Source organism: Rhinoraja longicauda, chromosome 1 (assembly GCF_053455715.1).
Source record: "Rhinoraja longicauda isolate Sanriku21f chromosome 1, sRhiLon1.1, whole genome shotgun sequence".
Lineage (NCBI taxonomy): Eukaryota > Metazoa > Chordata > Chondrichthyes > Rajiformes > Arhynchobatidae > Rhinoraja > Rhinoraja longicauda.
The window spans coordinates 37,622,982-37,695,070 of NC_135953.1; the positions used below are offsets into that span (position 1 = coordinate 37,622,982).

At 40.9% G+C, this 72,089-nt stretch overlaps 1 protein-coding gene and 1 non-coding gene across 4 annotated transcripts; both read left to right on the plus strand.

The window, feature by feature from the left end:
- The first annotated feature begins 3,824 nt into the window (after positions 1–3,824).
- Positions 3,825–59,996, plus strand: zfr (zinc finger RNA binding protein). 3 transcript variants are annotated; one of them, XM_078394861.1, is made up of 21 exons: positions 3,825–4,236; positions 4,917–5,005; positions 5,230–5,311; positions 21,150–21,429; positions 24,270–24,393; positions 26,211–26,420; positions 30,293–30,519; positions 33,985–34,173; positions 39,275–39,539; positions 39,950–40,125; positions 41,777–41,896; positions 41,977–42,122; positions 42,678–42,816; positions 43,192–43,394; positions 44,301–44,466; positions 44,948–45,089; positions 47,864–47,961; positions 48,813–48,908; positions 51,529–51,640; positions 53,747–53,844; positions 58,964–59,996. In XM_078394861.1, the coding sequence occupies exons 2-21, from the start codon at positions 4,969–4,971 to the stop codon at positions 59,147–59,149; spliced, it is 3,096 nt and encodes a 1,031-aa protein (XP_078250987.1). In that variant the 5' UTR covers positions 3,825–4,236; positions 4,917–4,968; the 3' UTR covers positions 59,150–59,996. The 3 variants fall into 3 exon arrangements, with proteins under 3 accessions (XP_078250987.1, XP_078251005.1, XP_078250967.1); XM_078394841.1 differs by having other exon boundaries at positions 3,827–4,236; positions 44,298–44,466; XM_078394879.1 differs by lacking the exons at positions 47,864–47,961; positions 51,529–51,640; positions 53,747–53,844; positions 58,964–59,996 and having other exon boundaries at positions 44,298–44,466.
- On the plus strand, positions 12,181–12,319 carry LOC144601270 (small nucleolar RNA SNORA66). Its single transcript, XR_013548281.1, has one exon. It is a non-coding gene; the product is annotated as a small nucleolar RNA SNORA66 (small nucleolar RNA).
- Positions 59,997–72,089: the final 12,093 nt, after the last annotated feature.

Below are 72,089 nucleotides of genomic sequence, written 5' to 3' on the forward strand. Positions count from 1 at the left end.
ATAACCTGGACATCTGTGAGGTAACGAGCTTTGGGATTGAATTCTAATAGGATATATATAGTACATGGCAGGAGCATTATGTGTTTGATGCACAGAGGAACCGAGGGGTGCAGGTCCATAGCTTCTTGAAAGTGGTGGCATGAAAAGAGCATTTCATTTGCTTGCCGTCATCGGCCAAGGCACTACATAGAAACATAGAAAATAGGTGCATGAATATGCCATTCGGCCCTTTGAGCCAGCACCGCCATTCAATATGATCATGACTGATCATCCAAAATCAGTACCTCATTCCTGCTGTAACGGAGTACTAGAGTTAGGACATTATGTTATAATTGTTCCAAACATTGGTTAGATTGTGCTTAGAATGTTGCGTACAATCTGGTGATCACACCACAGGAAGGATGTGGTAGAATAGAGAGAGAGAAGAAGATATTCACCAGGATGCTGCCTGGAATGGAGGGTTGTAATTACATGGAAAGATTGGATAGGCTGTGTTTATACTCATGGGAATACGTATATGTGCCTGTTGTCCATGCTCCAGTGCAGAATGGAGAGCTAAAGCAATCGCATCCCCTGTCCATCTATTGTGGTGGCAGACAAACCAAAGTGGACCCAAACCCTTACTACAGCTGGAGTTGATTTGCGTCATAATCCCAATCTCTAAAATCACTTCATCACAATGGATGCTGTCATTGAGGCATCTGAACTTGCTCTTCTTGGGCACCTGTTTTATCAATTTCCTTTTCATGCAGGTGGAGAACTTGGGCCAAATTAGTGAGAGGTTGAAGGTAACTGCAAAAACTCCAGTCAGTTGGTCCACACAGGTTTGAGTGGAAAGCTTGCAGATGATTCTTCATCTGCATATGCATCAACACTGACCAGTTTAACATTAACTAATCCACACTTCCTTTTGAATTTTTCACACCAACCCTTGTTGGTTATTGTGAGATGCAAATGTGAGTGCTCACAATTACGATGCTCGAGACAATCTAGAGAAACAAGTATTTTATTTGCAAGTCTGCAGAGTTGGGTGCCTTCCCTCTCAAGACACACCGAGGTCGGGAAAATCCCTTCTTTTTATTCACTTCACTTTACAATTGTCACATCTTAAATTCCTCCCCTTCGGGCTCCTTCCAATCGGAGCACTGAGGTGCACAATCTACCGTCATCGCCCCTGTTGCCTCCCACATCATACATCGCATGTACATTTAAATGAGGCATCTTGTCATGCGGGGCGTTTTTGCAATATTCATTTATCTCATTAGGCATGCGCAGTACAGAGTAGTTCATGCCCTCTCCCCTAGTGCTCTGGTCATCTTGCCCTCTCTCCTAGTTCTTTGGATATCTTGCCCTTATCCTCGGAATGTCACTATTTACTCTTTGGATATCTTGCCCTTATCCTTGGAACGTCACTAGTTCCTTGGATATCTTGCCCTCTCCTTGGAACGTCACTAGTTCCTTGGATATCTTGCCCTTATCCTCGGAATGTCACTATTTACTCTTGCGGTTCTTAGTCAGGTCAGCTATTTCTCATGGTCCTTAGTTTAAATCAATTAACCCTTTTTACTTCTCTCTCACAGTTATAAAAGTAGTTAAAGTAGTTTCCTTGACAACACTGCTAGATAGAGCTAGGTAGAGCTCTTAAAGATAGCGGAGTCAGGGGGTATGGGGAGAAGGCAGGAACGGGGTACTAATTGTGAATGATCAGCCATGAATGGTGGTGCTGGCTCGAAGGGCCGAATGGCCTACTCCAGCACCTATTGTCTATTGCTGTCCCCTAGATTAATGCAGCTTCTTGCTTTTAGTGATCTTAGCACTTGCTTGAATCACTGGCCCTTCAATGGAATTCCTTTGCGTGTTTGGTCTTCAATTCACGTGTTCAGCATTTCTCCATTTTTTTAAAAGCAATCTCATGAGTATTTTTTAACATCTGAATCAAGATGATATGGGGTGAGGAGACACGAGAGATGGCAGATGCTGGAATCTTGAAGAAAATGCATTTTGTTGGAGGCATTCAGAGAGTCAGACAGCATCTATAGAAGGAAATGGATAGACGGCATTTCAGGTCAGGACTTTTCATCAGTCTGAAGGAGGGTCCCTAAATAAAACATTGTCTATCAAATTCCCTCCACAGTTATGAGCTTGGTGCAGGAAAGTGGATCTCATTGCTTTTGTGGTGAGAAAAACCAGAAAAAAACATCGTCCTGGTATCCCACATCAGGTTCAAGGACAGCTACTTTCCTACAACTCTCAGGTTCTTGAACCAACCTAAACAACCATAATTTTACCTCAACAACAGACACTACAGCCCAACTCTTGCGTACGGAGTTTTTTTTTCTAATTATGTTTTTGCACTAATGTCTTGCTTTTTGTTTGCAGTCTTCTATCTTTAAGAACTTGTGTGTTATTTGTTTTGCAAGTAAAAATGCCATTGTCCTATATGGGACATATGACAATAAAACACTCCTGACTCTCTTGACTTGACTCTTGAGTCTACATGCCAGTGATGCTGCTGCAAATAAGATTTTTTATTGTACCTGTACGTCATCACATTCATGCATATGGCAATAAACTTAAACTTGAACCTGAGGTAAAAGATCAGTCATGATCTTATTGAATAGTAGAGATCATACACAGCCCAGCATAGCTTACTTCTACTTCTAATTCTTCTGAATAGAATGATACTTTTGGTTTAATTTTGCCCCATTTCTCTTCACTGTAAAAGCAGTACCAGAAGATGAGAGACCTGAAGCACATCAGGAACAAAGGACCCATGAGAGTGAATGCAGTGATAGGCAGTGGTTTGAAAGTGTGTTATCTATGTTCAGAGTAACGTTTAGTTTTGTTTAGTTTATTATTATTTCACATGTACCGATGTACAGTGAAAAGCTTTTGTTTATGTGCTATCCAGTCAGAGCAGAGACTATATAAGAATATAATCAGGCCATCTATAGTGCACAGATAAAGGATAAAGGGCACAACATTCAGTGCAAGATATAACATTGAAATTCAATAAAGTCTGATTAAAGATAGCTCAAAGGGCTCCAATAAGGTTGAAGGGGGACTAAACTAAACTGAGGTAAACCTCTACAGCAATTGATAGAGCTCTCACCTCAATGTTCTCTATTTTCCACATGTTTGCATAATCCTCTCTCGCCTAGTACAGAATAATGGTATTTTCCCCGGTACTCACCTTTCACCAGTCTTCACATTGATTGTACTATTATTCACAATTTCCTCCTGATCCAATATGATCTTACAAGCAGTCAAATCTTCCCCTCTCCTCCTCATTTTGCACTTCCAAAGGACTGCTCACTCCATGACTCCTTGATCCTCTCTTCAGTCCCCACCCACCAGTACTGATGAAATGTCAGCAACCTGAAAGGTTTACTTTTTCTTTTCAACAGATGCCTACTCGTTCTGCTGATAATTTTCAGCACATTGCATTTTTATTTCAGCTTTCGGGCATCTGGGATTGTCTTTTTTGTTTATCCACTGTTTCAAGTTGGCCAGTGCAATAGTTACAGTAGACTAATATAATATGATATATTGGCTGTTCTTGAGCAGAGCACATATTAAGCAATGTTTAGAAACAAGGATCTGCAGATGCTCGTTTACAAAAAAGACATTAAGTGCTGGAATAACTTATTTGGTCAGGCAGTATCTCTGGAGAACGTGAACAGCTGATGGTTTGGGTCGGGACACTTCTTCAGACAGGTTGGGGAGGTGGGGGAGAAGAAAGCTGGTAGAGAGGAGGGGCAGGACAAAGCTTGGCAAGTAAGAGGTGGATGGGGGGTGAAAGGGAGATGGTTGGGCAAAGGCAAGAGATAAAAATACATAAGATGCGAGGCATTGGGTGAAAGCAGCATTTTCCCGTGCAAAACATAATTACTGGGATAGCTGTTGTGCATTTTAGAAACAAAAACGAATTGCATTGCCGCAATGTAATTTATTGGCGCACTGTAATACTGACAGCAAAAGTGGGACAGACCATACTGCCCGGTCTCCTGAATACGATTGCGTAAGAAGAACAGTAAATGTGCGAGCTTCATTTCCTGGAGCTGGATTAAGATTGCAGGCTGCGTATTTGCCAAGGTCAGACCCGATGGAAAAAAGACCGTGACGCTGACTAGGATTCCTTTGAGATGAAGAGACCAGCTGCAGCGTGTTTCTTTTCATATAATTCGTCACACAGAAACAAGCGGATCTTTATCTTTTTATAAATATCCATAATCGGTGAGTTGTTTTTTTTCTTCCAAATATCCGTTCTGGTGGGGGAAGGGATTCAGGGGCTTCAGAATATTGAAAGGTGATCTTGACTGCTGCACCGACCCTTGTCCCTGTGGGCTGGACAAAAGGTTTGGATTTCCGCTGCAATCTAGTTCACTGCGCTCTCACGGCTTGTTTGGGTGATAAACATAGGTGTAAATACTCCCTTTTCCTTCTTGTCTGCCTTCTCTTCGTGTTATGTTTTACAATGGGAATGCTGGCATTTTTAAGCAGTGCTTAGAAGCAAGGAACTGCAGACCACTGTTTACAAACAAAAGTGCAGGAGTAACCCAGTCGGCCATACAGCCTCTCTGGAACAGCCTCTCTGGAGAACATACAGAGCTGATGTTTTGGGTTGTGAGTGACAGTGACAGAGCTGGAAGAGAGGACAAAGCCTGGCAAGTGATAGCTGGAGGAAGGAACTGCAAGATGCTGGTTTAAATCGAAGATAGACACGAAGTGTTGGAGTAGCTCAGCGGGACAGGCAGCATCTCTGGAGGGAAGGGATGGGTGATGTTTCGGGTCGAGACCCTTCTTCGGTGGAGGGCGGGAGTGGGTGGGGTTCCCGGGTGAACTACAACTCCCAGCCTGCCTTGCCGCGGTCACGCATGCGCGGCTCCCCCTGACGGTGACGTCTCTCTCCACAGGGCACAGACTTGAAAGGTAAAAGGTCGTCGTTGGTCGTTCAAAGGAGCCCCCATGATTCCTATATGTCCAGTTGTTTCGTTCACCTATGGTAAGCGACAATTTGTATATTTCAAAATGAACCTTTTCATAGAGAGATAAAGGTGGTGGTTTTGGGGGCTTGTTGAAGCCGCGAGTAAAGAGCGGCTATTATTTTTGTCCTGTTCCTTCTCTTTGACTTTGCTGTGATGTGCGGGCACTGACGATGTCTCCCTTCTCTCCCCCACTCCTCCTCCTCCTGCGGCGGCTTGTTTGGGCGCTTCGCCTGGTGTTCAGTGCCTGGCCGGCTGGGCGAAGATGCCAAAATGGCTACCAGTAACTACTTTGGATTTGCCCATGGTGGTGCTGCGCAGTACAGGTACGTCCCCCCTCCCCGCCGTCTCCGCCTCACTCATTGCATGGTGGCCTTCCTCACTCCCATTTAATCCAGTGCCTTCCCTGCCCCTATTCCCCCTGCAATCCGCCGGTCTTCCCTCAATCTCCTTTCTTCAGCAGCACACAGACCCCACGAACTGCTATTTAATAAAATAATCTGCCCTACTGTCAAAAGACTTGTTTTTTCCTCCTTTGTTGTGCATAAATTAAAATTATCTTTTGCATAGTCACAAAATGGCGACATGGTGTGCGGTTTCGAATAATGCGGTTGCTTTCTTTTGAAATGCTTTATTTTGATTAGAATTAAACACAAACGCCCAAACTCTTGCGACTCGTCAATCTGTGTATTTCCATTTGATTTTTGTTTTAATAAAAAAATAAAAATCGCCTTGACTTTCTAACAGTAACAAGATGCCTGAGGATCTTGTATCATCAAACAGGTGCGACTTGGACAGTGCAATGTGGGATGCAGCGGCAGGAAATCGGAGTCATAGTTTTCACTGACATTGTACATTTGACTCGGGGGGAAAAATACAGCCTATGTTCAACATTCCCATTGTGCAATTAATTGTTTTGATTATATGTTTAACGGTCAAATTAATTTTTAACATATCATTTGGATCTACTCCGAATTCGAGTTTCACCGTAATTTTAACTCGAGGTGCCATTGGCAGGCTTTGAAGTATTAATGTAGCGTTGTGCAATCTGATACAGAGTCACGTACATTATTTATACCGTTTCAACTACTTTAAATACGCTGCAATTCGCACATCTTCCCATATAACGATGGGGAAAGGGATAAATATTATCTTGTTTGAAATCAAGCTTGGTGTCTCAGTACAGAACCATGTCATTCACAGTACCAAATTCAGTAAAGCTCCTGCTTGCCATCTCTAATCTACTGTACGATTTCTCAATGGATGTTGTACTACCTAGTGGAAGTATGTAATTTCTGTTTGTTATTTGAATTTAGGAGGAAATGACAGCTGAGAGTTTGGGCCTCTATAATGGAATATTATAATTGATCCTTATTCCCTTCTGTGGACACTGTTTTATTTCAATTCCTGTAGGTTTATAAAATGGTAGGTTTATAAAATGGTAAAATGAAGCAGCATGAAGGGATATAGGTGGAAGGGGGAGGGAAAAGTAGGGGTAACATTGGGTATGCATCCAGGTGCGGTACAGGGGTGTTTGTGAGTTCCCTAAAAAAAGTTCAATGTTAATAATTGAAGATAGCCAAAAAAAAGCTGGAGTAACTCAGTGGGTCAGGTGGCATCTCTGGAGAAAATGAATACGTGGTGTTTTGGGTCGAGATCCTGTTTCAGACTGTTCATAACTATTGGGTTGTAAACTACCCAAGCAGAATATGAGGTGCTCTCCCTCCAGTTTGTTTGTCTGGCAGTGGAGGTCGCAGAGGACAGAAAAGTCAGTATGGGAAAAGGAGTTAAAATGGTTATTAACTGGGAGATCCAGCAGGCCTTGCTGGACCGAGTGCAAGTGTTCAGTGAAACGGTCACCTGGTCTACTCTCTGCCTGACTGATATAAAGGAGGCCATGTCAGGAACATCGAATGCAGTAGATGAGGTTGGTAGGAAGTGCATGTGAAACTCTGTCCACCCGGAAAGACTGCTGTGGTCCACGGATGGATGTTTAATGGGAAGGTATAGGGACAGGTGTTGCATCTGCTGGTAATTTTTTTCACAACTAATATATTACTGATCACAAATACCTGTACTGCTTTTCTCACCCTGGGCATGGATCTCTAAATATGTGCAAAGTTAATAGTTCTGTGCAGTAGCTCGGGTGGTTTTTTTTGTGCATGGAAATTGGGGTAGAGCTTTTGTGTGGTGTCTTGTTATCAGATGGAAGGGGAAGAATACAGGTTAAAGCTTGGATCAAGAGAATGTGGGTGTGATCTGCCAATGATTACTATTTGTGTGAGAATAAAAATAACTTTGACAGGAACAGTATTGGAGATAATTGGGTTGTTACTAGGGGCTCATCAGTTCTAGTAATCTTCATTGATTACTATGATTTGATGAGAAATTCCCAGAAATCTTGAATGGGTGAATCTGCTCTTGGGTCAATTTGAATGGTTTTTCAGGACAACCTGATCACTAGGCAAAGTGAGCATGTAGGATGTTAAATCATTCTTTTTTGACAGATTGATATCTGGTTATGGTTTTCTACTTTTTATGACAGTTGATAAGGATGTATCATTAATACTAAGCTATTCTAGCTCATTTGTTGATTTAAGCTTGTTCAATACAGCCATGAGCATATGGAAGGGTTCATGATTTTCTATAACATGAAACCAGGCTATCTATATTATTTGCCTAGAAACAAGTTGAGAAATAAATTGGGGTTTGTTTATTTTCTTTCTTTACAGATTCTGAGAGAATTTTATTCCGTATCCCAAATTTTTTGGCAATGATTTGTGAATTCTGTTGGTGAATTTCTGTTACCCAAATGGCATACCATGTGAGGTCGCCTGTATATTCAAGAAAGAGCAATTACATTTTTTTTAAGATATAAAGGGAATCGTGGAGCATGGGGCCAGTGTGGAACAGTGTTGAAGTGAAAGGTCAACCACAATCTGACAGAATGGAGGAGCAGGCATAAGTGGTCGAATGAATATTTGTTTTGTACATGTATAGGTTGTGAAAATCAGTGAATTGCTGTTAGTATTTGTAAACTTTGTAAAATGTATACACGATCTTTTCACATTTCAAGAATGTTGTCACACTGCACCGTGAAGCCCAAAATAGATAACTGTTCCATTGCTCTTGTGATTGGCATCTCTCTTTACATTTTCTAAACTAGAGCTCATCCAAAATTGTGCTGCTTGCATTCTAACCTACATCAAATGCTGTAGATTGGTGACTTGGAAAAACACCTTCATTCTAATTATTTTAAATTGCTATAGCTCCTATCTACCCTCAAAATTTGTCTTCAGTTTCACATCCTCAACCTTCCTTATTTTTCATTACTTATTCAAATTGGTTTCACTTGTATATATTTTTTTACACAATGCTCTTGGTTTTCCATTTCCTTTGGCCAAATTTGTGTTTGGTAACCATGGAAGACAAGTTAAAATTTGCTACATTGGCTGTGTGTAAATTCACGTTAAGTCTTAAAATTGGTTGACTTTGTGTCCTTTGCAGAATTTAGAAGAAATTGAGATTTATCACAGGTGAACAGGAAAGGTTTAGAGGAATATGGGCCAAACAAGAGCAGGTAGTGTAGCTGGGGCATTTTGGTTGAGATGGGCATGTTTCTGTGCTCCATAATGCTGACTATGTAGATTCTAATTCTGAAAAATTGCTATTTAAATGTGTATTTTCCATTTTCACAATAGACAGTGAAATGAGGACAATGGTGTTGAAGCATAGCAAAAGAAAATAATTATGTAAAACTAGAGCAGAGCATGCTTGTAATTCTGCAAAACCTGTGACACAAAGGAAATTCTCAATGGTAATTTTCAGGTTCCAAAATATGGTAAATTCACTGGAAAGTAGCTGGTGGCTCAACCTTGCACAAACTGGAAGAGAAGGATAAACAGTTGAGCTTATAGGACTCGATGTAAACAATATAATATCAAGATAAGGAATTGATTAATTGGTACTGATTTGTGAAGACATGTCTTTTTGCACAAAACATAGTTCAAATATTAAAAATAATGTGGTTGTGAATACATTTTCAACTATTTGTTTTTTTTAAAAGTTTATATTTGGCACAGCATGGGGAAATCACACATATAAAGCAATTAACATATAGGTGATGTTGCTGAATTTGGATGACATTGGCAACTGATGTAATCTTTTCAACATATCCTTCCACTCCTTTCTTTGTGTCTATTGCATTATCCTCAAATGCATCTTTTGTTGTTTTGCATTTCAATTGTTATTTAGTGTTAAACCTTCCTTTCTAATTTTTAGCAAAGGAATTTCCTGTGGCATGTTCAATTTCTTTGTGTCATATCTTAAACCTAATTTTAGATTCTCCCATGAATGGGAGTGTCATTAAACAAAATTTAAGGCAAGAGTAAAATTAGAGTATTTGTATCCACCGGCCATGGAACAACAAATTTCTTGCTGCAGCTAACAGGCCCATTAGTTAGAGTTTAGTTTATTGTCACTTGTACAGTGAAATGCGCTTGTTACGTGCTAACCAGTGAGCGGAAAGGCAATACATGATTACAATCGAGCCAATATCGTTTAGTGCAAGATAAAGTTCAGTAAATTCTGATAAAAGATAGTCTGAGCTCCAGCAAGGTAGAGTAGCTCGGGACTGCTCTCTAGTTGTTGCAAGGATGGTTCAGTTGCCTGATAACAGCCAGGAAGAAACTGTCCTTGAATCTGGAGGTGTGCATTTTCGCACTTCTATACCTTTTCCCTGATGGGAGAGGGAGTGACTGTGGTGCGACTGGTCCTAGATTATACTGGTGGCCTTGCCAAGACGGTGTGAAGTGTAAATAGAATCAATGGCCAGGATGTTGGTTTGTGTGATGATCTGGGCCGTGTGCACAATTAATGCTATAATTCAAATATAATAAATAAGTATAACAAATAACCGATAATACAATACTTAAATAATCAGTGGAGTAATATTGAGGCACAATTAGAGATTGGTGTAAAAGCTTAGAACTAAGTTCTAAAACATGTGAAGGAAGCTAAAGGTAAAGTTCAGGGAGAGAATTCCAGAGCTAAAAACCTATTGGTGAGCCCATCAATGGTTGTTTTTATTATGATTACTTTTATTTTCACTTTTTTTGCTTGCTTGAATCATTACATAGGCAAACATTGTGTATCACTCACAATATTACCTTCAGGTACTACTCTTTAAAATTGTGCTATTGCATTAGAACACAATTCTCCTTGTATATAATTTCTCACAGTTATTTCTTGGATTATTTTCAGATTGGTGTGATGTAGGCTGAGAAGCATTGGACCAAGTGAAATAGGTATTAGGTATGTTTTGGGTATCCATTATAGAAATACAACCTTTAAAGTTGTCTCCTTGAGAATTTTCTTCACTGGTCCAGCCCCAAACTCTGCTTTTCAAAAAAAAAAAGCCTATTTGAATATTATTCAAAATGTTTACATTAGGAAGTTTTGCTGGGAATTGACCAAATTGGTGCTTCAAAAATACACCGCAGTTTTCAGTGCAAATTAGTTTATAATTGAATATATTGCTGGGTGTATTTTGTATACTTTTATGTAAGATTTTACAGATTTTTTAAAATGTTGATTTAACGGTTTGAAAGACTGCTATTGATCAGTTCCTCATCAAATCGGGTGAAAAGCATGGGTAATCACCAATATAGATGAGAGATTCCAGATGACACAATAGCTCCAGATTTCTACAAACAAACAAAGGTCTAGATAAACGGACCATTTTTGAATTGGTGAACTATAATGTGTAGGCTGTTTCTCTAATTGGCATTTGTAGATTAACAATAATACTAATTTGCTACTATTGCGACATATTCAACGCTATGCAGATTTACTGGACAGTTACAGCAAGTGAAAAGCTTCCGTATTTTGGAAATTGCTGACACAAATACATTTGGGGATTCCTATTAATGTTGCCAGCACAGATATCTACAGATCACATGAGATCCAGAGTGAGCTAAATAATTGGGTATACATTGCTTGCTTCGAGCTATAAGTCAGGGTGGTAATGGAGGGTTATTATTCAGGTCAGATGTCAGTAACTTGTGATGTGCTGAGTTCATTGTTGTTTGTCATCTACAGTCATGATTTGGATGAGCATGTAAATGACACAGTTAGCAAGTCTACAGATTAGACCAGATTAAAGGTTAGTTTATTAGAAACATAGAAAATAGGTGCAGGAATAGGTCATTTGGCCCTTCGAGCCAGCACCGCCATTCAATATGATCACGGCTGTTCCTCCAAAATCAGTACCCCGTTCCTGCTTTCTCTCCATATCCCTTGATTCTGTTAGCCCTAAGAGCTATATCTAACTCTCGGTGTGTATTGTCCTATACACTGGGAATGAAATTCCTTCCTCGCAGAATGAACAGTATACATGAAAAATATATGCAAGATTGAGTACAGAATAGCAGAATGATGGAACATCATAGCGCCCGCAAAAACAAGTAGTGCAAAGGAATATAAAAATATATTATAGAGTAACATTTGAGGTTGAGGTAAGAGTACACCGCAACGTTTATGGGGTGGGGCGTGAAAGAGATGATTCAAGAGTTGGGTCGCAACACAGAAGCAGCTTTTCTTAAGTTAGGATGTTCATTGTCCTGTATCTTCTCCCAGGAGGTGAACGGGGGAGGGAATGGATATGGTGGCAGGCAGCTTTGATTCCATACATTTGCAATGCACCATGAAGATCAAATGTAGAGAAGGCATTGAGGAGCCTGTGATGGACGAGGCTATGGTCACCCTTGCAGATCGAGAGTAGAGGAGGCTGAGATAAATCCCATCAGAATACTTTCATGCAGCTGTGGAAGTTCAAAGGAATGTTCATGGGCATTCAGGCAAATGTGACTTGCTCAGATAGGCAGGCATCTTGTCAGCAAGGAGTGAGTTGGACCAAAGAGCCTGTTTTGGTGCTGTTTCAGTAAGGCTCTAAATGTGATTGCAGCTTTGCAGAAGAACAGAGAAATTGATGAGATTTTATGGATAGGAAAGTTGGTAATGATGGTATCTCCTTAATAGATTAGTTTTACATGTATTTGGGCAAATAAAAAAATGCGTGAATGTTTTCTTAGTCTTGTTCTTTAATTTCCATTGTAAGCTAATTATGGTAAAGTCACAACAAAAAAAACCCTCTTCAGTCAGTCTTTGTATCAAGAAGTACAAAGCAGGTTCTCATTAGCAAACTGGATCACTTGCCCAGCATAATGTTGCTGGAGTGAGGGGAACATGTTTGCAACAGTATCTGTGGTTACAGGCAGAATTCCAGCTAGCCAATTCAATTTACTTTGGCTAGCAGCTCTGTATCACATACAAAAGAGCATGATGTAGTAACAAATTCTTCCTGTTCATTGTTTAATGATTGTAAACGTTCTTCCAAACTAACAATGTGTTATTTTACAGCTTGTATCTTCCTCTGCAGCATTTGAAGCATTTTGACCAAAAAAAAGCAATTTAAATCTAAGCTCTTTTATTCTTTGATTTTAGTTTGAAATATCTACTTGGGATCAGTATTCAGTTAAATACTGTCATGTCTCAAACATTTGTTTGAATGCTAACTACTGAGAGTTTATTTTATGGACTATAGTAAACATGTCCCAAGTTGTATCTTCTTTGCTTTCTTTATTTTTGCTTGTGCCTAATTATTTTCTGTTTGCATTCCTGGGGTTCACTTTCTTCATTGCAAGTGTGATTAATATTTGTGCGTGGTATTCCTGAATTTCCACCAGTATATTTTAAGCATTGGAATCTGAATATGGCTTTTTTTGCAGTGCAAACTTTGCTTTTTCATTTACCCTTCAAATGTTTAAAGATAATGAGGACCGAAATGGTGAATTTTACTGTCTTGACATTTGGGCATTAAAGCCTGTTTTCATGCAACTGTTCCTGAAGCAGCGATTCCATTTCATTGATGCCTTGTATCATAGATCTTCACAGAAGAACATGGTTGCGTGAAAGTGGAAAAATAGCTGTTTCTGGGGAAATTTCATGTTTGTTCGTGTGCAGATTGTTTATAAGATTTAATAGGGGTGATGGAGAAGAGGAAGGATCTTTGGTAGGAGATCAGAAGCAGTTCCTTTCAAATTAAAGTTGAGTCTTTCGAGGAATATGTCAGAAAGTGCTGCTTAAAACAGAATAATCAAGTCATGGAGCACTCATTCTAAACTTGTATCAGTGCATTAGAGAGAGAGTGAAGCTCCCATTCATCTGCAGACGTCACCTCCAGTAGATTGGCAATACAGAGTTAATAGAGAACATTTGATTCAGTCTGAAGAAGGGTCTCGACCCGAAATGTCACCCATTCCTTCTCTCCTGACCTGCTGAGTTACTCCAGCATTTTGTGAATAAATACCTTCGATTTGTACCAGCATCTGCAGTTATTTTCTTATACTACCTTTGATTCAGTGAGATGGAGAGCTCGATATCATCACAGTGCGAGAAAACGTGTAGTGTGTAGTGCAGAAGGCAAGGCAAGTTAATTTATATAACACATTTCATACAGCAATGGCAATTCAAAGTGCTTTACACAGAGCATAAAAATACATTGCCACTTTCATTTCACTGCACATCGAGTATGTGTATGTGACAAATAAATTTGACTTGACTTGAGAACAAGGCGAGAAGGTATGAAAATTCTGTCAACATGTTGGCCGATGATAGAAGCCAACAGCGAGCTAAAGTCGTCTTGACACACGAGCGAACGATAGAGTAATAGAATTAAATAAAAAGTAATAAGAATCAAAGTACTAGTCATAGACACTGCGGAACATGAAGATTTTAAGCCTAGTTTTGAATATATTTAGAGTTTGGGCCTGTTTGAGTTCTTCGGGGAGTTTATTCCAGATGCACGAAGCAGAGTGACTAAAAGCTGCTTTGTTTTGTTTTTACTCTTGGAGTGTTTAATAGACTGGTCCCAGCTGACCTAAGGGGTCTAGCTGGAATGTAAGGTGAGAGAAGGTCTGATATGTATTTTGGTCTGAGACTATTTAGTGATTTGTAGACAATTAGGAGTATTTTGAATTCGATTCTCTGACTGACTGGTAGCCAGTGTGGAGATCTGAGAATTGGTGTAATATGTTCAAATTTTTTAGCTTTTGTTAAGACTAGCAGGTGCGTTTTGGACGAGCTGCAACTTATGAAAACAGCCCCTTTAGATAGGCCTGCCAGAAGACCATTACAATAATCAAACCTATTTGAAATAAATGCGTGGATGAGCTTTTCAAGGTCTTGTTTAGACATGAAACCTCTAACTCTTGCAATGTTTTTCACGTGATAGTAGGCTGATTTAGTTATTGAGGAGTTTATGTGGCTGTTGAAGTTTAGGAGAGGTAGATAGGGTGCATATTCTTGGGTGGACCAGGGAGAAAATCTTAAAACATTTAATGCACTCCAAGTAGACTTGGTGTGAATTAAATAGAATGTAGAACAGGAACAGGCTCTTTTGACCCTTAATGGCCATGCCGAACATGATGCCAAGATAAACTAATCTCATCTGCCTGCACATTATCGATATCCCTGCGTATCCGTACCTATCTAAATGGGTCTGATATGTCACTATCATATCTGTCTCCACCATTGCTTTCCAGGCACCCACCACTCTTGAGTTTTAAAAAAACTTGCCTTGCTTATTTCCTTTACACCATGCCCCTCTCGCCTTAAACTATGCATTTTTGTCTTTAATATTTCCAACCTGGGGAAAGAAAATCCTGAATCTGCCCTAACTGTGTCACTCATAAATTCAGAAATTTGTATCAGAACTCCCCTCAACCTCAAGTTCCAGAAAAAACAATCTAAGGTTGTCCAACCTCCTTGTAGGTAATACCCCATAATCCAGCCAACAGTTGCTAAATCTATTCTTCACCCTCTCCAAAGCCTCCACGTCCACTAATGGGGCAACCAGATCTGCAAGAAAAATGCTACAAATGCAGCCCAACCAAAGTCTTATAAAGCTGCAACATGATTTCCTGACGTGTACTCAATGCCCTGACCAAAGCAGATGAGTATACCACATGCCACCGTTATTACCCTTTACCGCTCTATGTACTTATGTTGCAACGTTGAGGGAGTTATGGATTGGACCCCAAGATCCCTCTGTACACTAATGCTGTTAAGGGTCTTCCCCTTGCAATTGACTTCTGAAAGTGCAATACCTTACTTCCTCGGATTAAAGTCCACCTGCCATTTCTCCATCCATTTCTGTAGCTGATCTATATGCCATTGTATAACATGACAGTCTTCCTCTGTGACCCGAGCAATCTTGGTGTCATCTGCAAACTTAGTAACTGACCCATTTGCACTTAACGTCAAAGTCATTTGCAGATATCTCAAACAACAAAGATCTCAGCTCAGATCCCTACAGAACTCCACTGATCACAATCCTCCAGCCTGAATATCATCCTTCCAATGCAATCCTCTGTGTTCAATCTGTAAGCCAGTTCTGAACCCATACAATCAAGTCACTATTAATCCATGCATCTTAATCTTCTAGATCAGCCTACCAAGGGGAACTTTATTACATGGAGATTTTTTTAAACCGTGTCAGTCTGAAGAAGGGTCTATACTCAAAAGGTCATCTGCCCATTCCCATTCCCTCCACAGATGATTCCTGATCCACTAAATTCCTCCAGCACTTTGACATTTGCTCAACATTCCAGCATCTGCAGTTTCTTGTGACACCGTGAGACTGGACTGGATGCCTGTGATGGACTAGGCACTGTTGATTACTCTCTGCATGTTCAGGCAGTCAAGAGCAGGGCATTTGCCATTCCAGGCTGTAATTCTTATCATCAGAATATTTTCTGTGGATGTTTAATGCTTGGCATGCTGAATTTTCTCAGGTGCTTAAGAAAGTAAATATGCTGATACAATGGGAGTTATGGTATATGGAGATTAAAAAGCTGCAGTGGTCTTGTTTTTAATTTTTTTTTTGAAAACTTGCTATTTCACATTTTTGTGAATTCAAGAGCAACATCTGACATTATTTAATATTAATTTGTCTATTTTTCAAATGAATGAGGGTCGTGTTGTGATCTCTCTGGGCAGTGTTATGATCTCTGTTTGAAATGCTGATGCCTGGGGCTCATCTTGCCATTATCTTTCAACTTTTTTAGGTTGATTGTGATGAAGACGGGTATGGTCCTTTTTTCTTTTCAGCATTTCTATATTTTGCAAGAAATTTTCTTTTATGTTTTATGTAATGCAAAATTCTGCATGAATATCACTCTAGAGGCCTATGTAATTTAAAGAATTTGGGACCTGACTACGCGTTTGAGCCAGAGGAAATACAAGAGAACTCAGTTACAGCTGTTTTTGGATATTAATGAATGGGAAGGAAAGCACCATGTTGGAGAAATGGCAGTGTTTAACTTCCATCTAACTAAACATTTTCATATTGACGTGATTGTTAAATTGTAGATAAATACTGCACAGAAACAGACCCTGAAGTTCCTCTCTTGTCCATGCTGACCGTGATGCCCAGCTAAACTAATCCCATTTGCATGCATTTGACCTAAGCCCTCTGTTACGTTGCTATTGGAGTACCTGTTCAAATGCCTTATAAACATTGTAATAGTATCTGCCTCTACTGTCTCCGGCACTTCATTTGAAATATGTACCACCTGTTTGGAAAAACGTAACCCCTTGCCTCTTATCACTGTAAACCTATGTCCTCTTGTTGGCTCCTTTACCCTGGGTGGAAAAAACACACCATCTAACCTAACTATGGTCCTTATGATGTGGTCTACCCAAATATGGGCTATCCAACATTTTGTGCAAATGCAAATGACGGTTCAACACTTGTACTCAAATGTCTCGGGCAAGCGTGCTAAACGCCCTTTTCACCACTCTCTATCCGCCTATATTGCCACTTTCAGGGAGTTATGGACTGGCACCACCAAGATCCCACTGTAAATCAGTGCTCCCAAAGTCCCTGCTATTTACTCTGTCTTTACAGGCTTTGACTTTCCACAGTTCATTACTTCATACCCGTCTGGAGTAAATTCCATGTGCCATCGTTCTGCGATCTGATGTATCTTTCATGCCTTCCCCATCTTGGGGTTCCTTCACAGAAACTTAAATCACTTGCCTGTCCTCATTCCTATGATAATGTCAAGTATACCCCTTCTTCCCCCCTCAGTTTGACTACATACACTGATGCAGAAAACAATCTTGGATGAAGTTTGCAAATTCCTCATTTAAGCCTCTTGAAATAATGCAATCCTGGTCAAACCATTAAAAAAAATCCTTTTCTCTTGCAACTCAATTGCTTTTGCATCCTACTGATCTGCCAGCAGATCAATTCTAATTCTCACAGCTTTTAGGAAGCCTTTAGTATAATCCCATCATAGCAATTGACCATTTCTTATTAAGTTCTAACCACATCACCTCATTGGCTAATCCCTATAGGATATCTTCCTTGAGTACTACTGTAATGCTCTCCCTCAGTAATTATGCAGCACCCTTTCTTTTGCACTGCTCCTCTGACACCTGAAACTTTTATATATCCAGAACATTGAGCTTCCAGTTCTGCTCTTCCCTTGACCCCTCTCCCATGATTGCAAGTATATCATTACCCCCATTTCTTATCCATGCTCTCCTTATGGATTAAGGGAAGGCTCCTTGGATTAAGTAACTGCAGTTAAGTTCACCAGCCCTCGTGCTTTCTTTTCCATTTCCACTTGCTCTTCCACTACCGTTTCTATTTGGAGACACAAGGAGCTGCAGATGCTGCTTTACAAAAAAGACACAGTGTTGGTGTAACTTAGTGGGTCAGTCAGCATCTCTGGAGAACATGGATAGGTGACGTTTCAGGTTGGGACCCCTCCGATTGATTGGTGGGGGGAGACATGAGGAACGATTTTGCTGATGTTTTGGGGAGCAAACATAAGATTTTTCTGCTTTAATTATGGTTGTCCATTTTGTGAGGAAATGTTGCTTCACATTTTGTGTTCCCCTGCTGCTGCTGCCACCGCCAGCGAACCTGTGAAATTATCACAAAGAAGAGAATCTGAATAAATGTATTTCTCAAGCTAGAACGATCAGTGTTTGGCCCTCAATTATTGAAAGTTTATATTAATGATGTGTATGAGTGGTCAGATGACATAGGCTACAGGTCATGAGGATATTAACATTTGTAACAATATGTTATGAGTTTAGTGAGTGAGTGAAAACTTGGCGAATGAAGTTTAATAGACAATAGACAATAGGTGCAGGAATAGGCCATTCAGCCCTTCGAGCCAGCACCGCCATTCAATGCGATCATGGCTGATCACTCTCAATCAGTACCCCGTTCCTGCCTTCTCCCCATACCCCCTCACTCCGCTATCCTTAAGAGCTCTATCCAGCTCTCTCTTGAAAGCATCCAACGAACTGGCCTCCACTGCCTTCTGAGGCAGAGAATTCCGCACCTTCACCACTCTCTGACTGAAAAAGTTCTTCCTCATCTCCGTTCTAAATGGCCTACCCCTTATTCTTAAACTGTGGCCCCTTGTTCTGGACTCCCCCAACATTGGGAACATGTTTCCTGCCTCTAATGTGTCCAATCCCCTAATTATCTTATATGTTTCAATAAGATCCCCCCTCATCCTTCTAAATTCCAGTGTATACAAGCCCAATCGCTCCAGCCTTTCAACATACGACAGTCCCGCCATTCCGGGAATTAACCTAGTGAACCTACGCTGCACGCCCTCCATAGCAAGAATATCCTTCCTAAAATTTGGAGACCAATACTGCACACAGTACTCCAGGTGCGGTCTCACCAGGGCCCGGTACAACTGTAGAAGGACCTCTTTGCTCCTATACTCAACTCCTCTTGTTACGAAGGCCAACATTCCATTGGCTTTCTTCACTGCCTGCTGTACCTGCATGCTTCCTTTCATTGACTGATGCACTAGGACACCCAGATCTCGTTGAACTCCCCCTCCTCCTAACTTGACACCATTCAGATAATAATCTGCCTTTCTATTCTTACTTCCAAAGTGAATAACCTCACACTTATCTACATTAAACTGCATCTGCCATGTATCCGCCCACTCACACAACCTGTCCAAGTCACCCTGCAGCCTTATGGCATCTTCCTCACAATTCACACTACCCCCCCAGCTTAGTATCATCTGCAAATTTGCTAATGGTACTTTTAATCCCTTCGTCTAAGTCATTAATGTATATCGTAAATAGCTGGGGTCCCAGCACCGAACCTTGCGGTACCCCACTGGTCACTGCCTGCCATTCCGAAAGGGACCCATTTATCCCCACTCTTTGCTTTCTGTCTGTCAACCAATTTTCTATCCATGTTTAATGCTGGGAAAATGAGGTTATGCACATTGGTAAAAGGAATTTTAAGGCAGTCTGTCGTCGAAGTAGAGAAAGATTACAGATGGGTGAAATAAAGCACAAATATTAATGGTTTGTGTGTACAACTTGCAAAAGGTTAGTAGGCAGTTCCTGCAAATGGGTAGTAAAGTAAATTACATATTGGATTTTATTGCAAAAGTGTTGGTAAAAGTTAAGTATTGTAAGTATTGTAACAATGCCTGGGAGAGGGCGGCATGGTGGCACAGCGGTAGAGGTGCTGTCTTACAGCGCTTGCAGTGCCGGAGACCCGGGGTCAATCCCGACTACTATTTCTGCCTGTATGGAGTTTGTACGTTCTCCCTGTGACCGCGTGGGTTTTCTCTGAGATCGTCTGTTTCCTACCACACTCCAAAGAGGCACAGGTTTGTAGGTTAATTGGCTTGGTATAAGTGTAAAATTGTCCTTAGTGTGTGTATAGGGTAGTGGTAATGTGTGGGGGTCGCTGGTCGGTGCGGACTCGGGCCGAAGGGCCTGTTTCCGCGCTGTATTGCTAAACTAATTGCAACCAATTATGACCTGATCTCAAAAAACAGTTTCAAGGAGATTTTCCAGGCTAATGAAAGGAAACATGAGGAGCTGCAGATATTGGGATCTTGAACAAAAGTGCTGGAGTAACTCGGTGGGTCAGGCAGCATCTGCGAGGGAGGGAATGGATAGGTGAGGTTTTGTATTGCAACCCTTCAGACTAATTGAAGTGGGGGGGAAAGCTGGAAAAGAAGTTGCCAGGACTTTCCTGTTTTTTTTTCTTGCACTTTTTCAGCTTTCTCCTTCCTCCTCCAATCAGTCTGAAGGGTCCCAACTTGAAACGTCATCTGCTGAGTCACTCCAGTACTTTGTGCCCTGGGATAAGAAGCTGTCCTATCATGAGCGGCTACAGAAATTAGTTTTATAATTGGCGATTAGAGGAATGAGAGATGATCTTTTTGAAGAGTAAAACATTTTTAGGGTGAACCACAGGGAAAATGTGATGATTGAGGGGATATTGTTACAAGATTTGTCTAGATGGACAAGACTGTTGAAACTGAGATGAGTAGGAGCTTCCAGATCCTGGTGATTCTCTATAATTTTTTTACTTTAAACTATATTAATTTTGAAATATGGAATTGAGGGCACATTATGGACTGGCACAGAAGATGAGTTGAGGCTTGTGACAGAATTGTTACGGTGATTAGGCCTGCTTGTAGGTTTTTATATAAATTGCAAAATGAATAATGTGTATGTGTAACTTTATAGAAATAGATTCCCCCCCCCCCCCCGTGGCACCCTGATGACCGGGTTCTTGCAAGCAACAATTATGGGGCAACAACGTGAAACAGACAGAACTTTGCACAATCAACCAATTTGCAATTTGGCTCCAATAGCAATTGTCATAAAGCTATTCAGCTCAAAGCTGTTAACACAGTAATCTGTTCCACTCAATTTCTGGTACATTTGCTTCCCCTGCTGCTGCCACCCCCTATTTCACTCTGCCTCCAGCCCTTCCTCTCCAGAGAGATTAAGATCAATGTTCAAATCCATTCATGAACATAACAGCAGCAAAATTCTGCATGATTGGAAGTATTATAGTTTTTCACGTTAAAAATACCTGCATACTTTAGAATGCACAGATAAGCGAAATACTTCTAATGATCCAAAAAATTAAACAGAATGTTCTAGAAAATGTTAAAAATTCGTGTACCGAATAAATCCCGTCAATCTCTACGTGCCGTTTCTGAAAATAACTTGTTCTGAATGTGATACCACCTCTGTTTTGGGTTTTGTATTACTAAACACTACGCGTTTTGTCTTTTTGACTAGCCAACAGCCGGCCACTGGCATCGCCTACTCCCATCCAACCACAGCTGGCAGCTACACGGTCCACCAAGCACCAGTAGCTACTCATGCTGTGACAGCGGCCTATGCTCCGGCAGCTGCTGCTACGGCAGCCAGACCAATTCCTGCTGTGGCTGCAGCAGCAGCTGCCACAGCAGCCTATGGAGGGTACCAAGCAACACACACCGCAGCAGACTATGGGTATACACAGCGACAACAAGAGGCTCCTCCGCCTCCTCCACCCGTCACCTCGCAAAATTATCAGGTGTGAACTAAATCAATAATTTATTTGATATTTTGGCATTCAATTGTTTGTAACTGTATTTGTTATTTCTAGGGATGCCATTTCTTTCCAAGCCCCAGAGGAGGAAAAAAACATGTAATATAGGAGAAATTGGCTCAATACTTTTAAAGCAATTTTTTGAATAGCTTGTGTGTTGTGCACAGCAATACAGTTCAATGCTTTGCTTTGTTAAAATATTGCGTCAAATGCTCTGTAATTTTATATTCTGTAAATGTAAAAATTTTGTATCATGGTGGGAGTGAGGGGGTACATAGAAGCTGTAAATTTCTTAAGATTTTGAGATAGAAATTCCTTATCGTTTGAAGTGTAACAAAGAGATTCATTCTGCAGGACATTGAACATAGGACATAGACACAATAGAATTACTTTCATTTTAAGGCCAAGGCAATATTGGATAGAATTGATAGAAATTTCAAAATGGGGGAGGGGAAGGAATGTAAAAGTATATAATATGAATATTTAACTCATCCACCACCAATCTAAAGTAGCTGCAGTTTGTACTTTGTACAAAATCTATGGTTGGTGTGCCAACAACTTAGATTTTCTTAAGATAAAAGGAATGGGGTGGTACAATGGTGCAGTTGATGCCTTGCAGTGCCTGTGACCCTTGTTAGATCCAGACTATGGGTGATCTCTGTACGCAGTTTGTATGTTCTCCCTGTGACCGTATGTGTTTTCTCGGTGTGCATCCGGTTTCCTCCCATATTCCAAAGATGTGCAGGTTTGTAGGTTAATTGGCTCGGTAAAATTGTTCTTACTAAACATAGCACAAAAAGTAAGGAAATTTGTGTTTGGTAGATTATTTCTTTGTTGTAACAATGCTTCTTGGCAATAAATTTTATACCGTTGGAAAGCCTGTTTATTTCCCTTTTAAATGGTGCCACATTTGTAAGTAAAATGCATTTGTGGGATGAGCAGCAGAGCTGAGTATGTGGGTTGCGCCCATGAAAAATCTGCCAAATCTTCTCTGCCAATGCCAAACAGCTTATTCTGCCATTGACTCTTGTTCGGTGTTGTTTGGTGGATTGGATGATTGAAGTCTGAAGAAACGAGACATATTGGCAATTTAACAATTTATTCATTTAATAAACAGGAGCCTCAGTAGCGTGTGGAAGAACCATACACAGCCACAACAGCCTGGCACCTCCTCCTCATGCTGGTCACCAGCTTGGTCACACACTGTTGTGGGATGGCATCCCATTCTTCAACCAGCATTTGTCGCAAGTCAGCCAACGTGGTTGTGTTGGTCACTCTGGCACGAACAGCACGCCCAAGCTGATCCCACAAGTGTTCAATGGGGTTGAGGTCAGGACTGCTGGCAGGCCATTCCATCCTCTCCACTCCCAAATTCTGGAGGTAGTCTCTGAGAAACCCTGCTCTGTGGGGGCGAGCATTGTCATCTTGGAGGATAGAGTTCAGTCCCAGACTGGAGATATGGGATTCCCACTGGTTGCAGAATCTCATCTCGATATCTCTCTGCATTGAGATTGCCTCCAATGATGACAAGCCTCGTTTTTCCAGTGAGGGAGATGCCGCCCCACACCATCACACTGCCTCCACCAAAAGATGTTACTCTATCGGTGCAGCAATCAGCATAGCGTTCTCCGCGTCTTCTCCACACTTTGACCCTATGATCCAACTGCCGTAGGCAGAATCTGGACTCATCGCTGAACATAACGTTCCTCCACATGTTCAGGTTCCAGTGCACGTGTTGCCGACACCAGCGCAAACGGGCCTGACGGTGAAGGGCAGTCATGGCAGGCCTCCTGGCAGCCCTATGAGACCGGAGATCGGCTGCGAGCAGTCTGTTCCGAATTGTCTGGGCAGAGAGCCGTCGGCCATATCGTCCTGCAAACCTTGACTGCAAATCTGTAGAAGACAGCCTACGGTTCCTAAGTGCTGACAGGGTGTCGTCTTCTTGGGACGCCCACTTCGCGGCCTGTCTCTGACATCCCCCGTTATATGGAACTTGGCCTTCACTTTGGAGATGGTACTAGGGCTCACTCCAAATAATGCTGCAACTTGGTTTTGCGGAACACCAGCTTGAAGTTGCCCTATCGCACGGGCCCTATCCAGATCAGTCAAACGTGGCATGCCGATTCTTGGAGCAGACACCTACTGACCACTGTAGCAGGGCCCATGCTCACAGATGCTGCCAATCAGGTGGCAATCAGGCACCTGGTTGTCAGCACCTGGGGGTACCAGAAGCTCGAAATAAGAGTCAATAGCAACAACAGAATAAGCTGTTTGGCATTGGCAGAGAAGATTTGGCAAATTTTTCATGGGCGCAACCCATATACTCAGCTCTGCTGCTCATCCCACAAATGCATGTTCCTTACAAATGTGGCACCATTTAAAAGGGAAATAAACAGGCTTTCCAACGGTATAAAATTTATTGCCAAGAAGCATTGTTACAACAAAGAAATAATCTACCAAACACAAATTTCCTTACTTTTTGTGCTATGTTTATGTAGGTTAGAACAAGTGTGAATAGGTTGGCGTGGACTCAATGGGCTGGAGGGCCTGCTTTCACTGAACTAAATCCCTCAAACTGAACTAGTGCATTTAGGTTTAGCCAAACTGTTGTGTAGTTTTTGATGCTCTAGATTATTTTTAGGGATATTGTTTATAGAATTAGATCATTAGATTGTTTTGTGTACTATCTAGTATCCAATCAGGTTTTATGCACAGAACTTGACGATATTGATCTGGTCGTATGCTATTTTAGCCCTAAATTTTATTTTCTGAGTCTGTAGTGAAAAGCTAGGAACTTAGTTACAGTTTCAATTGAACCTTTTCAGGACACCTACACTTATGTGCGCTCTACAGCACCAGCAATAGCCTACGACAGCAAACAATATTATCAACAGCCTGGTGCTGCAGCTCAACCACAACCAACTGCTGCAGAAGCCTACTATCAAGCTGGTGAGTATACATCTTTATTAAGGAATTGGTAGTGGAAGTGAGTTTTCATGTTGCATGTCAGGCTTCTCTGGAAATCCCTTCTCAGCATTGTACGAATAACCTAACTGGATGTAATGGAAAGTGGCAGAGTATAAGGAGGTATTGAACACTGGTCCCTTTTTTTTGCAATGACATTTTATTAAGCAAAGTAACATTGGTTTCAATATTTTTAGCCATTGAAAAGACCTTTTTTTGAAAAGCCTACAGGCAAAGCAACTTTGTTACTGCCAGTCTGAAACTCTCTGGCCCCTAATCACCCTCTCACTCCCTCACCCCATTGTCAGAATTGTTTTAATAATATCATTTTCTACAGCACAAAGTTTTTAGGGACACAAAATGCTACCTGTATTTTGGTGATTTGCACTCCTGATGGAACTGGCAGAGTAGGTGTCCATTTGTTAATTGAAGATAACTAGAGGTAGAAATGTGAATATAAGATAACATTTTTAGAGGTGAATCATCGTATAAAACAGGGGTGACAACCTTTTTGTTACTGCAGGCCGGATCATGAATTAATGAACAAGCAGCGGTTTACATGGTTAGTTTAGTTTACATTAAAAAGCAGTTAGTTTACATAAAAAAGCAAAAATATACCTATTTTATTAAAACACAACTTCTATTCTGCATAAAAAAATTAAAGGCTAAAATTTATAAAACGATTTGTTCACCATTTGTGATTAAAAACATATTTAATTCATAAATTATTTCTATTAAAAAATCTTTTTCATTTGTAAAAATACAAGGTAACTTTAAAATGTAAACATTTTAAACATTCATTATTGAAAAGTGGAAAGCACATAAAAATGGAATAGTTTGTTTCAATTTAAATATTTAATAAATCATTGAGAAACTTAATGTTTTTTGCTGTTTAAAAGCTCATCAATATTGGGGGTTCACATTTGTTGATGCCAAAAGCAATACACTATTTAAATGAGCATCAGTTAATCTGGTTCTCAAATAATTCTTGGTGTGTTTCATTTTTGAGAACAGTTGTTCACACAAATAAAGTCTACCAAACAGTTATGCCATCTTTTTTGCATGGTCCATCAGACTAGGATATTTCCGCTTGAATTTTTATACTTTTTATAATAGTCAAGTGCAGACATGTCTGCTGAATAACATTTAGATCTCAATATGTCATAACATCGCACTTCTATGAATTCCATTTGATAAATTTCTGTCTACTTTTACATCAAATGGGGTGGCAGACAACTTGAATTTACATGCAAAAAAGAGCACCAGTGGATGAGGTGAACGTACAGACGCGCCAGCCTCGGGTCAAGTGAATTATTGAGAAACATGCCACTCTTTTATAATAGTTTAAGCGGCTGATGCAACACGAGCCGTGGTGTCGCCAGCTGCTATGTCGCATACAGAAAACGGGTGCTATGGAATATCTGAACTAATAAAACTAACAAATGATAACTAATAAAAAGCACCACTGATTACCAAATATATTAACATTCTAAATATTTCTTTTTTATTTTTGTTTTGGCTATTTCTTTGTGTTTAACCTCAGAAAAAAAGAACCCACCTGCGGCCGGGTTGATATAATATTTCTCTTAGGGACTGCAGGCCGGATGATTTTGGGTTACGGGCTGGATTCAGCCCGGGGCTGTAGGTTGCCCATCCCTGATGTAGAAGTCCTTGAAACTGAGTAACATACTACTTGGAAATAGATGGATTGTAGTAGACTTTGTCTACTTTATAATTGAGGGAATATTGGCAAAATAAGTTTTGCTTGTATCAATTCCTAAGACTCGTGTTTTTTTTTGCAGCTGCCAAGGCAGGATATAGTCAAGCTGCAACACAATATACACAAGCTCAACAGACAAGACAAGTGACAGCAATCAAGCCAGCTACTCCGAACCCAACTACTACCTTTACTGTTTATCCTGTATCCACAACTGTGCAACCAGCAGCTGCCACCGTGGTTCCGTCCTATACGCAAAGTGGTAACTATAGCTCAACTGCAGTGACGTACACTGGTAAGTAAAGTAGAAAATATAAAAAACTATGAATGTAAAGATACAATGCCAAATGTGAACAAAAATTTGTAAGAATATACAATGTGGTCCAACCATAGCTAAGAGAAATGAAATGGCATCTGATTTTTAAGCAGAAATGTGGGGAATTTGAATATGAGAGTATACTTGACCTTGACAAGGTTCCACATGGAAGGTTGATTAAGAAGGTTAAATCATTGGGTATTAATAGTGAGGTTGCAAGATGGATTCAACAATGGCTGAATGGGAGATACCAGAGGGTAATGGTTGACAACTGTATGTCAGGTTGGAGGCCAGTGTCTAGTGGAGTACCCCAAGGATCTGTGTTGGGTCCACTGTTGTTTGTCATTTACATTAATGATCTGGATGATGGTGTGGCAAATTGGATTAGTAAGTATGCAGATGATACTAAGATAGGTGGTGTAGTTAATAATGAAGTAGATTTTCAAAGTCTACAGAGGGACTTGGGCATTTTGGAAGGGTGGGCTGAAATATGGCAGATGGAGTTTAATGCTGATAAGTGTGAGGTGCTGCATTTTGGTAGGACAAATCAAAATAGGACGTACAGGGTAAATGGTAGGGAATTGAGGAATGCAGTGGAACAGAGGCATCTGGGAATAACTGTGCATTGTTCCCTGAAGGTGGAATCTCATGTGGATAGGGTGGTGAAGAAGGCGTTTGGTATGCTTGCCTTTATAAATCAGAGCATCGAATATAGAAGTTGGGATGTAATGTTGAAATTGTACAGGGCATTGGTGAGGCCGAATCTGGAGTATGGTGTGCAGTTCTGGTCGCCAAATTATAGGAAGGATGTCGACAAAATGGAGAGGGTACAGAGGAGATTTACTAGAATGTTGCCTGGGTTTCAGCACTTAAGCTACAGAGAGAGGTTGAACAGGTTGGGTCTTTATTCTTTGGAGCGTAGAAGGTTGAGGGGGGACTTGATGGAGGTTTTTTAAATTTTAAGAGGGACGGACAGAGTTGACATGGGTAGACTTTTCCCTTTGAGAGTGGGGAAGACTCCAACAGGGGACATAACTTCAGAATTAAGGGACAAAAGGTTAGGGGTAACATGAGGGGTAACTTCTTTACTCAGAGAGTGGTGGCTGTGTGGAATGAGCTTCCGGTGGAAGTGGTGGAGGCAGGCTCGATTTTATTATTTAAGAGTAAATTGGATAGGTATATGGATGGGAGGGGATTGGAGGGTCTGAGAGCAGGTAGATGAGACTAGGTCAGAGAAAGTGGTCGGCATGGACTGGTAGGGCCGAACGGGCCTGTTTCCGTGCTGTAATTGTTATATGGTTACTTGCTAGAGTCAAAAATTGTGTGAAAGGAAGAGATAAGCAAAAATAAACATGAAAGCCATTGTAACAGGGAATAAGGAAATGGAAACTTTTGCGATATTTGATGCAGAGTAAAAAAATATATAAAGCAGCAGAAAACCTGCAATGAAACAGAATGGTGGAAGCATTCCACAGATGCTGCCTGACCAAGTGAATGAGAAACTTTTCATATTTCACGTCTGGGACCTTTCATGAAAACCTACCGATTCCGGGTTTCAGACTTTCCACAAGAGGCTGCAAGTAGATTAATAACAACATTCATTTGGGGGTGTATGTTATGAAGCACAAATAAAGTCTAGAGGTTTGATATTGGTGAGGCTAAAACTGGATTACAGTGCTCAGTTTTTGTTTCTGCATAAGGAAGATTGTATGATTATTGGAATTACAATGTAGGTTCACTATTTAGTGTTAGGGTTGACATGTTTAGTAGGGAGGGGAGGGCCATTAGGAAGGAGGGAGAGGAATATCATTTACTCATTTAGGTCTATGTCCCCTTAAGTCCAGAAGAACAAGATGTGGCCTCTGAAATATAGGTTGTGATGGGGTGGATATTGGCTTGTTACATCAATGTAATGGGCCAGCCAACCATTCAGGATAGAAGAAATTGCTTCACCTGGAGGGTAATGTATCTTTGGAATTCTTTACCCATAAAGTCCATTGGAACTCATTCATTGGATATATTCAAGACTGAGATTGACAAACTGAGATTGGTTCATGGTAAATGCAGCATGTTGTGATTAGTTGCCATGATCATTTATAAATGACGAAGGTATAAGAGGTTAAATGGTCAACTGCTACATATGCTTGTTTTTGCACCAAAATCACTTAGCCATAGAAATGGCTTCTGTAGGCAGTGAGCACTCCCAATTTTAAGAGTTGCAGGCATGACATTACTTGGCTTTGTCTGGCTTCAACCAAATCTAGTTGGTTTTGAAAGTGAACCTAGTGAAAATGCACATGGACCAGAACAATAAATAGCATGGTTGAAACACTATGAATTCTGTGATTGTGGTAAAGTAAGTTTGAGTGCTCCTTCACCAAATTAGCACAACACTGGTCAATTAAGTACAGTGTTACAACATTACCGATCCAGTACCAACCTCTAGCATGATGCAATTTAGCCGACAAAGTATCTTCTGCAGAGTTTTGTTTTCTCTTTTCCTCCATATGTGACCGGTTTGCAGACCTCTGAAAATCTGAGTCATTTACTGAGTTGTACAGAATAATCTGGACCACGTTTGGGATTTTGTGATTCGCACTTGGTGACCTGGCCAATAAGCACACTGCAGCAGTTTAGTTGACGATCCGACCATCGTGACGTAACAAATCTGGTGTCATATTTGATTGTGCCATCTTTTTAAAAGAACATATTTGACTGATATAGAGTTATATAGCGTGGAAACAGGCCCTTTGGCCCAACTTGCCCACACTGGCCAACGTGTCCTAGTTCCACCTGCCTGTGTTTGGCCAGTATCTCTCCAAACTTGTCCTATGCATGTACCAGTCTAACTGTTTCTTAAATATTGGGATAGTCTCTGCCTCAACTACCTCCTCTGGCAGCTTGTTCCATAGCTCCACAACCCTTTGTGTGAAAAAGGTACTGCTCAGATTCCTACTCAATCTTTTCCCCTTCACCTTAAACCTATGTCCTCTTGTCCTTGATTCACCTACTCTAGGCAAGAAACTCTGTGCATCAACCTGGACTATTTCTCTCATGATTTTATACACCTCTATATTTTGCCCCTCACCCTCCTGTGCTCCAAGGAATACAGTCCCAGTCTACTCAACCTCTCCCTATAGCTCAGACCCACTAGTCCTGGCAGCAACCTCGTAAATCTTCTCTGTATCCTTTCCAGCTTGACAACATTAATATCTGACATCTTGGGGAAAAATAAATCATAAGCTTGCATTTAGATAAAAGTTTGTGGGTTGATAATGTATTCGATTTTTTTGTGATTTGTTAAATATATAGATTTTCATACTGCTTTGAATTTTTTTTTTTTCCCCCAACGTATTCTTGCTGTTGATCTGAAGGACTGACTTTCCATCACAACTCAAGCCTTTTAGATTTGAACTTTTTATGTGGATTCTTTTGCATTGGGAATCAAAATGAAAACTTTTGTGAATCAAAAATTCATGAAATTGATACAGAATTTGAAGTGAATTATTTATTTGATATGAATACATTTTAAGGTGTGTGGATCCACAGGTGCTTGCTCTAATACCCCTTGATCCAATTGAAGGATTACAATCTGATATGTATGACCAATATTAACAGCCAGTAGAATAGTAAAGAGTAATGCAGACAGCACCTGTAAACAGTTGAATCTCTAATTCTGGTACTCTGAGATGGTTTCTGGCTTAATGCTGTATTTGGGTTGATGGGAGTTTGCATGTTTATAAACTTTCTCTCAACTAAAATACATCTGTGTTGAATGTCCCAGAAGGAAAACTTTCAGTCTGTTGGGTTCATTTTTGTTGTAAAATAATTAATGTTCTTAATTTTCATAGGAGCTACATATGCTGGTTATGAAGCTGCAGTGTACTCTGCAGCATCTTCCTACTATCAACAGCAGCAGCAGCAGCAACAGCAACAACAGAAACAAGCTGCAGCTTGGGCTGGGAGCACTTTTACCAAGAAAGTACCTTTCCAGAATAAGCAGAAACCAAAACAACCTCCAAAGCAACCTCAGATTCATTACTGTGATGTTTGCAAGATCAGCTGTGCTGGGCCACAGGTAAGACTATTGGATTTTAAATAGACCAAAGTTAGATTCTAAACAATATCTTTTGATTTATGGTTCACAGTTGCTGTTTATTTGCTGATTTTGTAGGGCTGGGCGCACAACCAAATATGCATTAATCTTGTTAATTATCAATATGAATTGATCGTGGCAATCTTCGTGAAGCAGGGTTTCTTTATCCTCGCTGCAGCCACTTAGTAGTGGAAGTGAAGGTATCAAATGCTTGGGATGATATGAGGGATGCCATTGGGGGAAAAAAAGGTTGCTTGGATATCGATGGCATCAATTCTTGGGAATTGACAAAGCTATACTAATCCAGGCAACTGGTATGTCATCATTCTTCTAACTCATACTTTGCAGTTGGTGAAATGAAATGTTACCTGCTACTTATCAGTCCATATTCTAAATGCTGGATATGGCGGATCAAGTCTACTTTTCTGCCATGTCCTCATAACCCACGTATCCCTTACTGATTAGAACTCTGTCCAGCTCAGCCCTGAATAGAGACAAGGGCTCTCTCCTCGTAGCACTCTATAGTAAAGAATTCAAAATACAATTCTGAGAGAAAAAAATCTTTGTCATCTGTCTTAAATGGGTGCCCCATTATCCTGAAACCATGTACTCCAGTCATAGACCATTTTATGGGAGAAAACTTACTTTTGGCATTAGCCTGACTGGTCCCTTAAGGAGAAAAAATCACTCAAAATAATGGTATAACTCAGGGGGTCAGCCAGCATCTCTGGAGAATATGAATAGGTGACATTCCAGGTTAGGACCCTTCTAGCTTCTGTCCAGTCTCATACGAATCTTTAGACTTTTAACTATCATCCCCACTTCTGATCTTGTGATGGAGTAAGGTCCTTGATGAAGTAACTGTCAGAGCTGTTGGACAGTAGCCATTAAGGTGCATTGCCTTGCTGTTTTTTTTGGCACTGGGATGATGTGGGTCGTCTTGAAGCCCCTGGGCATCCCTGAGGGGAGTTTGCAGCTCTATAGGACTTTGGTCATGCAACATTTGGAGAGTTGCGCCCAGTTCTAGTGCAGGATAGTTCTAGTTTAGAACAGAGATGAGGAAAAACTTTTTTAGTCAGAGAGTTGTGAAACTGTGGAATTCTCTGCCTCAGAGGGCAGTGGAGGCCAATTCTCTGAATACATTCAAGAGAGAGCTAGATAGAGCTCTTAAGGATAGCGGAGTCAGGGGGTATGGGGAGAAAGCAGGAACGGGGTACTGATTGAGAATGATCAGCCATGATCACATTGAATGGCGGTGTTGGCTCGAAGGGCCGAATGGCCTACTCCTGTACCTATTGTCTATTGATAAGTTACACCCCAGTTAATCTGTGCCGCAGGTGTCGTTCCCTCTGCACAGAGCAACACGTTTCCCTCTATCCCCGTTTGTCCAGCAACCCCCTGGCTGATGGGGACGCTAGGTCACGTACACTAACTCCGGCGGTGTTCCTGGCAACTCGCTCCCTCTCGCTGGGAGCCCTGCTCTCGCTGAGATGCCTTTTTGTTTTGTACCAAACCTTCATTTGGAGTATCACTATCTACTACCATCTGATACAATTGCTCTACTCTTTTAAATCTCTCTTCTATGGTATTGCAATCTATTTCCCCTTTGCTCGAGTTATTGTGCTTCAGTTTGACTATATATATGTATATGGAGTGTGATCCAATTGGATAGCATGATCTAATTGGATAGCATGCAACAAAGATCCAGCTTTTCACTGACCCTCGGTGCACGTGACAATAATAAACCAAAACCTGAAAGGTATAGCGAGCAGTTAGATATGAGAATACTCCTGCCAGCTGGTCCAGGGAGGTTTTTAGGACAATGCCTGTAGTAAAATCTGTATCAAAGCAATGAGTTTAGCCATGCAGACCTGCATTGGTATCTTGGAAAAGAGATAGCAATGAGTAATATCAGGTACGAGGCTGTGGACATGTCAGTATATGAAAAGAGGGCTTGAAGTTCTTCTGTACTTGCATTTTAGATCATTATTCTAGATCTTGTCTCTAACTATTTCTAATTATGATAAAAGTTAATCAATCAGAAATGTTAATTCTCTTTCTTTACTGAGATTGCCTGAACTATTGTATATTTGTTATGTGGGGAGGGTGACAGTGCTCTTGTATCTTTCATTAATATACTATTTCACATAATCATGGTTGAACTTTTATCGTATTAATTATTCTCCCCATTGCTTTGGGCAAATACTTCATGTATCACTGAATATTTGCCTCTTTCCAGTATTCTGGAGTTGGCTTGAGTTTTGTTTCTGAAGAGACACGCTAATAATAGAGTGCATGATATAGTTTCAGCAGGATGAGGGGGGTGTTGCCAGGGCTCGTGTGCCTGAGCTAAAGGGAAAGGTTAAGCAGTCTAGGACTCTAGTCCTTGGGGTGCAGGAGAATGAGGGTTGATCTTAGAGGTGTACAAAATCATGATTGGATGGATGCAGTGTCTCTTGCACAGAGTAGGGGAATGGAGAACCAGAGAACATAGTTTTAAGATGAAGGGGGGACAGATTTAAGAGGAACCTGAGGGGTAACCTTTTCAAACAAAGGGTGGTGGGTATATGGAACGAGGTGCCGGAGGAGGTAATTGAAGCAATGTTTAAGAAATATTTAGACTGGTACGTTGATAGGACAGGATTAGAGGGATATGGGCCAGATGCAGGCAGGTGGGACTAGTCTAGATGGGCCATGTTGTTCGGTGTGGGCAAATTGTGCCGAAGGGCCTGTTTCCATGCTGTATGACTTTATGGCTCTATAACTTCGAATCATTTCTGAGGAGAAGACAAACAAAGCGATCTGAGGGTTCTAGAAATTGAAAATGGAAAGAGGGAATTAGTTAGTTGGATTGTCATTTCCTTTGAATCCACAAGTGTATAAAATCATGAGAGGAATATATCGGGTAGATGCAGTCTCTTGCCCAGAGTAGGGGAATCGAGGACCAGAGGACATAGGTTCAAGGGGAAAACATTAAATGGGAGTCTGAGGGGTAACCTTTTCACACAAAGGGTGGTGGGTGTATGGAACAAGCTGCCAAAGGAGGTAGTTGAGGCTGGGACTATCCCAACGTTTAAGAAACAGTTAGACAGGTAAATGGATAGGACAGGTTTGGAGGAGGGGTATAGATGAAGCGGAGGCAGGCGGAACTAGTTGTAGCTGGGACATGTTGGGCAAGTTGGGCTGAAGTCGCTATGACTCCATGACACAACTGTACCTCATTCATTGAAGACAAATATTTATACAGCTAAACCTAGAATTAAATGGGTCTGCCTCAAAACAGTCTCTGGATGAGGAGCTCTTTGCTCTGGTGATTGGTACCTAATTTCCAAATATCCAATAGAAATGCCTTATTCTTCCATTTTCAATCAATAACTGAGAGCAGGTAGACATTTGCCATCTGTGTCGTTAATGTCATTCCTCTTTTGAATCCAACAAATTCCTCAGACTTACAGGGAACATTTGGAAGGACAAAAACACAAGAAGAAGGAAGCTGCTCTGAAAACTACTAATCAAAGCAGCAATGCTGGAACAGCTCGAAGCATTCAAAATCAGCTGCGATGTGAACTCTGTGACGTCTCTTGCACTGGAGCTGATGCATATGCAGCTCATATTCGTGGAGCAAAGCATCAGAAGGTAAATTATTGTTTGCATTTCAGTAACCAAAGGAGCATTTTGTAAAAATAATTTAGATGAGTAAATTGTATTTATTCAATCTAACACAAAACTTGTCATATCCTTTTAACGTGCTTGATAACAACCGAATATAGCTGAGATTATCTTTTTCCTTGTTCCTTGTCTGGAAATTTATTTTCTTGTTCCTATTACCATATTTTAATCCTTTTTGCAGTTTTGTTCCATGGATGGTAGTTATGCATGGCAGTGCTGGAAACCAGTTGGAATTGGAAGGATTGCAAATTTACCTTTGATTTGTTTAATGATCAGAGTTGCTGCTCTGAAAAGACTGAATCTTGAGTTTTGAGATTTCTAACCATGGGATCACTTACAGTCATTCTGGACCTGGACCCCTGCTTACAGTCCATATGAGTACTTCATTCTTCTAAATATGAAGTCCAAATGAATTTAGCCTCCACACCTGACAAGGCTTTTGCTAAATTGGAGCTGACTATGTCAGATGCCACATTAGATGCAATTTGGCCTTGGCCTGGGGGTGCAGATCACAGGCAGCCTGACCTGATCCCTAAACACTGCATCTCTAGTCAAGAGAGCTCAGCAGCGTTTGCACTTTCTGCGCTGGATGAGAAGAGCACACCTCCCCCATCCCATCCTCACCACTTTCTACAGGTGCACCATAGAGAGCATACTGACCAACTGCATCTCTGTCTGGTCTGGGGACTGCAAAGCCTCAGACTGGAAGTCCGTGCAGAGTGGTGAGGACGGCTGAGAAAATCATCGGGACTTTCTTCCATCCAGGACATTGCACACAAATGCTGCTTGTTCAAGGCCAAAAATATCATTAAAGACCCCACCCATCTCCATCAAGGACTGTTCACCCTGCTGCCCTCTGGTCAAAAGTACTGCAGCATACGGAGCAGAACAGCATAGACAAAAGTGTATGCAGTGGGAGTATTATAGATCTAAAAAAAGCTTTTGATACCATTGATCACAATATATTACTTGATAAATTGGAAAGGTACGGTATCGGGGGGGTGGTATTGAATTGGTTGAGAGGCTATTGAAGAAACGGGCAACAGTTTGTGAAGATAGGTGAGCATAAATCAACATGCTTGGATATTACTTGTGGAGTACCTCAGGAGTCAGTATTAGGACTGAAATTGTTCATTCTGTATAAATAATATTTGCTGAGTATCAGAAATATTGAAATTTGTTTTATTTGCTGACGATATTAATATCTTTTGTTCTGGGGAGAATTTACAGCAGCTTTTGGAGGAGATCACATCAGAAATGAGAAAATTAAAAAGGTGGTTTGACATAAACAAATTATTAAATTTGGAAATTGTAAAATAAACACTCGGGTAGAATAGACAATAGACAATAGGTGCAGGAGGAGGCCATTCGGTCCTTCGAGCCAGCACTGCCATTCAATGTGATCATGGCTGATCATTCTCAATCAGTACCCCGTTCCTGCCTTCTCCCCATACCCCCTACATAAGTGAGGATAGATGTTATTGATATAGAAAGAGTATATGAAAATAAATTTCTAGGTGTGATATTAAACCGCAATCTGCTGGAAACCTCGTGTAAAACATGTGCAAGCAAAGCGGGCAATGAGCATTGCAGTCCTGGGAAGAACAGGGCACATTCTGAATCACAAAGCGCTGTATGTTGTTTATTGTTCACTTGTATTGCCATTTCTAAATTACTGTGTGGAGGTATGGGAAAACACTTACAAAAGCCCCCTACATCCATTATGCAGACTGCAAAAAAGGGCCATAAGGATAGTTAATAATGTAGGATTTCGCGAACATACCGACTCTCTGTTTTTAAAGTCAAATGTCTTGAAGTTTATGGATCTCGTAGAATTTAATACAGCACAAATAATGTATAAAGCAAGAAATAATTTACTACCGGGTAATATACAAAAAATGTTCTTTGACAGGGAGGGTGGTTATAATTTGAGAGGAAAGTTTAATTTAAAGGAACTTTGTGTTCGTACAACTATGAAGAGTATGTGTATTTCAATCTGTGGGGTGAAATTGTGGAATGATTTGGATGTGGAACTCAAGCAAAGCACAAACATTTCTCGGTTCAAGAAGATGTACAAAAAAATTATTTTACAGAGGTATAAGAATGAGAAAGAGCTGTGATGACGGTTAAGTTTTAGTTTATTGACAGTGTGATATTCGCGTTGTACATGGAATTTGGATAATTGTTTATAAACTGCATATATGTATGTATGCGTGAGTGCATATGTGTATGTATGGTTGTATGTATGTTTGTGCATATATATATATATGTAGATGAGCTAAAGTTTGTGAATTAATTGATGAGTATTGGAGAAGGGATAGGAATAAATAAGTATACACTTCCTCCTACTCCTTTTCAAACATGTAAGATTTAATTTGTGTTTATGAGAATTTATTCATTGAGCTGTCTATAGGTTTATCATTCATTTCAATTTATTGTTATTTTGTTTTGTTTATCTTTTTTGTTTTACACGTTTGAAATAAAATATAAACAACAACAACAATATTTTCTCCAAATCAATGTTTGCAAAATCCAGCTATTTCCTTTGATCCCTGCTAAGATTCCATTTCCTCTGTGGTAGCTGCCAGCGGTTGAATCAGGCTTTGCATTCTTAATTGACACCAAGATGAGCTTCTGATTCCATAAGTTTGCTTATTTCCCTCAACAAAATATCGTCTGGCTTCCATATTACTGAAGCCCTTTTTCATTGATTTGGTTGATATGGCTGTTCAAATGTGCACCTGTCGTCTTCTGGTTTCTCAAATTTAAAGTCATCCAGAATTCTGAAGTTCCTGTCTGAACTTGCATCAGGCATCATTTGCTCTACCTCATGCTCACTAACCTGCATAAAAGTGTTTCTTAAATAAGAGCTGATTTAAAAAATATTTTTTTCTGATTCTTCCATGCCCTTGATGCTTGCTATCTCCAACCTCTTCTAGTTTTACAATCCTTGAAGGCACATGCTCTTTCCACTTCTAGAATCTTGCACATCCATTTATTCTATGCTTTCATAGCACCTTTCTTGTCTTGATCCAAGATTTCGGTAATGTTTCTGTGAAATTAGCTTGAATGTTCTTTGCAAATTCGTATAAATGATACTAAAATACCAATTTGGCTTTGCACTCATAAACATTGGTTTGCAAATAGCAAAGTATGTTTGCAACATTTTGCAACCATGCTGTTCAGGTAATGAATAGTACTCTAGCTGATGTTTTTCCCTAGACTGCAGTGCAAAAGCAAGCTAAATATTCTTGGCTCAGCTGAAGTGGCATAATTTTTTTATGGAACGTTGCCAGTAGTCTTTATGCTTGCTAAAATGCTTATCAAAATATTCTCTGTGTACGTGATAACTTTGCAAGTGCTCATCCAGGTATTTTTAAATGTAAAATCTAGCTATTTGGTCCCTTATTTTTGGTGATGTTTTTATTTCTCGATCTCCTTTCAAGTTAGGAATGATTAGGTTTTTATGATAAATATTAGAATAAAAGTATTAATTGAATATGCATACATCCAGTTGGCGCTGAGTTTGCGATATTTAGAATGTCTAATTATTTTGTATGAAGACCAGGAATATTGAGTCGGGTCCCTTTAGATGGATTGTGGTGGCGGTGGGGGGGTGCAGAAAGACAGAAGCGGTGAGGGCAGCACAAAGTCTGATACGTGATAGGTGGATAGAGGGTGGGGGGGGGGGGGGTTGAATGGCTGATGGGTAGACAAATACAGGAGTTAAAAAGTGACAAAGGTGTCGATAAAGAGTGAAAAGTAATCTATTTTTCCTCCTCACCCCCATTCTCCCGTCTTCTTCCTGTAACCTTTGATGCCATTACTAATCAAGTACTATCAATCTGTTTTAAAATGCCTAATGTCTTGGATTACACAGCCCTCTGTGGCAATGAATTCCACAGATTCACCACCCCTTGTCTAAAGAAACTCTATTTCCATTCTAAAGGCACATCCTTTTATTCTGATGCTGTGCTCTCTGGTTCTAGACCCTCCGATTACTGAAAACATAATTTCCTCTTCCACTTTATCCAGGGCTTTCATTATCTGGTAGGTTTCGATGAGATCCCTTTTAATCCTTCTAAACTCCAGGGAGAACATGCCCAGAGCCTAAAATGCTTCATGTATGTTAACCCAGTCATCCCCAGGATCATTCTCCTGAACCTCCTCTGAACTCTCTCCAATACCCCCACATCCATCCTCAGACTGCTCACAATATTTCAAATGTGGCCTCACCAGCACCTTATGAACCCTCAGCATTACATCCTTGCTTTCATATTCTAGTCCCCTCAAAATGAAATGATTTGCCTTACCGCTGACTCAACCTGCAAATTAACCTTTTGGGAATCCTGCACGGGGTGAGGGAGATCCATCTCCATTCATCCTCTGGTTACAGACCTCCAGCCAAAATAACACCCACCTTCTGTGGATGTTGGTTCAGAATCCAAATGACCAAGTCACAGTGGATGCCAAGCATCTTAATCTTGAGGACCATTCTACCATGAGGGACTTTATCAAATGCATTATTAAAATACATGCAAACAGCATCCACCACCCAAACCTCATCGATCACCATTGTCATCTCAAAATCATTTGTAAAACATAACCTCTCGTCAACAACCTATGAGGACGGTTAGGAGGGAAAGATAGATCAGCCTTGATTAAATGGCGGAGTAGACTTGATGGGCTGAATGGCCTAAATCATCTCCTATCACATGATTGGCTTTGTTAAAAGCAATTTCCAAGCGAGAAGAATTTTTGAAATTTAATGAAGAAATGGGATGAGATGAATATTACAAGAAATTGAGCCCAATCCTTGAGTGATGTGGGATGCAGATTTAAAGCCAGGTTTTACTTTTTTGAGCACTTCAAATTGATGGAGACAACTTAAGAATGTTATGGACTTGTTTGGCTTTAAAATTTTGATTTTAAAAAAAAGTGTTCTCCGGAAAATAGTTTCTTGTGTTTTTAATTAACTTCTTCAAAAATAAATCTCAGGTTCCTAAATCTTGGTTTGTAAAATTATTTTCATGCCATTTTTTTAATTTCTTGTTTAAATATCATGCAGGTGGTCAAATTGCACACAAAGCTTGGCAAACCCATTCCATCAACAGAGCCTAGCATGGTCAGCCAGACTACATCTACAGCTGGAACTCCTGTCAAGCCGCCCACTCCAAATCCACCCATAGGATCAAGCAGTGGAATGGCTGCTGCAGCTCCCACTGTTTCCACTATTGTAAAGACTAATCCAGTTGCTGCTGTATCTATCAATAATGTAACTAATAAGCTGCTTGCTGTGAAGAAAGCACCAACCCCGAAGATTACTTTTGTAGGCAAGTACTCAGATTTATTAAGCTTTTTGCCAGTTTTATTTTAAATCAACAATCTGGCTGTGCTGCAACTACAGTTCCTATTTGTTAACTTGTTGAATACCACCAACAGGTGGTAATTGAAGAGTACCTGACTAACCTATTTCCTGCATTTGAGATTGAAAAATGGAGGGACGACCCAGAATAATAATTGTAACCAGTGTAAAATGATTGCCACTTAGAAACTCTTCAATTATGTTCTAAATGTCATTACCTGACTTCATGTGCGTAAATCTAAAATGAAGCCATGGTGATTTTTAGTGTCATGCATTTAAAGAATCCCAGGTGTAATATCAAATTTTAAAATAAGCTGTTTTTACATTAAAAAAAATTAAAAATTGCTTGTCGAGCTGAAGTATTGAATTGTTCTCTAGGTGGTAACAAGCTGCAGACTACAGGAACTTTAATTGAAGAGGCCAAAACACCTGAAGTAAAATTGGCGGCACCACCTGTTCAGGAGACCAAATCAGAGGCAGTGGTGGAGTCAATAACAGCCCTTGCTGCATTGCAGAGTGATGTTCAGCCTGTTGGTCATGATTACGTGGAAGAGGTAATTTTACTGTGGCCTGCCTATTAATGATGTTGGTTCCTTTTTTTGATTACTTTGGCATTTTTTGTGGTTTAAAAAAAAGAGATTGTTGTATAACTAAGAGGAAACATTGGGATCAATTTTATGCAGAAAAATGAAACTCATGTATTGTAGATTCAAAATATTAAGAGTCAAGTCAAGAGTATTTTATGGTCATATGTCCCAGGTGGAACAATGAAATTCTTACTTTCAGCAGCACAATAGAATATGTAAACGGTACACTGTAAACATATTAAACGATTAAAACATTTTGGTGTATATATTGCACACTCACAAATACACAGGTACAGATCATATATATATATATATGTGTGTGTGTAATATATATATATATATATATATATATATACACACACATATACATATACATACACACACACACACATATATATGCACATATATACACATATATACACATACGTGTGTGTATATACACACACATATGTACACATAAAAAATGAAGACACAATAATTGTCTAAGTAGTTTGGAGCTTATTTGAGATTGTGGTGTTTAACAGCCTAATGGCTGTAGGTAAGAAGCTGTTCCTGAAACTGGACGTTACAGTTTTTCGGCTTTATTCAAAACCTAAACTATTAATTTGTAACCTGATGTTTTAATTTTTAATTTGATATTGAACTCATTTTTCTAGTACCTCAACTAATTTGCTGAAACCTTGTCTTTCTGGCTTTAAATATGTCTTTAAAATGAAAGGGAGTTTACTTGAATATTGGAACAAAAATAAAGCTTTGTCTCATTTAAAGGCAGCACTGTCTTCCGTTTTACAGTGGTGTCAAGCTAGGATCTCCTTGGGTTCTATAATAAATGAGCATTATAATTCTCTATACACTTAATGGAATGCTCTTTCCCATTTTCTTCATGGATTAAAAATATTTTGATGTTTTTATGAATAGGTTTATTGGCCAAGTATATGCATATACAAGGAACATGTCTTGGTGCTCCGCTCACAAATAACAACACAAAAATATAGTTAACAATTAAGAATAAAGCATAACCACATCAAAACAATAAGGATACAATTATTCACCTTGTATGACAGTTTAAACCTGCTTTGTGGCTGCAGGAGAATAACTATCGCTAGTTGCAGAGGATTCTTTGCAAATAATGCACATAAATCTGATTTATTGAATCAAAACCTGTGCCAGTAAAACAAAATGGCTTCAAGGTGTAGAGATTATGACTGGTTGTCATTTTGCCATTTGTCAGCCAAAAACAAATATTCTCTGTGTAGGTGATAACTTTGCAAGTGCTCATCCAGGTATTTTTAAACGTAAAATCTAGCTATTTGGTCCCTTATTTTTGGTGATGTTTTTATTTCTCGATCTCCTTTCAAGTTAGGAATGATTAGGTTTTTATGATAAATATTAGAATAAAAGTATTAATTGAATATGCATACATCCAGTTGGCGCTGAGTTTGCGATATTTAGAATGTCTAATTATTTTCTTAGTATGAATTATCGCTTGATCAACAAACTACTGCTGAAACGCATGATTTGCACCTTGACCATCCTCTAATATATATTTTCCCTATAAGCGGTTATCTTCAAACTCTTTTTTTCTGAATTAACTTAAGAAATGTCCTTCCTTTGGAAGGTTCGAAACGATGAAGGCAAAGTGATTCGCTTCCACTGCAAATTATGTGAGTGTAGTTTCAATGACCCAAACGCAAAGGAAATGCATCTAAAAGGAAGGCGACACAGGCTGCAGTATAAGGTGAGTTTTGCATCAGTAAAAACTATTAACTTAAAATATTTCACATAGGGTATGAAATGTTTATCCTCCTTTAAATCCAGAAAAAAGTAAATCCTGAATTGCAAGTTGAAGTAAAGCCAAGTATTAGAGCAAGAAAAATCCAAGAAGAAAAAATGAGAAAACAGATGCAGAAAGAAGAATACTGGAGACGGAGAGAGGAAGAAGAGCGTTGGCGAATGGAAATGAGGTAATCCAATCATTTGAGCACGTCCGAATTTTTAAGTAATTTCTCATCTTCTGCCTTTCATTTGTTTTCCTCATGTAGTTTGATATTTTTGGTCCGTCTATCTCCTTTCCTGCTACTTCCATAATAAGGTGTTTCTGCCTTCTCTTTTCCTGACTACCACACACGGCGAAGTATGTCTGAAAAATGACTGAATGTATGCAGTTTTCTTTTAAATCCTCATTAAATCCTTAAATGATGCATCCAATTTCTGGATTGTCCTAATAGCTTCCTCCCGTTTCGGTAATGTCGTTCTGTAAAGGAAATCTGCCCTTGCCCAAGTTGGCTAGTGGGACGACCTTAATGTTTAATTGCTTTCTCAGGTTAAAGGTAAGTAGGGATGGGCAATAAATCCTGGCTGTGACAGTAATGTCCATACTTGTGAATGGAATTTTAGAAATTTCTTCTAGGGCATGCATGGTCTTTTAATTGATTATTACGTGTGAGTTCCTCAAGTAAAATTGGTTTATTTGAGATGTTTAGATCAGTTAGCTGAAGCAAGATTTCTGTGTTATTCAGGCGTTATGAGGAGGACATTTACTGGAGGAGGATGGAAGAGGAGCACCATTATTGGGATGACCGCCGCAGATTGGTTGATGGATATCCGCCAGGCCTACTTGGTGTTCGACCTGGAATGATGCAGCCTCAAGGGCCACTGGTATATTGTTTTTAATGGCTTAACCTTCATTTGAGTTTGAGAAGCAAAAATACTTTTGGGGTTTTGCTCTTTTTAACAAATTTGAAAAGGGACATCCTGCTACTAATCACTTTGACTTTTTGAGAATTTCTAATGGAGTCGAAGAAGGTTTTGTAGGTTTAGTTTTTAATTTGCTATAACAGTTGTAAGAGTAAGGCTTGTACTAATCATTTGTATCAAAAGATTTGCATGCTTCAGAAAGAGTAAATAAATGTACTTAATAGCAATCAAAATTTGGCTGCATGTAGATTTCCTTTCAGATTTATTGTAGAATAATGTACTGCAGTGGCAAAGTATACAGCATATACTTGGTGTCAACTATAAACCTCTGCTTAGCCTCCAAGGCGTCCAGACTCGTCAGATGATCGCTACGTTATGACAAAACATGCTGCTATCTACCCAACTGAAGAGGAACTTCAGTCTGTCCAGAAAATAGTTTCGCATACTGAACGTGCTCTTAAACTTGTATCTGACTGCATAACAGAGCAAGACAAACCAAAGAACAAAGATGATGATAAAAAAGATTTTGTCAAAGAAAGGTATGGCACGTTATGGTTGTAGTTTCTGTGTCCATTTCTGTGAAAATGTGTCCAGTTAAAGTTTTGAGGAGTATACTTGTCTAAAACCATTAGAACAGCTGCAGTTGCTTCAAAATATGAAGCGATTCATATTGGGGCACCATGTACTGATTCTTTGCCTTTATTACTGAAAATATTTTATAATTATTATAAAAACGTGACATTAAGCGTAAATAGAAATTGTGTTATTTAAATGCGTGGAAGACTAGATGCTTTCCAATCTAATGACGAGGTGTCTTCAATGGGGAAAAGTCGCAAAGTGGAACTGTTGGCAAAATCTTTGAAATAAGAGGTCTATAATTACTTATGTTACATGATGCAAAAAGTTTTAAATTTAATTATATAGAATAATAGGACATCAGTTTCTCTCCACAGATGCTGCCTGTCTTGCTGGAAGTTTTTGGCATTTTCTATTTTGGTTTGATTTTCAACATACGCAGGGGGTTATTGCCTTTTAAAAACTGTTTCGAACTGACTCAAGTCAAGAAGTGTGCAGATACATGTAAATATTTTTCATAATTGTTGTATGGAATGTTGACATTGCCAGCAAGGTTAGCATTTTTTGTCAATCCCCAACTGCCATTTGAATTGAGTGCATTAATGATTACTGAAAATTCATCAATAATATTTTTTGAAATTATTCAGAGCAACTAGAAAACTTGAAAGGAATAAAATTTATAGTCTCACCAGGCAATTTGCACATTTATTAGCAAGCTTTGCTTGAATTAATTGCTGCAGGGTAACTTTGATGTGGACACCTAAATAGGAGGAATACCATTTGGTAATAAACTCTTTTGCTAAGTGATTTGCAGCTTTGAAGTACAATCACTATTTTTTCTTCTCTGCTGTCCACACTTGCTGCAGAAGAGATGATAGCCAGAGAGCTTTGAAGGGTGTCATGCGAGTTGGCGTACTTGCTAAAGGATTGCTGTTACGTGGGGACAAAAACGTGAACCTTGTACTGCTTTGTGCTGAGAAACCAACTGGAGCACTACTGAATCGCATTGCAGACAATTTGCCAAAGCAACTTGTGGTATGGTAGTTTTAGTCCTTCATTAAATCTGATTTCTATTGCTTTTTAAAAATAAATACTTTAGACATGACTGACTCTAAAACAGTGAAGCAATTAACAATGTTTTTGCTTTTGGATATCAACTTCAACCATAAACGGGGATGTGGAGCACAATAAATGAAACTGTATAGCAACGCGGAGAAGCTGGTATCTTTTGCAGATGAAGCATGCAAAGTGATTTTGTTTTACTCTATTTAGAAAGTGTTCTCCACTAAAAATATTCATTTTTAATATATTGAAAGGACTTTTAAAAAACTATTTGCACTATAAATATTAATAGAAAATTCCTGGGAATACCAAATCTTTTGACATCTGTAAAGAGAAAAATTCTTAACATATTTTCTTAAATATGCTGCTATATTTTCCAACATTTTAAAAATTGTTTTAAAGTATGTAATGATTCCCAATTGCTTGTGTAATATTACTTTTTAAATGATTATAGGTAACTACTCCTGAGAAGTACGAAGTAAAGTGCTGCATTCCTGACTCAGCCATAATTATTACTTCAAATATGGAACCAAAAATGCAAGTCACCATCACACTTACATCACCGGTCATTAGAGAGGAGAACATGGGAATTGGAGGTTGGAAGTCTAAGATTCTTTACTTGTCTGCTTTTCTCTTCTGTTATCTTCCTGCTATCATATGCCAATGGGCCCGAGGAGTTACTCTATGACACTTTTCCGTACATAAGAGATTTGAAAGAGAGTGAAGTTCAACGCATGTTAGTGTCTATAGAATGTGAAGTCACCTGTGTGGTAGAAAAGGAAAGTGTTGTAGAATTTGCTGTTCTGCGGTCCCTTGGTATTTAACGTATAGCTCCCCTGAGTGCAAGTTGATCCTGTATTTTTAAGACTATTTTTGTATTGTAATTTAAGTGTGCTGATGTTTATGCTTTACACATTTATGTTCAAAGAAATGCTTAATGCAGAACAGGGCTCTTCAATTCAGATTTATCATTTCCAAATTCTGGGATCTCTAACATTTATTATCCTCCCAAATTGAAACCAAGATCTGGATGCCAGGTAAATTCTCTTGGATTGCCCTTTGGTTTTGAGTTGTTTACATATACCTTTAAAGCAGATTTTTTTCTTTAAAAAAAAATGCTGAAGCTTTTAATAGGAGTGGCTATAAGTGATTTGGGGGAAAAACATTAAAATCCAGATAACCACGTTTACTTGAACTTTATTTTACTGGGGATACCATTAGGCAAACATATTTTTATTCTAACTTCTAAAGTAGGGAATGGTACAAAAATCATTGTTTATTGAATTTTAGAGCCCTGGTGAAATAAAATACTGGATTTCATTTGGGGTTTTGGAGCCTCCTTGGGGGAATTACTAAACAACTAATGAAGGCTTTGTGAGAGGAATCTCTGATGGATGAGGGATTGGGTTTCATGAAAAAAATATTCTTAATTGTTATTGCACCCGTTTACTGAGTCTGCGTGTTTTGCTCCTGTTGACTCTGCAGTAAGTTGTGTTGGGATGTAGATTTCCTGCAAGATGGTTGTTTTTATCTATTCATAGCTCATGGATTCAGTCCAAAGCCTTCTAGCATCAACAGCAAGAGTCGAATCCTCTCAGGGGCTGCTGACACGTCATCGGAAGGATTTTTGACCAAGGTTTTTGTAAGAGCTTAGCCACACCTGCCACACAATTATTGGATGGACTGGGGCCACTCCAGCCTTGCTTATATATAAAATGTATCCAGAGATCGAACAATGCCACTTAATGTTGAGATAAAATATTTCTGTTTACTTGAAGTAAATTACTTCCATAATGCTGCCTTCTGCAAAATTACATTTAGTTCAAGTTTTATTTTAATAATTCAATTGTAATCCACAAGTTATGTACTTGACAACTAAAAGCATTCAAATTTAGTTTTAGGATTATTATGTTTACAAGCAAACCCCTGGTACGTTATGCCAGGATATTGCATACTGCCAGATATGTGGTATCGGTCTATCTCTAAAGTATTTCTTGCAGAACTCCATTTCCTTTCCTGCTTTCCTCGACTTGGTTTAATGGCGCTGAGATAAGTTTGTTTTTCTATGAAACTGTAGCAGGGCCGCAAAAATTCATTTGTTTTCAGTAGCCGAGTATTCAGTTGTCGTTTCCTCCCAAATCTTCAATCTCATTTGTTTTCAAATACATAATAGTGACATCTGCAACTGAGAGTGCCATTCGTCTTGCCCAAGATAATAAGGAAAAATTGACAGTAAACTAAATTGAATATAAAATATTCCCTCGTAAAAAGTGCAGGAGCATGCGGATATCAACAGTAGTTTATCGCAAGCTAGTATAAAACTGTGATAGTAGTAGTCTTCCACGTTTGAGAGGTTTATAATTACTGATTTTTTTAAATCTGAAGGAAAATCACAAAAATACTCAGCAGGTCAGAAAGCATTGGTGGATTAAAGCTGTTTACATTTTCAGTTAATGACATTTTGTCTAATTATTGATGCAGATTTTCTGTAATTCATGTTTTTGCTTAAATTGTTTGCCTGTTAATGAATTTTATGCCACTTGTTACTTCGAAGAAAGCGTATAAAAGTTAGTTCTACAAACGAAATGTGGCATCACTAAACTAGTTTGGAGATAAATGCCTCTTTTTAGTAATAATAATAATAATAATAATGCATTACATTTATATAACGCTTTTCATATACTCAAAGACGCTTTACAGGGATTTAGAGAACATAGGGAAGTGAATAAATAGATAAATAAGTAAACGAACAGAGAAAGGAGACAGAAGGTGAGGTGACCTTATCTGAAGAATGAATATTTAAATATGGTAAATGGTTCCACATAAAATGTTTGCTTTCCAAGTTGCTTAAAATCTGAGCTGACTATGGAGCTGTTTAGGTGGAATACTTTATTGTACCTTAAAACGATTTCTTCCCAGCAAAGCCATAAACTGGAATGGTAATGAACTAGTTAAAATGCGCACCTTGTCAATTGACCAACTCTAGTTTGCAAGATTCTTTATTTATCGATTTTCTATATGGATTTCTGGAGGCCCTTCTATTACAAGTTCTGATTTGGCTGATGAAGTGTGGCTACTAGTCCTCCGTGTACTTCAGGGAAAGCTAATATTTGGAGCGGTGTCATTCTTTGTGTTCACTGGACATTCTTGAATGTGTCATTATTTGAGTTACTTGAGATAACAAAAGCTCAAGTACAATAATATGTTTAATTTGAAGATATTGGATATTTCAAAAATTATATTGAGGATTCTCTCTGTATTGTCAATTTGTAGTAGAATGTGTGGCAGTATGGCTATGTTTCTGAAATGTCATGCCTACCTGGTCAAACACCCATTCCTCACTGCACTTTGCCAATTCGATCCATTTTAGATGTAACCTCGGTTATGGTGAAAGACCCACCGGACGTCTTGGACAGGCAAAAATGCCTTGACGCTCTGGCTGCTCTCCGCCACGCTAAGTGGTTCCAGGTTCGGAACATCATTTTACTTACTTACTTGTAGCCTTATGAGAGATGATTGAGTTTGACTTTTCCATGAAAATGAGCTGTTACATTAGTAAACCTAATATTCCCAAGGCTGCCTACGTTGACCGTGCCTTTGCCTAAGAAAGTGACCAGGAAAATACTACCAAATTTTTTATATTGTTTAAAACTTTAAATTCTGTAACTTTTTTTTCTGGTCATTGACTAGCATGAGGCATCCTTGTGTCGCTTCTTGTAACGTTTGCACTTATCAGTATTGTGTTGTAATTGTTCCATAAGGCTGCAGTTTAACTAGCTTTTAAAAAGGTGTCTGTAGCGCTTTATGCTCAGCTTTCATAAACCTTTTCTTCACCTACTTCATTTATAATTTGTAAGATTTAATGTTTATGTTGGAGCGGGAGACAGAAGTTGCTCTAACTTACTGCGACTTTGCGGCGTGGCAAACGTACAGTAAGAAAAGGCAGTCTACTATGTCTTCCGTGATTTATATTTTCCTTTTAACATGTGTAATTATGTATTTTCCATGGATAAATCTTGTGTTCTTTAAAAATGCCATGACGGAAGAACGTGGGGGAGAGGAAGTTCTCAAGAGGCCAGGAAGATGAGCTAGGACAGCTTCTTCCTGTTTCTGCTGTGCACTTTGACCCCCATTTCTTCCACAGAAGAATTCTGTTGTGGACAGTTGGCTCACGAGTAAAGTGCTGGATATTTTTTCTTTGAATCCACCATCTTTACAAGCTTTTATTTCAAAACAGCAGTGTTTTTCCCCCATTACATAATCTCTAGCCCCAAGACTTACTGATGTCCATGTGATTTAGATTTTTGTTTCTGCTCCAGGCTAGAGCCAATGGTTTGCAATCTTGCGTGATTATTATTCGCATCCTGCGTGATCTCTGCCAGCGTGTACCAACCTGGGGAGTTTTGCCGAGCTGGGTAAGTGTAGCTTCTATTTAATTGTAAAGATCATTTTAGAAAGACTTGGTTTGACTTTGTCAGTGTTGAGGAATGTTCTAATTACACAGAATTGCACTTTTTTGATAAATTTGATCACAAATTTGAGCAGTTTTAAGAAATGGCATAAACACTTGTGCAGTTATTCTAATACAATAGTATTCCCACAATACTGAAGATTTGTGCTTCAGAGCCAACCATGCCTCTAATCAATCTATTGTAGTGCACAAACAATGGCATCTGCCCAATAATCAGTAAAATGGCCCAGATATGTCCAGTCTACAAAAAACGAACAAATCCACTGTTACTATTTACTATCTTGGCAACAGACAGAGGAAGGTGTCCTTGGTATTGCTATCAGGCAGCCTTTACCAGTTTTCTCCTCTTTGATACTCATTCTAGTTTTTTCCAGGATTTCATCACAGCTTTGTTCCAAACATGGAACCAGGAGCTTAATTACAGAAAAAGACACTAAGTGCTGGAGTGATTTGGTGGGTCAGGGTTGCATCCTTGGAGATGGGTGATGTTCGGGTCGGAACCCTTCAGACTGAAGAAGGGTCCAGTCCAGACAGCTTCATTTTGGCGATTGGGACAGAATCACTGATCTTTATAGCAAGGTAGCATTTGACTGGCTGTGGCGTGATGGAGTCCTGGTTAAACAGAATTGAGTAGGCAGCAAAGGGAATACTTTCCAGTGCTTGGAATTGTATCTTGTAAATCTTGGGATGTTTGCAGGTTATGGTCTTTAATTCCATTTGCCAATTAGAAAACAAAGCATGCTTGAATACTACATTTAAGCATGAGATATTCGATGCCAAGGATTACCAGGCGCAAGAAGAGCAAGTCTCACCACCCACTCATGACATTTGACTTCATGATTAGGTTGGATCCTGTTAATGGCTATTCTGGGGTCACCATTGTCCAGGAAATGAACATTTGAAATAATGTGGCCACAAAATCAGGTCAAGATTTGGGGTTTCTGGAATGAGTAACTAACCTAGATGTTTTCAACCCTTTAAGCCACAAAAAGGATTGGTGTAATATTGTACACTTTTTCATCAACCACACACACCTTGGCGTATCCAAAACAAAGCAGGCTGCTTGATTAGTATCCATTTGATTGAAATGTTTAGTCTCTACCATTGGTTCAAATGCATTGCAGTTATTCTCCTAGGTTAATCCAGCAGCCCAGTAATACCCACTTTCTGTGATTGTTAATTAGAACTTGTGCAAGTATCCTTTTTCAAACACATAGTGGGAAATTAAAAGGGCTGTTTATTATTACCACTCTAATTCTGAACATATCATCATGTAAATATGTTCTTATTTTAGCTGTAGCTAGAATAATTTTTGATCAAGATGATTGAAACAAACTCAAAAAAATCTTACTTTCATCATGTTGAGGCAAGAGATCTAAATGATTATTAGTATAAGAAAATAACTGCAGATGCTGGTACAAATCGATTTATTCACAAAATGCTGGAGTAACTCAGCAGGTCGGGCAGCATCTCGGGAGAGAAGGAATGGGTGACGTTTCGGGTCGAGACCCTTCTTCAGACTGATGTCAGGGGGGCGGGACAAAGGAAGGATATAGGTGGAGACAGGAAGATAGAGGGAGATCTGGGAAGGAGGAGGGGAAGGGAGGGACAGAGGAGCTATCTAAAGTTGGAGAAGTCGACGTTCATACCACCGGGCTGCAAACTGCCCAGGCGAAATATGAGGTGCTGTTCCTCCAATTTCCGGTGGGCCTCACTATGGCACTGGAGGAGGCCCATGACAGAAAGGTCAGACTGGGAATGGGAGGGGGAGTTAAAGTGCTCGGCCACCGGGAGATCAGTTTTGTTAATGCGGACCGAGCGCAGGTGTTCAGCGAAGCGATCGCCGAGCCTGCGCTTGGTTTCGCCGATGTAAATAAGTTGACATCTAGAGCAACGGATGCAATAGATGAGGTTGGAGGAGGTGCAGGTGAACCTTTGTTAGTATCAGTTGTTCTTATAACATCTAAATTATGCTTGGAACCTGTTACATAATTTCAAATAAATGCTGAAATGGTTTGTTTCTCTGGCCTTTAAATGTAGGATGTTATACTGAATGGGGTGTGACTGAATTTGGAAGAATCTGCCAATTGTGCCATCAATCATGCTGCTGACACTTGTATCCATAACACCTCGGATCAAATTCTCTCTTCATTCATTGATCACCTTGACCCTCTCAATTGCTTTTAATGCGATTTGCTATATTAATTCCAGAATACCTATTACTTGCACATTTTAAAGAAGATTTTGTCTTTTGGATCCCTGCATCCATACCCTACCCTGTTTCTTCAAGTGTTTGTCTTAACCAGTACTTTCCAATCGTCTAATTTCCCTTTCTTGTTATTTGGCACTGCTCCTTCAAATTTAATGCAAAGAGAGCTATCCTTTGTAAATTACTCTCCTGCTAGCTCTTTGAACCTTCTTTGATAACACCTTGGTCTGTTCTTTCCAATCCTCTCTCTCCAAACTGTTCTGTTCCCTTTCTTCACCATCACTTTCGTTTGGAAGATTTTTTTGGTAACTAATTTATCAATTGTTTTGAAATGGTCTCATCTTTTGTATAATAGGCCATGGAATTGCTGGTGGAAAAAGTAATCAGCAGTGCTTCAGGACCACTTAGTCCGGGTGATGCTATGAGGAGAGTTTTTGAATGTGTTTCTTCTGGGATACTTCTACCAGGTGAGTTCTGTGAATGGTCCTCCTGAGCTGAACCTTTGAATGTTAGGTATTGTTATTTGAACTAAAAGGCATTTGTTCCTTTATCTGCCAGCTCATAATATCGCCCACCCACGGTTTTGTCTGTCCTTGTCCCCACTCAGTCTTCCACTGCTGAAGTTTACCATTTCTGTCAAAATAAATTGTGATGGCCTCGGTCACTTCGTGCATTGTTAAATTCTGGATATCCTACAGAATTTAAATGAACATAAAACGGTACAGAAGCGAACCAGCCCTTGAGCCCACAGTACCTGTGCCAAACAGTGTGTTTTGTGGCCATAGTTACAATTTATTAAATATTCATTCAACTATTTAAATTTGCCAAACACTGAAATCATTAAACCAGTAATTTATTCATGTTATTGTATCTACTAGAACATAGCACAGTGCAGCACAGGAACAGACCCTTTGGCCAACAACGTCTGTTTACGTTGAGCATGTTGCTGAGCTAAACTAATCGGTTCTGCCTACAAGTGATTCATATCTCTCCAATCTGCATATCCATGTAACTATTTAAAGACCTCTTAAACACTACCAATGTATCTGCTTCCACCACCCTACCATTGTATCTGTGTTCCAGGCACCCACCACTACTACCATTGTATCTGTGTCCAGGCACCCACCACTTTCTGTGAAAAGAAAAAAAATCCTTTCTTTCGATCTTAAAGCTTTGTCTTTGATATTTCCACGGGGGGGGGGGGGGGGAGAGAAAGGTTCTGATTGTCTAATGTATCTGTGCCTCATAATTTTATATACTTCTATCAGGTCTCCCCTCGGTCTCTGACATTCCAGAGAAAACAATCCAAGTCTGTTCAAACTCTCCTTATTGGTAATACGTTCGAATTCAGGCAAAATCCTGGTAAATTTCCATACGCTCTCCAGTGACCAGATCCTTCCGGTAATAGGGCAATCAGAACAACACGCACTACTCCAAATGTGGCCTCGCAAAGGCTTATAAAAATCTGCAACATGACTTCCTGACTTATTTCTATGTCCTGACCTATGTAGGCAAGCATATCACCATCTTTATCACTCTCTCTACTTGTGTTGCCACTTTCAGGGAGCTATGGACTTTTACCCAAAGATCCTTCTGTGCATCAGTGCTGTTAAAGGTCTTGCTGTTAGCCCTGTACTTCCCCATTGTATTCAACCTTCCAAAGTGCAGTACCTTACACTTACTCAGATTAAACTCCATCTGCCATTTCCCCACCCATGTCTGTATCTATATCCTGTTGTACCCTTTGACACTCACCCTCACAAAACCACAACTCCTCCAGTTATGGTGTCGTCTGCTGGTCCCAGTCCTCTAGCCAGAATAACACTCAAATTTGAATACAGCATAGTTTCCAGCCGAAGGTCTGAAGTTCCCAATAATTTCAAAGGTGGCTGCACTTTCATCTTTATTTCATAAATATTCTTATGCCAAAGAAGACCGCTTAGTTTATTTGGCGCACTAAATCTATGCCTGCTCAGAGCATTCCCATCTGTCCCATTCTGCCACTTCCCTGTAACCTATTCCCTCCCCGATTAACTTGCAAGTATGTCTTTGGGATGTGTTGGTATGCCTAAGGGAGACCAGGCAAACTTGACACAAACAGTATTGGTTCAGATAGATAGTCATTGGAACTGTGGGCACCATGCCACTTCTATCATGCATTCTTGTGACATTAACTTCTTTTGACTTGTCCAAAAATGCCATTTCCAGAAAGAAACCTGTCTAATCAGAGCCCTCCTCCACTTGCGGTCATGTAGGCTTTTCCATTAATTTTGCATTGATGTGAATCTTGGGAATAGTGACTTCTCAATTTGTCAGGAGTGAAAATGACTAGTTGATAACACTGCGTTTCACTCGTGCATGGAATCATGTGTTGTGCTTACCATCCAATGCATATTTGATGTGTTGAAAATAGAAAATCATAGTAGCTTTTAGCCTGTTTTAGCTAATTAACAATGAGCTTGCCCTGGTTCGGTTTAGTTTATTGTATAAAATGAAGTTGGAAATTATATTTGAGAATAAATCCGAAATCATATGAACTATCCAATTTTTTTTTTAAATTGTGACAATTTTAGGTGGTCCTGGCCTATATGATCCTTGTGAAAAGAACCCGAATGATACATTGAGTTCAGTCACTGAACAACAACGAGAAGACATAACAGCTAGTGCACAGGTATGATTCTCATAAACTGAAAGGTCACTTGTGTTGCTTGTTATTTGAAAAATATATTGTAAATGTGGTGCTGGTCTGTTTCCTGATTAGACATATCTAGACTTATATTCTGTGTTTTTGTAGGTGAGTGTTGAGGTAATTACTTCCATGATATATTTTGTCCCTCATTCAATATAACTCTTTCCTCACTTATCTTGCCTCTGTGCTGATCATCCACATGGGAAACATCATAAATTATTTGCCTTTTGACAACATGTAACATTATCTATATTCATTTGCACACGTATTTTTACTTGAATAGCTGCTATTCATCCCCAGTTATCCACACATCAAAAGTGACTTTTCTGTTTCTTAGTTTTTTTTAAACAATTCCTTCAAGTAACCTTTATGAAGATTCTGGTTCCATATCTATTTTTCCAAACATGACAGTCCCACCATCCAAGGGATTAACCTCGTGAACCTATGCTGCACTGCCTCAATAGCAAGGATGTCCTTCCTCAAATTAGGAGACCAAAACTGCACACAATACTCCAGATATCGTCTCACCAGGGCCCTATACAACTGCAGAAGGATCTCTTTGCTCCTATACTCAAATCCTCTCGTTATAAAGGCCAACGTGCCATTAGCTTTCTTCACTGCCTGCTGTACCTGCATTCTTACTTTCAGTGACTGGTGTACAAGGTCTCATTGCACTTCCCCTTTACCTAATCTGACACCATTGAGATAATGATCTACCTCCTTGTTTTTCCACCAAAGTGAATAACCTCACATTACAGGATAAACTCACAAAGTGGATAACCTCACCTACATTATACTGTATCTGCCATGCATCTGTCCACTCACTCAACGTGTCCAAGTCACCCTGCAACCTCCTAACATCCTCTTTGCAGTTCACACTGCCACCCAGCTTTGTGTCATCTTCAAACTTGCTGGTGTAACTTCTAATTCCATCATCCAAATCATTAATTTATATTGTAAATAGTTGCGGCCCCAGCACCGAACCTAGTGGCACTCCAGTCGCCACTGCCTGCCATTGTGAAAAGCACCTACTCTTATTCCTACTCTTTACTTCCTGTCTGCCAACCAATTCTCTATCCATGTCAATACCCTACCCCCCAATACCAATACCACGTGCTCTAATTTTGCTCACCAACCTCCCGTGTGGGACCTTATCAAAGGCTTTCTGAAAGTCTAGATACACTACATCTACTGGCTCTCCTTCATCCATTTTACTTGTCACATCCTCAAAAAATTCCAGAAGATTAGTGAAGCAAGATTTCCCCTTCATAAATCCATGCTGACTTGGACCAATCCTTTTACTGCTATCTAAATGTGCCGTTAGGATAATTGATAAATTGACTCCAGCATCTTCCCCACCACCGATGTCAGGGTAACTGGTCTATAATTCCCTGTTTTCTCTCACTCCTTTCTTGAAAAGTGGGATAACATTAGCTACCCTCCAATCCACGATGTCCACGATTTCTAGAGCCACCTCCTTGATTCCCTGGGATGCAGACCATCAGGCCCTGGGATTTATCAGCCTTCAGACCCATCAGTCTACCCAATACTATTTCTCCTAATGCAAATTTCTTTCAGTTCCTCTGTCTCCCTAGATCCTCTGTCCTCTAGTACAAGGATCTCCAAACTATGGCCCGCGGGCCACATCTGGCCCGCCAGGAGTTTTATCCGGCCCGCAGCAAGCTCTTGGGCAGCGGGGACTGGAGGCAGAAGCTGCCAGCGAAGGTTCGCCGGAGAGCGGATCGCCACCGGCCCAGAGCCGGGACAAGACGAGAGATCGCAGCGCCCTCTCGCAAACAACAAACTTCCCTCGTCGTCGTCGTTGCGCCGCCCACCACGGGGGGAGAGAGATTCGGGGTGGAGGGAGCAGAGGGTGTGAGCGGGAGCGCGGGGAGAGGGAGGATGTCAGAGGGTCCAGTGAAGGAGCGCCACCACTCTCTCTCCACTCCCTCCCAGAGCCAGCGAGATCTGCGCCACTCCTCCACTCTCTTCCCAGCCCCGTCTCCCTCGAACGCAGCGAAATAAGAACAAACACCAGTGAAACCCCGGGGATGCAGAGTTTCTGAACAACAACTACACTTGTGTTTGTTCTTATTTCGCTGCGTTAGAGGGAGACGGGGCCTGGGAAGAGAGTGGAGCAGCGGCGCATATCTCGCTGGCGCTGGGAGAGAGAGGGAGGGAGCAGCCCTCGCAAGTGGCGGCATCCTTCACCAGACCCTCGGTCCCGCGCTCCCGCTGTCACCCGCTGCTCCCTCTACCCCGACTCTCTCCCCTCCCCCACCCCCCACTATCTCTCTTGCCCCCCCTCTCTGTCTCTCTCTCTGCTCTCTCCCCCTGTGGTGGTCACTGTATTTTTCTGTTTTATAAATAATTGTATACCTACGGTATATACATATTCCAATGTTTCAAGCTCTTTTAAAATTTAATATTACTTATTTGTTGCCATAAACCTAATGTAAAGTAACCTAATCTAACCTCACTTAGTTTAACCTTTCCTAATCTAATCTAATGTAACCTAGTCTAAATTTTTTTGAATTCATTAAATTTATAAAACTCGCACTTTATTTTTTCTTGCGGCCTGCAAAAATGTGCCAAATATATAATAACCATATAACAATTACAATAGACAATAGGTGCAGGAGTAGGCCATTCAGCCCTTCGAGCCAGTACCGCCATTCAATGCGATCATGGCTGATCACTCCCAATCAGTACCCCGTTCCTGCCTTCTCCCCATACCCCCTCACTCCGCTATCCTTAAGAGCTCTATCCAGCTCTCTTGAAAGCATCCAACGAACTGGCCTCCACTGCCTTCTGAGGCAGAGAATTCCACACCTTCACCACTCTCTGACTGAAAAAGTTCTTCCTCATCTCCGTTCTAAATGGCCTACCCCTTATTCTTAAACTGGCCCCTTGTTCTGGACTCCCCCAACATTGGGAACATGTTTCCTGCCTCTAATGTGTCCAATCCCCTAATCATCTTATATGTTTCAATAAGATCCCCCCTCATCCTTCTATATTCCAGTGTATACAAGCCTAATTGCTCCAGCCTTTCAACATACGACAGTCCTGCCATTCCGGGAATTAACCTAGTGAACCTACGCTGCACGCCCTCAATAGCAAGAATATCCTTCCTCAAATTTGGAGACCAAAACTGCACACAGTACTCCAGGTGCGGTCTCACCAGGGCCCGGTACAACTGTAGAAGGACCTCTTTGCTCCTATACTCAACTCCTCTTGTTATGAAGGCCAACATTCCATTGGCTTTCTTCACTGCCTGCTGTACCTGCATGCTTCCTTTCAGTGACTGATGCACTAGGACACCCAGATCTCGTTGAACATTCCCTCTTCCTAACTTGACACCATTCAGATAATAATCTGCCTTTCTATTCTTACTTCCAAAGTGAATAACCTCACACTTATCTACATTAAACTGCATCTGCCATGTATCCGCCCACTCACACAACCTGTCCAAGTCACCCTGCAGCCTTACAGCACGGAAACAGGCCCGTTCGGCCCTACCAGTCCACGCCGACCACTTTCTCTGACCTAGTCTCAGGGGCCGGGGCTAATGTGACCCTCAGGCTGAAAAGTTTGGAGGCCCCTGCTCTAGTACATTTGGGAGATTGTGAAGACTGATCAGAAGTATCTGTTCAACTCTTCTGCCATTTCTTTGTTACCCATAATAATTTCACCCGTTTCTGCCTTCAAGGGACCCACATTTGTCTTTACTAATCTTTTTCTCTTAACATACCTAAAGAAGCTTTTACTGTCCTTCTTTATATTCTTGGCCAGCTTCCCCTCGTGCGTCAACTTTTCAGCCCGTATTGCCCTTTTTGTTACCTTCTGTTGTCCTTTGAAACTTCCCCAATTCTCTGGCTTCCTGCTACTCTTTGTTATATTATATATCTTTTCTTTTAGTTTTATTCCATCGCTAACCTCCCTTGTCAGCCACGGTTGCCCCTTACTCCCCTTAGAATCTTTCTTCCTCTTTGGAATGAAATGATCCTGCATCTTCTGGATTATGCCCAGAAATTCCCACCATTGCTGTTCCACCATCATTCCTGCTAGGATCCTTTTCCATTCGACCTTGGCCAGCTCCTCTCTCATGCCTTCATAGTCCCCTTTGTTCAACTGCAACACTGACATTTCTGGTTTAACCTTCTCCCTCGCAAATTGCAGATTAAAACTAATCATGTTATGGTCACTACCTCCAAACGGTTCCTTTACCTTGAGTTCCCTTATTAAATCTAGTTCATTGGACAACACTAAATCCAGAATTGCCTTCTCTCTGGGAGGCTCCAGTACAAACTGCTCTGAGAATCCATCTCTGAGGCACTCTGCAAACTCCCTTTCTAGGGGTCCAGAACCAACCTGGTGATCCCAGTCTACCTGCAAATTGAAATCCCCTATAACCATAGTGGCATTACCTTTGTTACATGCCAGTTTTGGGCTGTGAGATGCCCAAGCAAAATATGAGATGCAGTTGCTCCAATTTGCATTTAGCCTCACTCTGACAATGGAGGAGACCGAGGACAGAAAGGTATATATGATAAGACAGAACTTTATTTATCCAGGAGGGAAATTGATCTGCCAAAAGTCCTAAAACACAAGACACATGAAACATGAAATTAAAGTGATGAGTGGAAAGGATTGGGGATGTGCAAAGATTGTGGGGGGGGGGAGGCAAATCAGTCTGCCCGCGACAGAAGGGAGAGAAGTTGTACAGTTTGATAGCCACAGGGAAGAAGGATCTCCTGTGGAGTTCTGTATTGCATCTTGGTGGAACCAGCCTGTTGCTGAAGGTACTCCTCAGGTTGACCAATGTGTCATGAAGGGGGTGAGCTGTATTGTCCAAGATGCTCTGCAGTTTGACGAGCATCCTCCCCTCCCAAGTCCACCTCCCAGTATATTTCATGAATTTCATCCTTTTGCTTATTAACTTCTGTGAGGAGACTTGTGCCACTTTTGCATTATCGGCACTTGAAAAATGCAAGTTGTTCAATTCTGTCTTGTACACTTCTTTTGGAATTGGTATTTAATTTGTATTTAGAGGAAACTAGAATTTGTTCTGATTTTTTTGATTTTTTTTCCCACTTTACAGTTTGCTCTGAGATTAATAGCATTCCGTCAGATTCACAAAGTCTTGGGAATGGATCCATTACCTCAGATGAATCCACGTTTCAGTGTTCGTAATCGAAAGAGGAGGAGGGACAACAGTGATGGGACAGATGGATTGGAAGCAGAGGGAAAGAAGGATAAAAAAGATTTTGATAGTGGAGAATTTTAAATAATTTCACAATGTCCAAGGTTGTTAATACGGTATTGACTATATTTGGACTTAAAACAAATGACTGATTTATATGTGTTGCAATATTTTAAATATAGTTATGTTAAATGTAAATAAGGTACTCACACTTTACACTCGAGTGGCATGTTGTCTCAGCATAATTAAACAAACCAATTGTTAATGGTCCCATTTGTGACACTTAAACAGAACTACTAAATTACATCCTTCTATTGTCTAATGGTTAGTGATAAACCTGCTTTATAATTTGAAGAGATGCTTATGTAAATAAGTATTGCTTCCTTCAGCATTCATCTGTTTAGAATAATAAAAGCAAGAGTGGAAGGTCATGTAGATTGCACAAATACAGGTGACAGTATTTCTAAGGACTTGCAATGTAATACTGGAACTTGAATTCAACTAAACACATGCTTTTGGCGAACCTGTGACTTGTTTGTTAAGTATAAAGATGAATGTGAATAACAATTTGGTTTCTTCAGTTTATCTAAAGTTCTTAGCTGCGCATCAGCGAGGGGGAAAAAGACAGTTCGATGTTGCGCTTAGCAGCAGTTTTAATGCAGTGCTTTTACATTAATTCCTAGTAAATCAGCTTGCATGACTGATCTATACCCTTGGAGGTTTGTGTTGTAGAAATGCTTTTTATGAAGCTAACAGTTTTCATGTTTTTTGTTTTCAATGGAAAAGTTATGTAGTTTGTTTTATATGGTTCAAATATGTAGTAATAAGCTTGTATGCAATTGCCATGTTGAAAACACTTCTGTTGTAATTGAGGTTGGACTGTACCCCTTGTGTATACTTTGTCAATTCTTACTCAACAATAAATCTTAAAGCAACACAAAAATATTATCTAAGTTTTTCTTGCTTTTTTCATAGTCATCGCTGGTGATCACTGCTGAAGGGTGAGTTGATAGAGGTGTATAAAACAAGTGTAGATAAGGAGAATATTTCCCATTGTTGAGGTATAAATAAGGGGACAAATGTTTGCCTAACGTTTGTTTCCAAATACACAGGACAAGATGTTAGAAATCCAAAGTGCCAAATGTCAACTTGCGGTGGTAATGGGAGGCTTATGCAGTCACCTATGCTCCTCCGATGTTGAGATTTTAATTCGCTATTCACACACTGACCTTTCTGTTCTGGTCCCCCTCCATTGCCAGAGTGAGACCGCGTGCAAAGTGGAGGAACAGCACCTCGTATTCCGCTTGGGTAGCTTACAACCTAATGGTGGAACGGTTTGGTTAACGTCACAAACGACAAACAACTGGTAGCATTTGGCCAATAAGTGTTTAGCTACTAAGGACAACATCTTCTTTAAATTTCATCAATTATACACGAGGAAAACATTTTCCTGCACCAGAGGTGGCTGAGAATAGAGAATTGTGGATAACTTGAGTCAATTCAGATGTAATAATTGGGAAGTCCCAAGTTTTTATGTTGAATTTAATTAACTGCCAAGCCCACTATTACTCCTGATATATAGTTTAGTTTGGAGATGCTGCAGGGTACAGGCCCTTTGGCGTACTGAATCCACATGGCACATCAATCACCTTAAACCAGCATCTGCAGTTTTCTTTCCTAAACCAGCATCTGCAGTTTTCTTTCCTAAACCAGCATCTGCAGTTTTCTTTCCTTAACCAGCATCTGCAGTTTTCTCTCCTCAACCAGCATCTGCAGTTTTCTTTCCCAAACCAGAATCTGCAGTAAAGTTTTCTTTCCCACACATTCACTGCGATTTCTCCTCAAGGTATGTCTACTTTGAAGACGTTCTCCTCTCCGAGTTTAGAAATCCTCTCACTGCTCCCCCTCTGTGCCCTGCTTTCCCCTTCTGTCCCCTCCCCTTCCCAGTTCTCCCACCAGTCTTCCTTTCTCTGGTTACATCCTATCTTTGTCCTGTCCCCTCCCCTGACATCAGTCTGAAGAAGGGTCTCGACCCGAAACGTCACTCATTCCTTCTCTCCAGCGATGCTGCCTGGCTCGCTGAGTTACTCCAGCATTTTGTTTTTACCTGTAAACAATACCTCTGTTATCCCACTTTCTCATCCTCTCCCTACACATTAGGGCATTTCTAGAGGCCAATTAACCTATGACAACCATGTGTCTTTGGGATGTGGGAAAAAACTGTAGCACCTGAAGAAAACCCACATAGTCACAGGAAGAATGTGCAAACTCCACACAGACAACACCTGTGGTCAGGATTGAACCTGGGTCTGTCACTGAGACAGCAGGCCTATCAGTTGTGCCAAAGATAGACAAAGTGCTGGAGTAACTCGGCAGGACAGGCAGCATCTCTGGAGAGAAGGAATGGGTGACGTTTCGGGTCGAGACCCTTTTTCAGATCAGTTGCGCCACTGCCTTGCAAAAAAAACCTTTTCAAATCTTCCCTTTTGGTCTTTTGTGAATCACCTATCTAAAAGCCTCTTGAATGCCATTATTGTTTCTGCCCCCACCATTAACCCTGGAATTGTGTTGAAAGTACATACCACTCTTAAAAAAAAAAATTAGCCCTGCACATCTTTAAATTTTGCCCCTCTCATCTTAAAGATATGCTCTCTACTCTTTGGCATTTCCAACCTGGGAAACAATGTTCTGTCTACCCCATCTATCTCTTGTATAATTCTCTCTGGTCTCCTCTCAGCCGGTGACGCTGCAGAGAAAACATCCAAACTCTCGTAGCTAATACCTTCTAATCCTGGCAGGATTCTGATAAACCATTTATGTACTTTTTTCAAAACAACCACATTCTTCCTGGAATAGGGTGACCAGAACTGCACACAAAAGGCTTATAAAGGTGTAACATGACTCCCTGACTGTTATCTCAATGTCCTGACCTAAGAAGATAAGCATATCATATGCCACCTTTACCACTCTACTGTTCATGGTGCAATGTGAATTAAACCATCAGGAATAGTATCTTTTGAATTCATGAAAATGCTTAAATGCTGGGATAGAAAGCTGCCATTGTTCTTGGGAGCAATGATGAAATGGATATGGGATTTTACTAGACCAGCTGGCCACATAGTATCTTTGGAGTACATGGGCATAAGTTTGCGGTTTTAATCTTGCAATGACAAATTCGTCAACGTTTTGAACATGATGCATGTAGAAACATTTATGAACTGTCTACCTGGCCATTAATTAGTTTAACTTTTCATGATCTTCGGTCATGTTTGAGATATGCTTAAATTCTGAAGTTTGCTAAATAAATACATATTTGTTCCTTGAAAGTTGCCATCTTGTCATGTAGCTGCCTGGATCAGTAATATCCCATCATTTCATCTGCAGTAACATTTTACTTAATTGCATACATTAAGACAAACTTTGCGTTACTTTATAAAATGTTTAGTCTACTTCATCCATGACATTAAAATCATATCAATGAGGTTAAACGCTTTTGTTTACAAATAGAAGCATAGGCAACTATAATATATATTTTTAAATTCTCTGGACCCCTCACTGTATCTTGTTCAGTTGGCAAAAGCCTGTTTCTTTGTTTGTATGCAGCCTTGGATCATCAGTTGCAAACTTTGCTGTTACATGAAAACTGCAATGGTCTTGGCCTCGACCACCATTTGAGGAAATTATGCTAAAACAACCAAATGACAACGAATGCCTTAAAATATTGCATTTTGTCAGCATGAAGATATTTTTGTCAACTTTGCAAATAAATTCTATCACCAGGCAATAGTGTGCTGCTGCAATACATTTCTAAACCTATGCTGCTGCAAGATTTACATAGAACATAAAGTAACAATGATAAAGGAAACAGCCATTGTTAGCTATGTACTAGGTGAAAATGAGTAACAGAAAATAAGACTCAACAAGATGACTTCAAAGCTGGTATGACGGGATGGAGAGAGGTGATGCAGGGGTTACATGAAGTTAGAGAAATCAATAATGGGTTGTAAGCTGCCCAAGCGAAATATGAGATGTTCCTCCAATTTGTGTTTGGCCTCACTCTGACCAGGACAGAAAGGTCTGTGGAAATGCGAAGGGGAATTAAGCTGTTTGGCAACCTGGAGATCAGGTAGGTCCAGATGGGCTGAGTGAATGTGTTCAGTGAAATGATTGCCAGTCTATGTTCGGTCTCGCTAATGTATAAAAGTCTACATCTGGAACAACGGATACAGTAGATAAGGTTGGAGGAGATGCAAGTGAACCTCTTCTAACCTGAAAGGACTGTCCAGGTCCCTGGACAGAGTCGAGGGAGGAGGTATGGGGATAGGTCTGGAGAATATGGTTGGGTGATGTTTTGGGTCAGGACTCTTCTTTAAACTCATTAGTGATAGAAGCAGGCGTTGCGAGGCTAGGGAATGATAAGGCTGTGAAGGGAAGATAGCCATAGGTGATGAGATCAGAAACAGTCTGGGAGATAATGGCTTGGTATTCGGCTGAGGGGTCATGGTCAAGGGGTAGGTACGAGGAGATGGCTGAGAATTGGCCTCTGGCCTCAGCATGGTAGAGCGGACAACCCTATAGTCCGGGTTGGGTCCAGACTGACCTATAGTCAGTCTGAAGAAGGGTCTCGACCCGAAACGTCACCCATTCCTTCTCTCCAGTGATGCTGCCTGGCCCGCTGAGTTACTCCAGCTTTTTGTGTCTACCTCAGCATGCTAGAGGTCAGCCCGCTGAACTACAACAGCACCTCCCCTAATAAAATGTTGGGATTGTTGCTGAGTGAGCAGAGAGCTGTGCGTTCAGAGGGGATGAGATTGGAGTGGGTAAGGGGAGTAGAGAATTCAAGATGGTTGACATTGCACCAGCAGATGGAAATAAAAAGTGCAGTGAAGGTAGAAATTGGCAGGGGGAGTCCATGAGGAGGAAGCATGTTGGAAAACCTGACGGGGGTAACATTGCAAGGCCAATCTGAAGAATGTAATCTATCATAGACACAAAGTGCTGGAGTAACTCAGAGGGACAGGCAGAATCTCTGGAGAGAAGGAATGGATGACATTTCGGGTCAAGACCCTTATTCAGCCGTCATCTCTCCGTGTTCTCCAGCAATGCTGCCTGACTAGCTGAGTTACACTAACAGGGTTTTTTTTGTATGATTCCATAATTGGCTCTAGGTGATCAGAGCTATTTTTGTATCACTATTAGACTGTCAGTGCTTCCAGACAAAGCTGGTCCTTGTTGTCTTGATAGCACACCAATATTGAGCCAGAAATGCTGATCAGCAGATAGAAACATAGAAAATAGGTGCAGGAGTAGGCCATTCGGCCCTTTGAGCCAGCACCGCCATTCAATATGATTTTTGCTGATCATCCGAAATCAGTACCCCGTTCTGGCTTTTTCCCCCATATCACTTGATTCCCTTAGCCCTAAGAGCTAAATCTAACTCTCTTGAAAACATCTTGTTGTTCAGCGCCACCCTGGCTGAATAAATTCCTGGATAATCGTAACAACACAAGGTCAGTCTCACTGGAACTTTTAGTGCTACAAGTCCTTGATACTCTTGATATGAGCTAAATTTACCATTATCTCTGTAAGATTTAGATTAATTGACTAATGTTCTTGTAATAACGACTTCAACAATTACTCAATGTTTGTATTGCCGTATATTTTTAGTTACATTTTCATAATCTGCATAATATAAGGAATGCAATATTCCATATAACTCTGAATTATTTTTCAGATTAACTCGTGTGTTAAGCAAAATCTTTTTTTCTAAAAAGAGTCTGTAAAATAACATTATTGGAATTGCAGAAGAAATATTTCAAAATGGGGGTCTTGAACTTATATTAATTTTTCCTGCACATCATAAGTGGATTTTCTTAATTTTTTTAATTTTGTTTTCCCAATATGTCATGAGGTTATATACAGCTGGATCTACATGTTGTGCTGCATCTGAAAGGACAGCATTTAATGCCTTATGGATTGCTGGGACAGGTTCTTCCCAGTTTACAAACACCCATGGAACTTAGGACACTTAATAGAGATGTCTTGAAGATAGTCTGTATTACAGTCGAAGAAGTGCTGAATGTCCTAAGGCATATGAAGGTACATGCATCTCTTGGGTTTGATCAGATATAACTGAGAACTCTGGGGAGTTAGAGAAGAAATTGCGGATGCCCTGGCTGAGATATATGAATCATCATTAGACATGGGTGAGGTGCCGGAAGACTGGCGGGATGCTAGTTTGTGCCTCTATTTAGGAATAGGAATACTTTATTGTCACATGTGACTCGGCACAGTGAGATTCTTTGCTTGCATACACAATGTATACAAGCCACCTACGGCATTGGCAAAGTTACAAAACACGCTGGCTCCCCCTTTTGTTCCCCCACCCCCAACAGTTCCCCCACGGCGGTCCTCATTGTCCTTAGTCCCCCCCCCCCCCCTTTTGTCCATTGGTCTCCCCCCACCTCCCTCACAGCGGTCTCCCCACGCCGGGTGCTCCATTGTTCTTCCCCTTCCCCCACACGGTGGTCCTCCAGGCTCTCATCGACCGTCGACAGTGGGTCGACCCACGAAGCATCGCCGCCGTGGCGAGGCTTCACCAACGCCAAGACCCCATCGTCATGAGCCTTCACCGCTGCCGCCGCCAAAGCCTCACCGCTGCAATGCTCACCAGTCAATCTAATATCTGTGGTAGTAGGCAAGTTACTGGAGAGTATTCTGAGGATAAAATACATATACATTTGGATCGACAGGCTGAATGGGAAGAGTCAGCATGGTTTTGTACGTGGGGGATCTTGTCTTACGAATCTAATTGAGTTTAAAAAAATAACCAATAAGGTTGATGAGGGCAAAGCGATAGACATTATCTATGTGGACTTCAAGGCATTGATAAGGTTCCGCATGGTAAACTGCTCTGGAAAGTTGGATCTCATGGGGTCCAGAGGGATTTAGCCCTTGATTAGTACAGGTGTCAGAGGTTATGGGGAGAAGGCAGGAGAATGAGGTTAGGAGGGAGAGATAGATCAAGGGTGGAGTAGACTTGATGGGCCGAATGGCTTAATTCTACTCCTATTCCTTATGACCTAGACAAATGGATAGAAAATTGGCTTCATCAAAGGAAGCAGAGGGTGATAGTGGAAGGTTGTTTTCAGACTGGAGGCCTGTGACTCGTGGTGTGCCTTAGGGATTGGTGCTGGACCTATTGCTGTTTGTGGTTTATATCAATGATTTGGTTGACAATGTAGAAGTAAGTGTAAGTTTGCATGATTAGTAAGTCTGCAGATAACATTAAAGTAGGTGGTGTCATAGGTAGCGAAGATGGTTATCAAAAGTTTCAGCAGTTGGGCAAGTGGGCTGAGGAATGATTAACGGAGTTTAATGCAGATATGTGCGAGGAATATATTGGGTAGACGCACAGAGTCTCTTGCCAAGAATGGGGGAATCGAGAATCAGAGGGCATAGGTTTAAGGTAAAGGGGGAAAGATTGTATAGGAATCTGAGGGGTAACTTTTTCACACAAAGGATAATGGGTGTATGGAACAAGCTGCTGGAGGACGAAGTTGAGGCAGGGACTATCGCAATGTTTACGAAGCAATTAGACAGGTCAATGGAAAGGACAGGTTTAGAGGGATATGGGCCAAACACAGGCAAGTGGAACTAGAGGAGATGGGACACGTTGGTCAGTGTGGGCAAGTTGGGCCAAAGGGCCTGTTCCACACTGTGACACTGATTCTATGACTTTATGATCTATTGTTGACTTTAGAAGAAAAAGGTTGATGTTTCACAAACCTGTCTTTATCAACAGATCGGTGGTGGAGAGAGTCAATAACTTCAAGCTCCTGGGCATGCATATCCTTGAAGATCTGTTGTGCACATTGATGGGATCATAAATAAACCCCATCAATGCCTCTATTTCCTTAGAAGATTCAGGAGATTCGGTATGTCAATGAATACACTCTTGAACATCTACAGGTGTACGGTAGAGAACATATTGACTGATTGCATCACAGTCTGGTTTGGCAACTTGAACCCCCAAGAGTGTAGGAAATTACAAAAAGTGGTGGACACTGCCGGGTCCATCTCGGGTGCAGACCTCTCCATCAACGCAGTGATCAGCAGTAGGTGGTGTTTCAAAATGGCAGCCAGTATCATCAAGGACCCACATCACCCTGGCGACACTCTCGTTTCATTCAAAGGTTTCAAAGGTCTTCTATTGTCACGTGTACCAATTAAGATACAGTGATATGCGAATTACCATACAGCCAGACTAAAAAAGCAACAAGACACACTACATAAAAGTTAACATAAACATCCACCACAGCGGATTCCCCACATTCCTAACTATATTGGAAGACAATAAAGTCAAAGCTTCTTCCTCTTTATTCTCCCGCAGTCGGGACAGTCGACCCATCCGTCGGGGCGATCGAAGCTCCTGCAGCCAGCGGTCGAAGCCCCCGTGTCAGGATGATCGAAACTCCTGCATCGGAGTGATCGAAGCACCCGTGTTGGGGTGATCGAAGCTCCTGCGGCTTGGCGCTCCCGAAGCCGGTCTCTGACCAGGGACCATGAGCTCCATAATGTTAAAGTGTGCAGGCTCCCGTGGTTGGAGCTCCAAGGTCGATCCCTGGCAGGAATTGTGGGCCCACGATGTTAAGTCAAGCAGGCTCCTGCGGTTGGAGCTCCCAAAGTCAGTCTCCAGCAACGGTTGCCAACTCCATAATGTTAAGCCGCAGTGCGGACGGAGATACGATACGGGGAAAAAAAGCATCTCCATCGAGGTAGCAGATTAGAAAAGGTTTCCCCCAACCCACCCCCCCACATAAAACAAGCTAAAGGACACTAAAAACATATATTTAACACATGCTAAAAAAACAACGAAGATGGGTCAGACTGTTGGCGAGGCAGCCATTGCTGGCACCACCTGGTGGTTCATCAGAAGGTATAGGAGTCTGAAACCTGTGACATGCAGGAACAGCTTCTTCCCACAACTTTGAGGCTATTGAACCGTACAAACACCAACTAAAATATGAACTGTCTTGGTTGCAAAGGAACTTGAGCGTTTTGTTTTGTACTATTACTGATTTTTTAAAAAAAATTGAACTTTCTTTCGTATATTGTGTTATCTATAAGTAATGTGCTTACAGAGCTAGTATGCTTCTTCAAGTATGTCATTATTCTGTTTTAGGTACATACTAGACAAAGTGCACCCGTTGGGCCCAAACCTCTCCTGCATTGGTGCAGCACCCTGTCCCGTCCCCCCTCCCCTCTCTCCTCAACCCCCCCTCCCCCTTCTCCCCCACTCCCCCTTCCCTCCTCCCCTCCCCCTCCCCTCCTTTTAAACTTTAAAATGTGAATAACTTTAAAAATATAACACCGATTTCAATAAAACTACTTGCATTATCACTAAAGTGACAATGGTGAGTAAGGTGGGCCTAAAATTGTCGCGCTATCGTGTACCATTTTGGCTGAAGTTCAGTCACAAACAAGATAACAAACGAGAGTTTTAGTATATAGATGACAATTATACACTCTTGACTCGAGGACTGCAAATGCTGAAAGTTTGAGCAAATCACCAAGTGCTGGAGTCAGGCAGCACCTGTGAAGTGAATGGACAGACAACATTTCAGGTTGGGACCCTTCATCAGACTCTGAAACAGGGTCCTGACCTGAAAAGTCATCTATCCATTCTCTCTACAGATGCTGCCTGACCCGCCGAATTCCTCGAGAACTTCATGTTTTGTTACAAATTTGGTAGTTTGTGTAATTGCAAACAATAGCCACCAAGTGGCTCTGCAGCAGTACTTTATGCTTCAAGCAACTTTTGTTTTCATGAATGGATGCAGTTGTCTGCACAGTCGACTCTAATCGACCTCAATGGAGGGTAGGGTTGCCAACTTCCTCACTCCCAAATACGGGACAAGGTGACGTCACCGCCCCGTGGCCCACGTGACCTCACCCAGCCAGCGTCCACGTGCTCCAGCTCGGGCCAGGAGGCAGGATGCTACGCAACCTCCGTTAGGCGGCCTCCGGGCCTACACTGTCCAGAGATAGACGCAAAATGTTGGAGTAACTCAGCGGGTCAGGCAGCATCTCGGGAGAGATGGAATGGGTGACGTTTCTGGTCAAGACCCATCCTCAGTCTGAAGAAGGGTCTCGACCCGAAACGTCACCCATCTTCTGCTGGACTTCGCCATGACGACGAGGGCAACGAAAGTATACACAAACTGAAGGAGAAGGCGAAGAAGAGGAAGGCGCTTGATCCAGGCTGCGAGAAGACTGACTCCGTGGAGCAAGACGGTGACGAGCCAGGCACTCAACGCTTGGTGGAGGGGTGGATCCTGTTTGTGACCGGGGTCCACGAGGAAGCCACCAAGGAAGACATCCACAATAAGTTTGCTGAGTGTGGTGAGATCAAGAACATGCATGTCAACCTGGACCGGTGCACCGGCTACCTTAAGGGCTACGCTCTGGTAGAGTACGAGACCTAGGCTACAAGGAAGCGCAGGCGGCCATGGAGGGTTTGAACGGGTCGGAGCTGGCCGGGCAACCCATCAGCGTAGACTGGGGCTTTGCCAGGGGGCCCCCTAGAAGCAAGAGGCGGAGTGGCGACAGGAGCAGCCGGAGCCCGGACCGGAAGCGTCACTGAGCCGGGATGGAGTGGGGAGCGACCGGTGGGACGGAGCGGCCCACACAGCACCGGGGGGCGAAGCATGCCGCAGATCGTCATGCCCAAACAGAGCCGTGCATTACTGGGGCAGTTTAATCTCAGTTGGGACGGTCGTGGGGCTGGGGAGAGGGTGGGAAGGGTAGGTTGGCTTGTGCAAAACAACACTCAGAAATAAAGTATTTTAGTTCAACAAAAAAATCTTCAGTCTGAAGAAGGGTCTCGACCCGAAACGTCACCCATTCCTTCTCTTCTGAGGTGCTGCCCGTCCCACTGAGTAACTCCAGCATTTTATGTCTGTCTTTGATTTTAACCAGCATCTGCAGTTTTCTTCCAACACTGTTGGGGCCTACAGCCCCTCCCAGACCTAATACGGGACAAGGGCGGTCCCGTATGGGACAAACCAATTTAGCCCAAAATATGGGATGTCCCGGCTAATAAGGGACAGTTGGCAACCCTAATAAAGGATCTTCCATAATATTATCCGCTGAGGAGTTCCGGGACTTAGAACTGGTGCTAATGAAAGATATATTTCCAGGTCGGAAAGAGGTCATCTTGCAGTTAGTGGCATTCCTTTGTTTTTTCCAGCCTTGTCCTACTGGGTGGCGAAATCTCCTCCTGTGAGATTACAACTATTGTTTGATTCATGTGGTGTTATATTTTGCAGCCATGGTGCACGAATGATGAAGGGAGTAAACAATATGGATTGGGTGTCAGTCAAGTATCCCGCCTTGTTATGCATGTTGGTTGAAGCCACAAGAGACTGCAAATGCTGCAATCTGGAGCAGAAAGCAAAGTGCTTGAGGAACTCGGCAGGTCAGGCAGAATCTGTGAGAGGAAGGGAACTATCTACGTTTTGGTTTGAGACTCTGAACCAGGTGTCCTAACTAGGTCGTGATCTAGTTTACCTAGTACAACTGTCGATTTATTGTACACAGAATTTAGACCAGTGCAGCACGGGATCAGGCCCTTTGGCCCGCAATGAAGAGCTGAACAGGACGCCAAGTTCAATGAATCTCCTCTATCTGCATGTGATTCATATCCCTCCATTCCCTGCATGTCCATATGCCTATCTAAAAGCCCTTAAGTGCCACTATTGTATCTGCGTTCGCCACCACCCCTGGTCTGTTTTTTGGTCTGATGCTCTGGAGTGCTGGTGCCACTGCACTCATCCAGGCAAGTGGAGAGTTCATCAATCTCCTGGCTTGATTTTGGAATATGAGGAGGTGAGTCATTCCCCAAGGGATGAAAACTGTCAATTCCTTGAATAGTTGCAGAAAAAAGATGTGTACCAGCCCATGTTTGAAAGTTATAAAGATATTGCTATGTGCTGCGTTGCTGATGGAAATTAATGTTAGGCAATCACTAGTGAATACTCTGATATCATCCTCAAGATGTTATGATGGAAGGAAAATCATTGATGAAGCAGTTGATGAACCACAACCATCTACTGTTGTGTTAGGTATAAATTCAACCACAGGAGTATTTTCACTCAATGCACATTGATTTGAGTTTTACCAGAGCTCTTTTTTTATCCTTTTCTCAGGATCTGGGTGTTACTGGTAGAGCCAACCTCTTGAATCAAGTGACTTACTATGCAGTTTTAGACGTAATCATTGATGGCTCAGGCCAAACCAGGTAACAATGGTAAATATCCACTCCTAAAAAGGAATTAGTTAACCAGCTTGATTTTTGAAACAATCCAGTAGCTTTGTGACTTTACTAATAACTATTTTTTGATGGAATTATCACATTCCATGGTGGAATTGTTCACCTAGGCCTGATCTCTTGATTACTTAATTAAGGGATTGCACAGGCTAGATGCAGGAAAAATGTTCCCATTGTTGGGAGAGTCCAGAACAAGGGGTCGCAGTTTAAGAATAAGGGGTAGGCCATTGAGGACTGAGATGAGGAAAAACGTTTTCACCCAGAGAATTGTGAATCTGTGGAATTCTCTGCCACCGAAGGCAGTGGAGGCCAATTCACTGGATGTTTTCAAGAGAGACTTAGATATGGCTTTTAGGACTAAAGGAATCAAGGGATATGGGGAAAAAGCAGGAACAGGGTACTGCTTTTAGATGATCAGCCATGAAGGCAGTGCTGGCTCAACGAACCGAATGGCCTACTCCTGCACCTATTTTCTATGTTTCTACTTGTCCAATTACTTTACCACTGCATCATCATTGTACCCAAGATGTCATTCTGCATCGAAGGTTGCCTTGATAGCATGGCAGTCATATGTATGATTTAACTTCTTGTCTGATGAAGAAGTCTGGAGCCACTCCAGGTTTGTAGGTTAATTGGCTGTTATAAATTGTCCTTCATGTGCAGGATAATGCTATTGTACGGGATTACTGGTCA

Coding starts and splice junctions, on each gene's coding strand:
- zfr (XM_078394841.1), top strand. CDS start 4,969: ATGATTCCTATATGTCCAGTTGTTTCGTTCACCTATG. Junction 43,395..44,297: donor AAAGATTTTGTCAAAGAAAG/GTATGGCACGTT, acceptor CACTTGCTGCAG/AAGAGATGATAGCCAGAGAG. Junction 51,641..53,746: donor TTCTGGGATACTTCTACCAG/GTGAGTTCTGTG, acceptor TGACAATTTTAG/GTGGTCCTGGCCTATATGAT.